Source organism: Spermophilus citellus, assembly GCF_964194105.1.
Source record: "Spermophilus citellus genome assembly, chromosome: 14".
Classification (NCBI taxonomy): Eukaryota; Metazoa; Chordata; class Mammalia; order Rodentia; family Sciuridae; genus Spermophilus; species Spermophilus citellus.
The window spans coordinates 1,401,964-1,474,052 of record NC_138194.1 but is presented as its reverse complement, the minus strand read 5'-3'; the positions used below and the strand labels follow the sequence as shown (position 1 = coordinate 1,474,052).

General features: G+C 34.6%; 1 protein-coding gene, 1 long non-coding RNA gene and 1 pseudogene across 3 annotated transcripts; 2 read left to right on the top strand and 1 right to left on the bottom strand.

Moving 5' to 3' along the window:
• The first annotated feature begins 6,407 nt into the window (after nucleotides 1–6,407).
• On the top strand, nucleotides 6,408–8,919 carry LOC308633696. Its single transcript, XR_014018846.1, has 2 exons — nucleotides 6,408–6,500; nucleotides 7,815–8,919. It is a non-coding gene; the product is annotated as an uncharacterized lncRNA (long non-coding RNA).
• A 9,237-nt stretch (nucleotides 8,920–18,156) lies between these two features.
• LOC308633612 (ER membrane protein complex subunit 2-like) lies at nucleotides 18,157–53,217 on the top strand. Its single transcript, XM_081266512.1, has 11 exons — nucleotides 18,157–18,297; nucleotides 20,285–20,398; nucleotides 20,882–20,946; nucleotides 21,538–21,623; nucleotides 23,610–23,667; nucleotides 38,131–38,216; nucleotides 38,369–38,428; nucleotides 41,384–41,465; nucleotides 42,424–42,534; nucleotides 44,440–44,544; nucleotides 52,814–53,217. The coding sequence occupies exons 1-11, from the start codon at nucleotides 18,291–18,293 to the stop codon at nucleotides 52,898–52,900; spliced, it is 861 nt and encodes a 286-aa protein (XP_081122638.1). The 5' UTR covers nucleotides 18,157–18,290; the 3' UTR covers nucleotides 52,901–53,217.
• LOC308633624 (U6 snRNA-associated Sm-like protein LSm5) lies at nucleotides 30,789–31,049 on the bottom strand (annotated as a pseudogene). Its single transcript has one exon. The product of its transcript is annotated as a U6 snRNA-associated Sm-like protein LSm5 (transcript).
• Nucleotides 53,218–72,089: the final 18,872 nt, after the last annotated feature.

The following is a 72,089-nucleotide window of genomic DNA, read 5'->3' as shown; positions in this document are numbered from 1 at the left end:
AGAGCCCACTAGCGTCGGTGCCAGCGGCAGCGGTGGCTTCCCCTCCTCCTCCTCCCGGAAGTGAGGGGGGGGAAGTGTCCTCCAGGCAGCTCTGGTTCAACCCAAACTTCTGGCGGCTCCGGTGGCCACGCTGGGCTCCAGGCTGGGCTGGCGGCGCCTCCTCCGTCTCCTCTTCCTAGTTGGCCCGCCATCGGCGGCTGCGCAGCCTCGGGGCCTGTCCCGCCTCCTGAGCCGCGGAGTGGGCGCGGTGGCGCTGCAGAAGGTCCACGGGTCTACTCTGTGCGCCCAGCTCGCCTCACTCCTGCAGGGCTCCTCCAGGTGCTTGTTTATGCCTGGAGCCTCCGCTGCTCGGGCTGCGCCATCCCCCATCCTACCTCATCCCCCAGACCTCGCCCGCCCTCCAGCGGCGCGCCGCTCATTGACTGCCCCCCCCCCCCGCCCCTCTCGGCCTGGCTGGCCCCCTCCCCTTCTTCCTCCTCCCACCAGGGCGGCCAGGCCCTTCCTCCCTCGCACGCCTCCTCCTCATCTTTTACCCCCTTCTCCTCTTCCTCCAGCAGCCGGACGCATGGAGCCTGCCCTGCGGCCGCGCTACTGCTCGGCGCTGCTTCTTGGCTTGCCTGGGTTCGGGGCGCACCCAGAGAAATGGGAGAATCGCCGCGTTCAGAGCGCCCGCCAGCACAGTGGTCACCGCGGCTAGCCTAGGAGCACCCGGGGCCAGAAGGCTACACCAGTGCCAGGCATTTTGAGTTCGGAGACCCCAGAATCTCCTGGCCAGTGCGATTGCTGTAATGTCCGAACCCCAGGAAAGGGAAGCAAATGCATGGAAGCTCCGCAAACTGGACAAGAATCCATCTTCCACTGGAGCTGGGAATAGACTTTGTAAAAGATTATGTAATGGAGTCTCAGGAAGCTCCAGACGTCTCCATCTAAGCTGCTGGTGAATTAATTAAATGCTTTAAATGGTCTAGGTAAATATTCCGCCAGGGTTGGGAGGACTGTTGGGGATGACTGTAGTTTAAGTTTAATTTTAACTGTCCACTTCATGTTTTGTTGCCCTGCTGTCTGTGCCAAGGTGCTGTATTATGGGCTGGGTGACTGGAAAATAACAGCTGAATCCTTGTCCCTGGAGTAGGACCGAATACTGGGTAATTACAAGTCTTGACCAGGGGTGAGACCCATAGTCGCATGCATCATCAATGTCATCTGACATCTGACATTGCCTTTTTTGTTTCCCAAGCTTACAGACAAAAGTGATGGGTTCTTTTTCTTTTCTGTGTGTATTAATAAAGAAGATGTGTGATAGAATGGTCTTTGTGATGAACCAGGTGAAGAAGCTACTGAAATTATGCAAAGTGCGTTGTGTGGAAATTCTCTTCTGCGGCTGGCGGAAAAGGTTCTTGCAGTGATGTGTCTATAATTGATGGGATGGGAACCAATGATTGTTCTGGAAGTTACCCACCATTCACAGGAGGATGTGTACTAGGGTAAATAAAATTAATGAACTGATAGAAAGTGACTTGGATTAGTATGGGGATGGGGAGTCTGATCTTGTGGTAAGTATGAAGTGGGCGTGGATGATGACCCTCTAACTCAAGATGGTCTGGCAGCAGAAACCTGGCGGACAAGTGGATTCTGAAAATCCTGACTAATGATCCAAAAGTTAATAGGAGCAGTGTAAAGAGAAAGAAAACAAAGATACCTTTGAAATCTTCTGTTTGTGGAACAAATTTATACTTATGATTAATATTTTGGTTTAACCACATTAATCCTCAACCAAAAAACCAAAGTTACCAGTGGAATATTCCCCCATTTCTGCCATCAGAAAACTATAAGCATGTCTTCAATCACATTCCTTTATTCTGAAGAGAGGAAAGGACTCACTAATCTCTAGTCTATAGTCTCTTATCACTGATTATTAGGGAGTCACAGGGAATTTGTTCAACATTGCTATCTTGGGAGGCGGCCTCTTGCCCGCCATTCGCTATGTTAGCACTTGTACCTATATCATGGAATTTCAGGGTATATGCGAACCTGTCCAGCATGACTCAGGTAAATCTTAAAAGAATGTACATTACTTGTCACCTTGTAAAGAAGCAAACGGGCTGAATTGTTAACCAAAACTGTCCCATTATCTTGGGTCACTGTGCAAACTCATTCAGGGTATTGATGTCAGGTTAGAAGCCTTGGGATCAAATGCCAGTCTCTTTGCTCAGGCAAAATGACCACAAACTTTCTGGGAAAGTCTAGGGTGTATGTAAAGGGTGAGGCCCTGCTGACCTCAGGACTATTAGCTTTAAGGAGATTAACCCTAGTCACAGTGATTTTCATTTAGGAGCTAACTAGGAGTTTACTTTTACGATGTGAAACTTCAAAGAGTCTAGAAAAGTTTTGTACCCCAATCAGAGGAGAAGAAGAAGAAATGGTGTCAGGAACAAAACACACAAAACAAAACAAGAAACCCTCGCAGAATGTGGTGAGCCGTTTCTGCGGACTGTGGTCACCATTACAAGATGGCGCTGGCTCCGCTGTGGTCTGTGACAAACAACTCCTTATTTGGGAGAGTTGGCACATGGTTTTTTAACACCCTATGAGAAAGCTCCACGTAGCAGCTTCGCATTGGGGCTTGGGATGCTTTATTAAGGCTGGGAGGGGCATCCGAGAGGGAGAAGAAGAAACATCAGGGGCCTGAATAAACGGCTGAAAGAAGATTCCTGTTGTTGCGTCTTCCTTGCGGGCAAGGGGTCGCGACAAGTGGTGCCGAAACCCGGGAACCAGAACTGTCAGCCGTCAGGGGTGGTGCACCGGTTAGTCCCAGGTAAGTGGGATCCACGACCAAAGCGGGGATAGTCCCAGTAAGTGGGATCCGCGACCAAAGCGGGGTCAGCTCCTCTACAAAGAAAGAGAGAGCTTTATATTTTATTGCAGCTGCACTGCGTACTTTCACTTTTGTTTTCTGTGTTTCTTTTGTTGCTGTGTCATGGGTGCCGCATCTTCAAGTCCGCTTCTTCTGGCCCTAGACGGCCTGTTACGTTCCAAGGGCCTGAAAGTGAAACATAGTATAAATTAGGCAAAGGCTCAGGGACGCCCACTGCAGCCGGAAACGGGAACAGGGGCCCGCCCCGGCCCGGAAGCCAGAGTGTACGGGGTGGTCCAGAGACAGAATAAGCTGCTACCGCAGTAAGATCTTGGCCAGGCGGGGAAAAATGCAGACAAAATCAAACAAAAGGCAATCGGCTAGGAAAACTTGGGGAACTTTTGCCTCCAAAATGAGCAGCGGACTCCATGTTGCTTGCATCACCATGGTAACCATGGGGTGCCTGGCCGGAAGAGCGGCTTTCTGGTCCCACCTCCCACACTTTTGGGGGCTACCGATTGGTTCTTCCACAGTCACTCAGACAGGACTTCTAGTCCCGCCTTCCAGCCACTAACCTGTACTGCTGTGTTTCAGATTTCTACCGGAGCTGCTCAGAGCCTGTATTTTTAAAAAATGCCTACCTGTAAATGCTAACGAAAGATATCTTTTTCAGACAAAATTTAATTCCACAGCTTTCTATGTTACAGTCCTAAATTTAAGCTAGTTCTAAGTTAAATAACCTGACTTTTTTCTATAGTTGTGTTACTAAATAATGTTCTATTGAGATATCAAATATGCTTCTTTATATTTTACTTTTAATTTTGGGGGTTATGAGGATGCATTTGCTCGCCACAGGAACAAGCTGGCAAAGTTCCTGTGATGACCAAAAAATCCTTATTCTCATTGCTAACCATAAAAATAAAAATGTATACTCAAGGATCTTATTTCAGTACATCAAGTGACGTCACATAGAAGAGTGCACTCCTAGTTAAAAATAAATTAAAATGGATCCAAAAATTTTAAGACCACATGGTTACATAAAGTTAATACAATTATAAGTTAAGTTCTTATTCTTAATATATATGTTTTTAGATATTTAGATAACCTATATTTGTTAATCTATAAATTAATTAGCACATGCCTAATTGATTAGTTAATATATATTTGCCTAATTGTTTTTCTTCAACAGGAAACCCATAATTTATGTTTTATATTTACATTTATCAGATACTCTGCCTTTTCAGTTACAGATATTTGAGATAAATGTGTTTACTATAAATTTGCTTTTAAGTGAAAATACAATCAAGTAGTTTCTAATTCTCAAAGTTACTATTTAAACTCATAAGATGATAAATTATTATAATTATTTCTACAAAATATCTAAGGGTTTTAACTATATTTTCATTGATATTTCTTATCAAAGTATAATAATTTGTTTATAGATTCTAAGGTTTTCAGAAATTGTTCCAAAGTATATTTTTTTAAAGAAAAAGATGTTCCAACAAAGAAGAAGCACACATGGATCCTAAGAAGAAGAAAGAAATCATCTTTGGGTAAAATAAGGTCTTTATATTCATTCCCCTAAGTAAAAAAGATTTTTATATTGTTATTTAAACAGATGATATAAAAGATTAGAAAAAAAAGGGAGATTTTCATATACTAAACTGACTATAATTAATTTAAGGGTATTTCAGTTTATTTTCCTAATTTAACTATACTAATATGAGCTAAAATTTTGTCCATATTTTGACATGACAAACACCTATTAAGATGTAAGTTTATTTCTTTAAAGAAAGATCCTTATTGCCTAATAATTCTTACTGTTTAAGATAAAGATTAATTTTGGTAAATAAATTCACATTGTTGATTAAACATTAAGTATATTGAACTACTAACTTAAACCCCTATATGACTTTTTGAGAGGAGACCCCTCACTCACCTCCCTGTGAAAACCTACTCCAAAAGCCTTGAAGGCACTCAGGTTAATAGAAACAGCCTTACAAGAGATGCAGGTTACCCAGATAGATTATTCTATACCCCTATCATCTATAATCCTGCCATCAAAATTAACTCCTACTGGAGTGTTTTGACAAACAGGTCCCATCTATTGGGTCCATTTACCCGCTTCTAACTCTCGGGTGATAACTCCCTTTTATGAACTAGTGTTAAATTTGATCTGGAAAGCCAAATATTTGGGTGATGCATTGTTTGGAAAGACTTTTGACATTCTCATTCAACCTTATACCCAGGATATAATTTTAAAATTGCAACAAGAACATGATCTTTGGTGTCTTTTTCTTTGTAATTTCAAAGGTAAAATTGATAATCACTTTCCCCGACATAAACTTCTAGAAGGCCTTAAGAGATGTCCTATTCTTTTTCCTAAAATTATTAAAGGGGAACCTATCCCGGGAGCTCAGACTGTTTATACAGACGGAGCAAAAGGGGGGTTTGCTGTTGTTTTTGATGGATCTCAAGTAATTCGACACCCTGTTCCTAAACTGTCTGCCCAAAGATCAGAAGTTGAGGCTCTAATTATGGCCCTTAAACTATACAATTCCATCCCACTTAATGTGTATACTGATAGTCTCTATGTTGCTAATTTAGCCTCAGTTATTGAAACAGCCCCTTATATTGGCAGGCAATCTACTATTATGGAACAATTACAAACGATTCAGCTCCTTGTTTGGGCTAGACGAGATCCTTTATTCATTGGACATATCCGAGGACATTCGGAGCTTCCTGGGCCTCTGGCGGAGGGTAATGCTAAAGCAGATGCCGCCACTCATAATATGGGCCTAGTATACACTATAACCAAGTATGATGAGGCCTCACAACTCCATGCTAAATTCCATCTAAATGCACAATCCTTACGCTTCCGCACAGGATGCTCGCGTGATCAGGCTTTACAGATTGTTTCCCTATGCCCAGTATGTGCTCCATTTCTTCATTTTCCCAGTTTGGGTGTTAACCCTAGAGGCTTACACCCCAATGATATCTGGCAAACTGATGTTACCCACTTCCCTAGTTTTGGTAAGCTGTCTTTTGTACATGTTTCTATTGATACATACTTTGGCTATATCTTTGTTACATTACACACTGGGGAAAAGGCCAAAGATGTTATTGGACATCTCTTAAAAGCTTTCTCTTGCATGGGCAGTCCACATTGTCTCAAAACAGACAATGGACCCGCATATATAAGCCAAACAATTCAACGGTTCTGCACCCAATGGGAGATTGAACACAAAACAGGTATTCCTTATAACCCCCAGGGACAAGCAATTGTGGAACGAGCCCATCAACATTTAAAAATTTATCTACAAAAAATAAAACAGGGGAAAATGTATAGATGCTGCCAGGGACCACAAACGCTATTATCCATAACTTTGTTCACTACGCTATTATCCATAACTTTGTTCACTTTGAATTTTTTGCTCACCGATGCAAGGGGACGTACGGCTGCACAACGCCACTTTTCCCCTCCCACTGCACAAAATGCTCAAGTACGGTGGAGAGATCTATCCACCTCTAGTAATGGGTATTGGCTTAAGAAATACCACAGCAATCCCGTGATGAGGATCTTCATTCTGCTAAGTGCTCTGGCTCTGGTGCTGATGCCGATGACACAGACGACACCAATGCAGTGGTGGGCAGTGGCACAGGCTTGGCCAATGCCAATGCCGGTTCATGGTAATTCTAGTGTCCTCCCCACTCTTTTCTCTACCTCATGTGAGATGTCTGCTCCCTGTGCCTCTCCTAGAGGGGACGTGGATAGCATTTTTAATCAATCTCAAGTTAATCTCACAGGAGTTTTTTGTTTCAGCCTTGGGAACACTCATTGTATTAGTCTTAAGACCAAGAATTTGACTAACTGGGAGGACCCATTGCGGTCCAGTCAGGTCTCAGGGAGCATTCTCAGTGCTGTGTTGAGCCAAGTAGTCTCAGGGGAACAATCAGGCTCAGGAACCCCCGCAAATAGCTCTGCTTTAAACACAACTACCTTGGCTATTATCTCCGAGGTACTAATCCCAGTGCCTCCTTCTTCTAGTAGTCTTTATAATGCCACCCATTTTAAGGCCTCTCCTTACTGTACCCCTAATCTTGGTTTCCCCCCAACATTTACGCCTTGTCAGGATCATTCTTGGGAGCAACGTCAAGTTGCTAAAGGTTTCTCCCTTTCCCCCTCTCTTAAGAGGTATGTTTATAACTTTAACAACAGTGTCAACTCCTCTACAGGAGTGGGTTGGTCCTGGTTTCAATGGCTGATCTCCAATGAAAAGGGGGCTTCAGCTGATATTTCTGCACTGGCTCAATTGCTGGGAGCCAAAAGTTGGCTGGCTAATGTTTCTGGCACTGTTGGGGAGAGTGAACAAGGTAAAAGACTCACATCTGTTTCGTTCAACTCTCTGTTATATAATGCCACATTGCCCCCTGCAATGGTCTGTGTCCAATCCCCGTTCTTACTCCTTTTGGCTAATGACACCTCGTCAGGGATGCTGGATTGTTCTAATGTTACCTGTCTCTTATCTGAGTGTTGGGATGGTTCTTGGACTGTAGCGGTGGTTATGAAAATTCCAACTTTTGTCCCAATCCCAGTCACTGTGGACCCTGACAAATTCCCCATTGTTGAGCTACTTAGAGTCCGCAGGGATTTTGGAATCACAGCTGCTATAGTGACAGCCGTGGCGGTATCTGCTGCTGCAGCGGTCACGGCCGGAGTGGCCATGGCCAGTCAAGTGCAGACTGCTGCCACCATTAATCAAGTTGTTCAACAAACTTCCACCATACTTGAATCCCAGAATACAATTAATCAACATATTTTGTCAGGGATTTTAGCTGCCAACCAAAGAATAGATTTACTCCAAGCTCAGGTAGAAGAATTGGCTGATTTGGTGCTTTTGGGCTGTGTTGACCAACGTGCACATTTATGTATAACCTCTGTCAGATTTAATGATTCCAGGAATGCCTCCCGTATCATTGGTGAATACTTGGCCGGAAATTGGTCCATGGCAGCGGAAGACATGATCCAGTCTCAACTAACCCAGATAGCTGTCTTGAATAGTACCCATGTCGATCCCGTAACTTTGGGTCAATTCACCGATTGGATATCCTCTGCCTTTTCCTTTTTTAAAGAGTGGGTGGGGATAAGCATTTTTGGTGCAATGTGTTGCTTCGGTATGGTTCTCTGCTTGTGGTTTCTCTGTCGCCTCAAGGCCCGCAATGCTCACGATAAAGCTATGATCATACAAGCTCTTGCAGCTTTAGAGAATGGCAACTCACCTCAAGTTTGGCTTGCGCAAATTAAACAGTAAATCTTTGACATGGTCGTCGCACCCCAAGTTTTACGGACATTGCACTGGGATCGACATGTCTTTCCTTGTTATTCTCTTAGTGTTGGAAAGCCCTTGCACTCTGCCGGCTTTACTGCCATTGCACGCAGATGGGTTTCCACACTAGTGCTTTTCTATCGCCTTAAGACCCGTGCCTTTCTTTTAGGGTGTTACCAACTTGTTTATCGTTGTATTTCTATACAGCCACAGTTCAGCCTCAGCTATCCCCCTTCGTCCACCATCGTCACGATACAGGATGCGAGGCAAGGCACTGCACTTGAGTGATCCTTGAAGTGGACCTCAAGGAGAGCATGTCCTATTGCATGCGGGTTAGACGCGTCCACGCCCCGTCCCACGGAGAAAAGCGTCGGCTGATATGGCCTCAGATCTGGGGAAGGCGCCTCCTTGGGGCTGAGCCATACTATGCAGCCACTTCTGCACAGTGGGATAGGACCTCTACTCTCGCCTGTGTTGTTCTTAGAAAACAAAAGGGGGAACTGTGGTGAGCCGTTTCTGCGGACTGTGGTCACCATTACAAGATGGCGCTGGCTCCGCTGTGGTCTGTGACAAACAACTCCTTATTTGGGAGAGTTGGCACATGGTTTTTTAACACCCTATGAGAAAGCTCCACATAGCAGCTTCGCATTGGGGCTTGGGATGCTTTATTAAGGCTGGGAGGGGCATCCGAGAGGGAGAAGAAGAAACATCAGGGGCCTGAATAAACGGCTGAAAGAAGATTCCTGTTGTTGCGTCTTCCTTGCGGGCAAGGGGTCGCGACAGCAGAATATTCCAGGTCAAAAGTTGTCTCCTCTCCAAAACTTCAGGAAGCCCCTTTCTTCTCTCCAGTGCACTGTTTTGGGACCTTTTATGCTGCTGTAAGTAGACTACATGGAATCTCTTCATGGACATACCTCTAGTATTAAAGAATTTTGGAGGTTAAAAATTAAGTCTTATTAATTTGAAGTGCACCATCAGGACAACAAACTATTTAAGCTGAAAAAGTCTATTTTATTTCTTGAATTTGCAAATTGCTTACCCCTTGAGTTAAGGATGTGTGTCTAACCCACTGTGCATCTTCCTTGCCCTAACTGTTTAACGCGCCAGGTAGAGGACATTGAATGTTTGAATTGAGAACCTAATTGATGCGCATAGTTTTCATCTATGAAATTTAACTTGCTTCTGTCACTTTATGATCTGTTCATATTTGGCATTAATTAAAGATAATTTTTAAGGATCTTATCATTAAATATCTTAACTGGTTCTTTGTCTCTTGCTTAACTGGTCTCCTGGGGGCTCTTTGCTACAGGGTCTCTTTAAATAACATAATGGATCAAAATGATATCATGAAGCACCCTGATGTCCTTTGGAGCTCACAGGCTGTTTCTGCTGTCCAAGGAAGTACACTGAATTTGCATGTTGAGAATAAATTCAGTTTGGCCTTAGATAAGATCCCCAGTAGAGGCTGATAAAATTTGGCCTATGAAAAATAGTGGGGGAATCAAGCTTGGAAAAGGAAAAGTTGAATGAAGATCATTGATTGTGTTTGCTTAAACCAGTTGCTTTTGGTCTGAAATTGTATTTTTCATCCACAATCTGTAGGAAGGAGTGTGTGTGTGTGTGTGTGTGTGTGTGAGAGAGAGAGAGAGAGAGAGAGAGAGAGAGAGAGAGAGAGCTGTGGCCTGGCATCAGATGACTTGAAATTTACACTATGGTGTTAGAAGTGATTGGATTTGGAAAACCAAAGTGGTTCCTGGGAGTTCTTTCCACATAGTTCTGTGTGTGGTTAATATTTCTTTCTTCCTCTCAGTGTTGTTTTTATTAAAAATGACTTGTGGGTGCATTTCCTTTTGACGTTTCCTGAGCTTTAGATCTATTTTCTTTATTGTGAATATCACATTTTATACCAGATCTCTATGTCAGGGCAAACAGGACTACGTCTTATGACAGGTCTGTTATGTGCCTGTGCACCGTCATGGAATTGTCGCATGTTGTGATGGGTTCAAGTTGTCAAGTTTCAGAGATAAAACTTGTGTTTGCAGCAGAAGTTATTATTGAAAATAAATTATGAGGCTAGGCAGGCTCCCTGTGATTTTTCGGTTATGGTCAGATAACGAGACAGACTAAGCTCTGACAGAGAAGGTGAGAGAGAGATTCATGACAATAGCAGTGGGCACACAAGAGTCAGGACACACTCTCTTCCTTGTGTGTTTCTCAAAGCTCAGCCTTAGGAAGCCCTTATTGAAGCAGGTAACTGCCAGGGGGAAGCCTGCAACTGGACGCTTTTAGAAAAGAAATCAAGCCAGTTTAGGGGAAGCCAACCAGAAGAGTTGTGAACAGACAGCAATGTAGTCTGATCATCGCCCCTCTGCGGCTGGGTAGGGGAGCTGCCTGCTGCAGTCTGTCACATCAGAAATGACCGGGCTTGAGGGACCAGGCTTGAGTGTGGCGGGAGGGAGGAAGGGAGGGCCAGCCTGGTTGCAAGTCCTGTGCAGGTAAGACACAGCTTGGTCAGGTGGCATGAATGGAAAGCATTCTCTTGAACCATCCTGAAAACAGGTAATTCAAAAATATCTAATTAATTTAATCTAAGCTATCTTCAATTGTAAGATACATCCTTTGACATATTTGTAAGAACAGATAACAATGACATTTATAACCCATCATCTCATTGATTCATTCCACTTTCACAGATAGAACAGTGTGTATCTTAGAATGAATGAAAATACAGTGATTCTAATGCATGTTCTTCTTTGTTTCCTCATATGGTATACAGTTGTGAATTCTAAACCCTTTAAATTTGACAGTTTTATTCAGACCTTAACCTGGATCTGGCTTAAAATTTTACAGTCCTTCCTTCCTTCCTTCCTTCCTTCCTTCCTTCCTTCCTTCCTTCCTTCCTTCCTGTGCTGAGGGTGGAACCCAGGGCTTCATGCAGGCTGGGCAAGTACTCTACCAATGGCCACACCCCTATCCCCTGGTTAGAACCTGGAGGTCTTCTTTTACTTGTGTTTTTATCCCACAGTGTTTGGTTTGACCCCAACCCTACCTCAGGCTTTGCTTTAGTCCTTGGAGATGTGCTAGCCAACAAAGTGATGTGTTTCAAAGGTCGTTTCCCAGAGAGGGCCTGAGACTTAATTATCATGAGGTTTGGTCTTTCTGTTACTCCCTCTTATCCCTTAAAAGCACTACCTCTATCTTCTGACCTTCAGAATCATCAACAGCCCTTTGCTTTTAAAAAGTTCAGGGCCATCTGGTAAGCTCAGTGCCATTGAGGTGAGGTGCTAATAGCAACTGTTTATGTTGTTCTCTTTGCAGTTTTCATATCACTTCCTCATTAATTACATTTCTTTATTTTCCTTGATGAATTACCTAGGGCCTTTATGGGTACTCTTTCTTTCTTTCTTTCTTTCTTTCTTTCTTTCTTTCTTTCTTTCTTTCTTCCTTTCTTCCTTTCTTCCTTTCTTTCTTTCTCTCTCTCTATTTCTTTCTTTCTTTCTTTCTTTCTTTCTTTCTTTCTTTCTTTCTTTCTTTCTTCTTTCTTTCTTTCTTTCTGTTGTTGTATCAGGGATTGAACCCAGGGGTACTTAACCACTGTGCCACATCTCCAGTCCTTTTTATTTTTATTTATTTTTTGTTTTGAGATGGGGGTCTCACTAAGTTACTGAGGCTGGCTTTGAATTTGCCATCCTCCTGCCTCCTGGTCACTGGGGTTACAGGCTGTACCACCATGCCCAGCCCCATTATAGGTATTCTTATTTTGTAGGCTAAGGGAGCAGGCCTGGTTTTATGGATGTGGCCTAGTGCCTGATACATGATGGGAACTCTGTCTATTGAGCTGATTGGATGTGGAAAGCATCATGTTACATGTTAAAGAAAGCTCAGAAGACTTTTCCTAGGTACTTAACCTCTTTGAGGCTCTCAATTACTCATTTCTAAAATAGAAATATAATACCTCATAAGGTTGCATGGATTAAATGAGATAATATAGATCTAGGTGTAAATTCTAAATTGTCGTGTAAATTTGAGATAGTAATAGATAAGTTATTAATTATAATGATGAAGTGGAGAGCAAGAGAAGGAGGCCATTGGGTCTTCCCAGAGAAGGAGCTGTGTTTTAAAGGCAGATGCCAGGGAGATAAGAGGCTCAAGTCAAAGGATCGACTGACTATATTGTGGTGGGATTTGAGGATTTGGGATGGAGATGTTTTCAGGTGGAAACTTTGTTACATCCTGCCCCGGAGCACTGGGCAGCCCACAGGCCTGAGCTACCACTTCTCATCTTTGTTCCTTCCTTGCTCTTTGACAGACTTCCTATTTTACATCTTCAGCACCCAAATATCAAGGGTGAACTCTGCTGTGCTCTACCTTGAGGAACCAGAAGCTATCTAATACTTACATCTCTCTGATTGTCTCATTTCCTCATGTGCAAAATATTGTCTGGTTTGATTTATTTTTCCCATTCCACCTGTGAATATTGAAAAATATTGCAAGATGTTGCTTGGGTAGGTTTTTCATATGCTTGTCTGAGAGACACTTTATAAACGTAAAAAAATACTATTCTTAACTGTCCTTGCTAAAAATAAAGCAAATAACTCTCCCAAGAACTTATGAGTCAATGTAGTCTTTTCCTGAGTAGCACATACTATAAAGATGTTTATAAAAATTTATCAATTGTAATATCTCTACAGTGGTCAAGCCCTTTGGCAAAATCAATTGAATTTAAACAACAATAAGCCTTTTGTCTGCTTTTCTTAAGGAATTTCATTGTAATTAAGAAGTTGAGTATCCGTTAAAATCTTTGGCTCACAAAATATTTTTTTCTAGACAATGACAGTTAAGGGCTACCTTGAGTTCTTTCACCTATCAGTGATTTTTAAAAATAGATTTTGTGTGGTGTGTCCATGTTTGCTGTGGTAGATATCCTGTTCTCAACGTTGTTTCAAGTTATGAGCATTCAATGCTCTCTAGGAATATTTCCAGAAAAACTAATTCTAGTTGAGAATTTTTTTTCCAGAACTAAAATCAGAGATGATCAATGAATAAGGATTTAAGTTTAAGATAAGTAGGTTTTGAGCTCAGAGCCAAATCCAACATTTATTAAAAATTCTTGCTTGTTCATTTTGTAAAATAAGAGTGCTTAGAAAAATGGATAAAATGTCTTCGGTAGGCAATCTTGTCAACACCCAGGTGTAAATATCAGCCTGTAATATGCTAAACAACATACTAATTAAACATATAGTTGAATGCTTTTTATCAAGCACTATTACAGTTATTGAGGATACAGTGCTGAACAAGACAGGCAAGTTCCCAGAGTTCATAGAATATATCCTGAAGTTTAATTTTTAAATGAAGATTTGTATTCATAGTTATCTTAGGGCATATCTTCTGGATGTTTTGTGATAATACTTAAAATTAACTTCTCCTCCCCCTCCTACCTACTGCTTCTAACATCTGCATTTTCACTACTTCTTATTTTTTGCATTTTTCCTAGAAAAATTAATAGCACCATTTATCTTTCCCTCTTCATAATGTAACTCCTGCTCGTTATTTGAGATATAGACCTGCTCTTTGAAATTATGTTTTTAAAAAGCATATCCCCTTTCCTACAACAGTGTTATTTGCACAATCTACAAGAAATAAATTTTAGAAAACAACTCTTTCAAGTATGTTCATACATATATATATGTGTATAAGTTGAAATTAGAACTTCACTTGAAAAGTATTAGCATGAACATTCCATTCTGTTCTATTCATTCTGTCTTATTCCCTCCCCCACAAATGCTACAAGAATTACCCTAAATTGATTTCATATTCCACTACTGGGTTGCAATATAGAGTTTGAAAAACTTTTTTGCTGAGTTCTCTGTACATGATAATAAAATAATTCTTCCTTTTTTCAAATCAGGTGACTTGTTCTTTCAGAATGGGTCTTTTCAACATCCTGTGACTACTCCAATTAAACAAATTCATAGGACTACAGATAATTTAAAATTTATTATCTCCCAGGTATCTTACAGAGTATGATGTTTCATGTAAATGAATCTGTATTACTTGGGAATATATAATTAAGTGAAGTATAGAAAATATAGGATTGGAGTAAGGAGTTTTGAATTAAGAGTCATCAGAGTAAGTAGCAGGCGTGTTTTTCCATCTTTCCGAGGTTAGTTGTCTTACCACAGTGACACCTAGTCCTCATGGAAGGAATAAGCAGAATAATCCTAGTCACTCTCATAACCTTTGGTCTTTAGATGACCCCACATGGTTTACACAGTTAATTGTTCAGGTAAACAGTGAGCAGCTTATTTTACACATATATAATAAAGCCACCTTAATTTTGAGGTGCTTACCTCTTGGTGGGGGTACTTAGGGTAAAATAAAAAGTTTAACCCACCCTTGAGTAAAGAGTACTAGAAAAGCCTTTATTTCTAGCCAGTGGCTGAAACAGTTATCAGTTGTTTTTCCTTAAAATCGAAGTAACTAAAATTTTGCAGCATTTTACGTTTTGTAAAATGCCCTACATAAATTATTTAATATTAAAAGTCTTAAACTTCAGGGCCAAGCAGATGAGGAAAATGTGTGAAATTTGTGAAAGATAGTATTGGTGCCTATGTGCCTATGAAGAATTGGTGAGTGCATGCCCTCCCAACTATAATAAAAAATCAGCTCATAAACAAACATAAAGCCTCAGACAATTGTATTATCCAAGCAACAATGTAAGAGATCCAGATTTTACTTTATGTAAAAGTTTCATCAGAGATTTATAGGACAGGCTTGTGATCCTTTGTATTTTATAGCTGAGGTGTTAGAAATGTCAAATGATAGGTTCAAGATCACCTTGCTGATGCAAATCAATGGCAGAGTTGAAATTTAAATAGTGGTTGTTTAACTGTAGATCTTTTCACCTTTCTGCTACTTATTACTCTCAGATGTTGGCATATTTTTTCCTGGAAAGTACTAGATAGTGAATACTAGTGGTTTTGTGTGCCACATGGTTTGTCTTTACTGTCCCTCTGTGATTGTGACACACAAACAACCATGGATATTATCTGAATGAAGAGGGCTCTATAGGTTCTGATAAAACTACAAAGAGTGTGGCTATAGATTTTGGCCCTGGAGCTATAGTTTATTGACTCCTGTTTAAATCCCCTGATCTAAATGCAATGTGAAGAGCAAAATCAGAGATGGTGGAATTATAAAAAGACTAAGCATTTGCTGCTATATAATGTGCCATTATCTTAGGGAGAATCTCTAAAACCTCTTGGTTCAAAAACTAAAAGAGAATTAGTAGCGTACATGAAAATAGGAAAGGATATAGAAGGTAAAATATTAATAGTAGCTAAAAGTTTTTGAGCACATGCTATACTAAATATGTTACTCAGTGCTCACTACAATAATCATATGATGCCATTATTATATTTTTTATCTCCATTTTTTAGATGAGAACTGTTGACTGGCAAAGTTATTAACTCAGCTCATATCACACAGCTACAAAGTGGCAGAGCTGGAATTTGAACCTAAGCATTTTGAGTATAGCATTTCTATTCTTAACCACAGTCTACTACTGCCACTACATGGGTAGAAGAGAAAACTAAAGAAAGAAAATAACACAAAAATGGAAATATTGAACCATTTGGGTGTTTTTATTGTTTACAGTTTTTCTGTTAGCTTGTGAGCTTTTCAATTGGGTTTCATTTTTATGTTTCTAGCATATGTCATAAAAATAACAATGCATTTTTGAATGAATGAGTGAAAATCATAGGGATATATCAATAGATATATCAACTTATTGCATATCAAAAGGGAATATCTTAGAAATTAGGTTGTCTGATAATTTATCTTGACTATAAACAAATTAGTGGAGCTGGATGCAAAATCCAAGACTGACAAGTGTGATCTTGACACTTTTCTGCTGCTCATTTTTATGTGAAATTAGTTTTCCTGTGATTTTAAAGTGAGGTGTGGCATTCAGTAAAGTTTTTATTCTCAGAGAGCTTCCTTTTCTTTCTTTTTTTTGGTGTAGTATTCTTGCTTTCTGAATTTTTTTTTGGGGGGGGCTTCCTATTGATCTTGGGCTGCTGAATTTTGATTTCACTTTCCTTTGTTTGGAATCCTGTCCTAAAAATGAGGCCTGACCAGTCAGGACTGACTACCTGTCAGAGGACCACCTGCTCCAGACAGTTCAGTCCTTCTTGCCATTGTCTACTTGCACTCAGCTGGGATTGGCAAGAGCAGAGCCCTTCTTGTTTCAGATGTTCTTCACATAATAGCTCTTAGTGCTTTGCAGTGAATATGTATTGGCTCTTTGGGAGTTCTCCTGTTTTGGAATTTATCAGCTTGCCACTCATTGCTTCCTGTAGCATTTTTCTGTGTAGATGTTGGTACATGTAGATCTTGTAGCTATTGATAGTGCCATTGTAGCTGCCATCATCTTTCCAGAGTCTTTCTAATTTGAAGAAAAAAAATACTTCACATCATTTGTACTTATTTTTCTCCATTTTGTATATCTGATGCCATTGCTTAATTGTTGCATATCGTTTAGATCACTTCATTGATTTGGAGGGAGCTAATGTTTAATGAGTTCACACTGTGTTCCGGATATTTCAGAGCAACCCAGTGTATAATAGCTGGCACCAATGTACTGGGAGACTAAAGAACTGAGGTAGTCAGATCCAAGATTGCACAAAGTGAAGTTTATTGGAGGACTAATTGACAGAAACACCATCCTGAATGGCAGTAAAACCATGTGCATACTCACAATTTGGGTCAGAGGTCAGGGACTTTGAAAGAAGATAAGAGAAAAATAACTTCATCAAAGCTGGAATGTACCTGTTTTATCTTAAGCTAATATCAAGAATATCAGGCACATACCTGGAACTAATGATGACAGGGTCCATGTCAGTAAAGCTCAACATACCACTCTATTGGTTTCATTTATTTATAGCATGCTGGAAAACTATGTGGGGGGAAAACAGACCAGGGTTAATCAGAGGCAATTATGACAGTTGACTCAAGGTGGCTGCAGTCATGTCAATCTGAATCTCTATAGATACTTTGCTAAGAACTTTATATACACACACATACACACAAATACACATCCCTGAGTTTTAGGTGTATTATCTCCATAAGTGTGGAAATTTAAATATATTTTCATTAAGTTGGATGAGGTCATTTAAAAGATAAGAGTTTTTATTCAAACCAATTTCACTAATATACATTTTCCATGATTAGTTTCTTTGAACTTTTTACTACTTTCCAGTAGATCTTCTGGTTGGTTTGCTTGCTTGCTTGCCTGCACCACAGTGATTTTTGTAGCATACAGCTCTAATTGTGTTGTTTTTCTTTTGCTCAGAAATTTTCAACTAAGAACCTAATTCATTACTTCCTACCTTCTTATTTCTTGATTTCACTGTATTTTCAATCCCAGGGACCCAAACCCCTTAACTTTCATGATTTTGGGGGGTGAGGGGTTTGGGTCCCTGGGATTGAATTCAGGGGCACTCAACCCCTGAGCCACATCCTCATCCCTATTTTGTATTTTATTTTGAGACAAGGTCTTACTGAGTTGCTTTAGCACCTCACTTTTGCTGAGGCTGGCTTTGAACTTGCGATCCTCCTGCTTCTCAGCTTCCTGAGCTGCTGGGATTACAGGTGTGTAGCACCATGCCCAGCTTCAGGAGGTGTTTTTTTTTTTTTTTTGTAGTTGTAGATGGACATTATGCCTTTATTTTGTTTGTTTTTATGTGTTGCTGATGATAAAACACAGTGCCCCACCACTGAGCCACTGCCCCAGCCCTTCAGGAGTTCTTTTTTCTTCTTCTTTTTTTATTTAGAGACAGTTCTTTTTTCTTCTTCTTTTTTATTTAGAGACAGCTTAGTGCCTTGCTGTTGCTGAGGGTGGCTTTGAACTCATAATCCTACTGCTTCCGGAGCTGCTGGGATCATAGGCATGCACCACCACGCCCAGCTAGGCCCTCCTCCTCCTCCTCTTCCTCTTCCTCCTCCTCCTCCTCTTCCTCCTCCCTTTTTGTTTTTAATATTTATTTTTTAGTTTTAGGTGGACACAATGTATTGATTTTATTTTTCTGTGTTGCTGAAGTACCTCATGCATGCTAGGTGAGCATTCTACCACTGAGCCACAGTCCCAGCCCCAGGAATTCTTAATAAGAAAATTTACTTTATTTGCCTTATGAACTCCTTTTTGACCTTTAAAACTTAGTTCAAGGTCATTTCTGTGCAGAATAAAATATAAACCGATTTATATGTTTCAGAAGAAGAAATTAACTGTATATTACTCTTTCATGATTTGTCATGATTTTACCAATTCTGGGGCCATTTTTTTAAATTAAATTCATTTTGTGATAAATTTTCTTTTTATGATATAGAGCTCCAGTGTACTGTTCATTTAACTCATCTGTTCAACAATATTCAATTCAACTGTTTAAATCTGTCTAGCGTGTATGTCTATAGAAGGAAGAAGGTGATAACTTCAAAGTTTAGAATATATGTAAGATTTTCAGATAGTAATAAGAAGCATGTATGTGATGAATTGGATGGTCGATTTTAAACTATGTGTTTTACTCATTTCAGACTACTGTAACAAATATACCATAGACTGGACATCCTAAACAAAAAATATTGATTCCACATAGTTCTCAAGGCTAGGAAATTTGAGAAGCAGGTGCTCGAAGAGCCAGTGTTTAGTAAGGGTAGGAAGCCTCCTCACCTAATGTAGAGGAAAGAGAAAAGACACAGTCTCTAACACCTTTTTTAAATTTATTTTTTAGTTGTAGTTGGACTCAATACCTTTACTTTATTATTTTTATGTAGTGCTGAGGATCAAACCCAGGGCCTTGCAAGTGCTAGGCCAGCACTCTGCTACAGAGCCACAACCCCAGCCCTGTCTCTTACTCTTTTTAAAGGCACTGATAAACTCCCCAAAAGCGCCACCTCCTAATATCATCACATTGGGCATTAAGAATTGAGAGAAGGCACATTCAGTCCTTAATATTGTGGGGGAAAAAAAGGGACTAGATAAGATACCTGTGTGTGTGTATTTCTATTATTATTAGTTCTTAGTCTGTTTTGAGCTGCTATGACAATAACCCAGACATTTTTTTAATGAATGGGAAGTTTATTTGACTTACAGTTCTGGAGACTAGAAGTCCAGGATCTAGGTCTGCATCTACCAGAGGCCTTGCTTGTGTTATTCCATAGCAGTAGGACAAAACAATGTGCAGAAGAGTAGGGAGCTGAAACTCATACTGTCATCAGAAATCAACTCTTGTGATAAATAACCCATTCCTGTGATAATGACATAGTGCATTCATTAGGTAGAGCCCTCATGATTTAATCACCTCTTTAATGGTTCCTCCTCTCAACATGGTTGCATTGGGGATTATATTTCCAACACATGAACTTTGGAAGATACATTCACACCATAGCAATGCTGTTCTTTGAAACTTGCAGAATTCCCTGTTGTATTATAATATGCAAAGTTGTTCTGTTGATTTTTATTTTTGTCAGTGCTTTTGGCTTTATTTTACATTATTTATATTATTCCTCATTTAAAATAACAAAAGATTTCCTTTACTTTTACTTCCTTACATGGCACTGTAACATTAAGGAAATTTATGTTGAATATTTCTTCATTGCTGGTAGTCTAATATAATAATTATAATGAAATTTTTATATTCCTGGATCAATGAGTAAACTTCAAAATACCTGGAGTATTTAAAAATTTCTATAGATAATTGTATTTTTCTGGAAGAATAATCCCTGACTTTTATCAAACTCTGAAAGGTCTGTGACCCCCCCAAAAGTTAAGACACACTCTTGCTTCAAGGAAAAAGCATCTGTGTAGCAGATTCATGCCATTCATTACTTTTAAAGATAGATCACTTCTGATGCTTTTTCATTCTTCCAAACGATCTATTCAATTTATGTACTACTTTATCAATTTGGAGATATGGTAGACTTCTACATTAATATGAGTTTATTTTCTTTACACAAATAGTAGATTTCATTTTGTCAGTTATTTTTATGTCTATCATTTGTGTGTGTATGTATATAATACGAAAAAATAACTAGCTTATGTTTTTAGAAATGCGAGATAAAATGAGGAAATGGAGAGAAGAAAACTCAAGAAATAGTGAGCAAATTGTGGAAGTTGGAGAAGAGTTAATTAATGAATATGCTTCTAAGCTTGGAGATGATAGTAAGTTCGTCTGTTAATTTATTACATTCAGACTCAGCACATTTCATTTATGGTTTTTCTCTCTTTTTTTAACCTGTCTTACGTATTTTCTACTGGTCAGATCACTCTTACCTGTGACTTTTTGTTTCATAAAATTTAATACTTTATTTTTTTTCTTAAAAAAATTGCTAGTAGAATTGAGGCTATCAAATAGGCATTTTTATTTTAAAGCTTACAAGTCACCAGATGTCTTGCCAAAATGTATTTCATGAAGAATCTTAGAATAGTAAAAGTATTTAATATTGGATTTTTTTTTTACCTCATAAGATACCAAAATATTTTATATACCTGAAAGGATGCTTTCTTTCCTTATTATTCTGGAAATAATAAATCAATTTTCAGTTATAAGTTATATTCTCTAAAGTATCACAAACTAAAGAATACATTAATTTATGTCTAGCAGATTTTTATTTTAAACTGTGTTCCCCCTCTTTATTTATCTAGTTTGGATCATATACGAACAGGTGATGATTGCAGCCCTAGACTATGGTCGAGATGACTTGGCATTGGTAGGTATTTAATTATTATTATTATTTTTTGGACTGGGGATTGAACCCAGGGGTACTTAACTGCTGAGCAACATACCTGGCCCTTTTTATTTTATCTTTTGAAGGAGGGTCTCACTAAGTTGCTTAGAGCCTGAGAATCTGAGGCTGGCCTTGAACTTGCAATCCTCCTGCCTCAGTCTCCCCAGTTGCTGGAATTATAGGTGTGAGCCCCCATGCCTGGCCTATTTTATATTTAACTTGCTATATATATATATATATATATATATATATATATATATATATATGATTAAGACTTGGTGCATGGCTTGTATTGAATATTTTCTGTAATTAGTATTGACTATTTCTCTTAACAGTTAGTTGAGAGCTGGGGTTGTAGCTCAGAGGTAGAGTACTTGCCTACCACATAAAGGCCCTGAGTTTAGTCTCTAGCATCCATTTTTAAATACAAAACAAAAGAACAGAAAAGTTAAGTGGAACTAACAAGAAATTTTCAGACATAATAAAAACTATGTAAACCATTCTTTGTAACCCATTTAATATATATAAGGTAATTACTACTGTTCAAGTCTTTTTTACCAACTATTTTTTCAGTTTTGTCTTCAGGAGTTAAGAAGACAGTTCCCTGGCAGTCATAGAGTCAAACGATTAACAGGCATGAGATTTGAAGCCATGGAAAGGTAACCAAATCTTGTGAACAATGTGATTCCATTTAAAAATGGCAAAATGGAGATTGTGTTAGGTTCTCTCATGCTCATGGCACATCATTCATTGCACAAGGTCTCTTGCTGCCGAGTTCTAGAATAGTGTCAAAGTGTTTCTCATCACAAATCCTGTCAGTTACTCCCAGGAAATGGGTAATGTAACCCATTTACCATCTCTAACCTTCTGAAATTAGATCATGCTTTGGAGTAAGAGCTGGCTTCAAAGTCTTGTTTCAGCATTTCCTAGCTTTGACTTGAAAAAATTATTTAACTTTTTAAATTCTTTTCAAATTTATGCCTCTAAAGTACAGATATTGCCAATTTGTAAAGGTTGTTTTGAGAAATATACATAGCACATGCATGCACAGACCCAAACACATAAACACATTCAAAGCAAATGAATGACACTATTATCTAGATTGGAGTTAACAATCTTTTTAGAAAACAGAATTCTGTGTACTCTTAACCTAGTAATGGAAAAGAGAAAAAAAAATGGTCCTTTTTTTTTTTTCCTGTGATACCGGGGATTGAACTCAGGGTCACTCAACCACTGAGCCACATCCCCAGCCCTATTTTGTACTTTATTTAGAGACAAGGTCTCACTGAGTTGCTCAGTGCTCGGGGTTGCTAAGGCTGGCTTTGAACTCATGATCCTCCTCCCTAGGCTTCCCAAGCCACTGGGATTACAAGCGTACACCACCATGACTGGCTGAAATAGTCTGTTTTAATTGAAGCGTAGTCTATTGCTCCCTCTTCAATGATAACTTTAGAAGCACATCTGTAGGTACTCCAGGAGAATTACGAGTTCATTATATCTAGAATGTAATGAATGATGGAGTTGCTGTTTGGGACTGAAGCTAGAGGTACAGGCAGGTACCAGATTGTGTGGGACTTCATATACCCTACTAAGAAATTTCAACTGAGAGTAATAGGAAACCATTATAGGAATTTAAGGAAAGAATAACAGTTGGATTTGTCTGTAAGAACATTGTAATATGGGTGTGTAGTGAGTAGTTTCAGAAAGGAAGCAGTTTTGAGATTGTTGCACTAGAATTATAAACTGTAGCAGAGATTGTAGAGAGAGTAAGATGAAAAGAAATTGAGAGGGTCAGAAAATAGGCTACCGATTACATTTTAGAAATGAAAGAGAAAAATAAATTAAAAATGCCTTTTGGTTTTCTATCTTGAATGTTCAAATGTTATCTACCAAATGGAAAAAAGGAAAAAAAAGTACATAGAATGAGGAAGAAATATTTCTGGTAGAAAGACTTGTTGAGTTTGAGGTATTTGATAGTTAGCTGTGAACAATGAGAAAGTTGAACAAATATTCTGAGAGAGGTGTCCATGAGGAACAAAACATAGAAAATAAAGTCTGTTTTCAAAGATTTATGTTTGTAATGGTAGGATAAAAAGATGAGTCATACCAGTGAGAATGTCATCCAGCATGATCTATTCAGTAAGAGTATTGAATATATTCTTATGGTTTGGTGTCCTCAATCTGTAAGGCTTTTCTAATAATCAGAGACATAGAAATGAATCTTCGTCTGTTTACATTATCATCTGTTTTTGCCTCTTGTCCCCTTTTTCCATTAGAACCATTAATTTGGACATAGGTGTTTATACTGTGTATTACTTATTAACATTAACATTTCTGCCATGTCCCAGATTTGGTTCTGATGCTTGCTCTATCTCTTCAAACAGTGTTGCTAGTTTTTACCTTTGTATTCAGACCAAATTCAATCAGTGTTTTTTGAAGTTTTCTGGTAAGTATTTTATATACAGTGTGTTTTTATTTAAAAACTTAGATTGTAGTAAACTTTCCATTTAAATGCAGATGAGAAGACTTGGACATCAATTATGAATGCAGTTGAAGCCCTGCCAGTTAAATCTTTTTCTGTATTTACTATTATCACTGCATTTTAAAGATAATGACTCTCGATTTTCCTTTTTCTTTTTAAATAGATATGATGATGCTGTACAGCTATATGATCGAATTTTACAAGAAGACCCAACTAACACTGTAAGTTGCCAAATTGTCCTGAGGATTATCTAAAGTTAATTTAAAAGATAAAACACTGCTCTTACAAAAGTAAGAAATAGTTTCTGTTGGTTTATCAAGATACTAATAAAAAGTAAAATTGGCCAGGCGCCTTGGCATAGGACTGTGACTTCAGTGACTTGGGAGGCTGAGGCAGGAGGATCACAAGTTCAAAGCCAGCCTTAGCAACTGCAAGGCACTAAGCAACTCAGGTCTCTAAATAAAATACAAAATAGGGCTGGATATGTGGCTCAGTTTTTGGGTGCCCCTGAGTTCAATACTTGGTACTCAAAAAAAAAAAGTAGAATAGGAAAGTTTTTGAATCATTTTCTAATCTTAACTGTCTTATTAGCTTGCCATCTTGGTTAGTATTGGTTCTTTTAAAGTCTGGTAAAATTCAGCAGCATATCCATCCAGTCTTGAGCTTTTCTTTATTTGAAGGCTTTTTTTTTAAATTTCGATACTTATTATTAATTTATTTTGGTTTATTGTATTGATAATGTCAATTTTCTATTTCTCATTTGCACACACATCTTCTTGTATAGTCTAGTGAGATTTGTTCTTTTACATCCTCTCGTGATTTTGTTTTATCTTTCTTCTTCTGAGTATAGAATTCCCTTAAACATCTACTGTAGTACTGGTCTAGAGGTCGTGAATTCCACTCCCCCCCCACCCTTAATCTGTGTTACCTTTAAAAATTTTTATTTCTTCCTCAATTCTGAGGTATAACCTTGCTAGGAGTAGTAATCTTGGTTAGCAGTTATATTCTTCCAGGATTTGAAATATATTGTCCTGTGCCCTTCTGGCCTTTAGTATTTCTACTGAGAAATATGCTGTTATGTTGATTTGTTTACCTGTGTGACTTGGTGCTTCTCTCTTGCATCTTTTTGTATTCTTCATTATTTTATACTTTTGGCATTATAACCATGTTGTGTAGAGGTTCTTTTTGGCCATGTCTATTTAGGGATATAAATGCCTCCTGTACCTGTATATTTTCCCCAATATTTAGGAAGTTTTCTGCTATTCTATAACTGTATATGTTTTCTGTTCTCTCTAATGTAGCTTTCACCTTCTGGTATGCAAATTATACAATTGATCTTCTAATGGTGTCCTAGTGTGTTAGTCAGCTTTTCATCCCTGTGACCAAAACACCAGACATAACAACTTAAAGGAGCAAAGATTTTTTTTTTTTGACTCAGTTTCAGAAGTTTCAGTTCATGATTGGCTGACTCTGTTGTTTTGGGCCTAAGTTGAGGTAGAACATCATGGAGGAAAGGTATGGTAGAGCAGAGCTTCCAGGAAACTTCAGGGACGAATAGCAAGTGCACATGCACAAAAAGGGGTTAGGGACAAGATATCAAGTATCAAGATATAGTCACTAGTGGCATCACAGCCAGGAAGCTGAGTAGCAGGGACATGAGATAATTCCAGTGGAATGTCTCCAAGGACTACTGATTCAACTAGGTCCCACCTTCTACCATTTCTACCATCTCCCAATAAATACTATCAAATTATTTGTCCTCTGATGAAGTCTGAACCTTCATAATCCAAATATTTCCCAAAAGTCTGACTTCCAAACATAACTGCACTGGGGACCAAGCTTTCAACACATCAGCCTTAAGGGAACATTCCATATCCAAGTCATAATACTCAGAGACCTTGTATGTTGTCTTTTTGTCTTGCTGACTTACTGTAATATTTTGACAGTTGTTCTTAAGCTTTAATATTTTTTCTTCTACTTGATTATTCTGTTGTTGAGGCTTTTAACTGAGTTTTTTTCCTGTGTATTGAGCTTTTGATTTTTATTTGGTTCTTTTATAAAATCTCAATCTCTTTATTGAATTTATATCCTGAATTTTTTTTAATTCATTCAGCTGTTTTCTCTTGGATTTAATTGAGCTTTTAAAAATGATTTTTATGACTACTTTGGCATTTACCCACTTCAATATCTTTGAAATCTTTTACTGTGAAGAACTTTGAGAGGTGACATATTACCTTGTTTTTTCATATTTCTGTGTTTCTGTATTGAGATTTGAGCATCTGTTCTAATGATTTTCGTCCATTTTCATGTGATAGCCTTCACAGTATGTGCCTTTCTTCTGCTAATGTGACTTGGAGTTTTCATTTGTTGTGTAATATTGAGTTTATTTCCAATTTGACTCCATAGTATAATCTTCCTATAACTTTTTTGGTTACAATTTGTGGTTTTGGGCACAGAGTGTACCATAACAGGATTAGAAAGACCCATTGTCTCTGCAAGACTTGTTAGGGTGGGGATACTCCAGTACTTTAGGCACATATGGTATAGGTGGCAGAGAATGTGAGATATGCCTCTGTGTGGTTACTCCTATTATGGAGTCATTAGCTCCCAAAGCACTATTCATAGTAACTCTATTATTTGAAAGTGATTCTGATTCTTGGTGTTCTAGGTACATTGAAAGGCTTGAAGCTCTTGTTCTCTGATCAGAGACTGGTACAGATCTAAGTGCTTCACAAGGAGGGCCAGCTGGAATCACACAGCTCCCCCTCTGTTGCACCCACTTCAGGCTTATGAGCCCTATGCACTCTGACCAGATGCAGCTGTGATTGATGTAGAGGATTCACATAGATGTGATGTAATCAACTATTGTGTTTTCTCTTTCTGCTGCTACTGTGGGGTATTTGCCCAAGAACCAGACCTCAGCCTCCCTGTATCTATGCTTCTCTGGGGATAGGTCAACAGCTGGGAGCCTGTATACCTCTTTTCTTTAAGTAGAAGTGTTTGTTAGGGTTCATGCAGAACTGGGTACATGGCATATGTCAGAGCTGCAGCAAAACCTTCTGGCTGACCAATTTTGGGCAGAGTGTGTATGACACCTGGAGTATATTCTCTCAGGAGGTTTTTAGTCTGTGTACCCTGGGGCATGGTGAATGTCAAAGCCATATTTGGATCCCTGGAATGATTCAAAGGGATGGAAAGAAGTCAGAAGAATTGAAACTTGGAGCTCTGGGATGGAGAGGTTATGCAGGGACCAAGTTATTGACTAGATTTTATCCTTGAGCGTTTAGACCTGACTTCTGCTTGAAGTTACATGCAACTGATATTGCTCTACATCACAGAGGGCAGCATTGCTGATCTGCTTGCTGTGCCTTCCACTCCCTTTCCTGTCATAGCCATTGATGCTTGGATTAAGTCAGAAACACTTATCTAAACCACAACTGTCTCCTGTAGCCACTGCCCAGCCACTAAATGCAAGAAGATATCCACAGGAACCCTGAAGTATGATTATTCTCAGTTTTATGATCCCCAGAGAGTTTAGTGTTTTGACAGTAGGATCTGAGAATTTATTGAGAGATGCAATGAATTTCTTCTCTAAAGCCTGCTTGTTTTGCAGACTCCAGATCACCTGTTTATTTAAGCTGTTTGTCTTCAGTGTTGAACTTTCTGAGTCACACTGTGACACTTTCTCTTTTACCTTTACTTCCTTGGAGGGAAGTTTCCCTTTCCCCCACCACTGGGGTATCTTGCTTCTCTTGCTTCCATCATTCTCCTTATTCTCTGGAATTCACTTAGTTTCATTGTCTGTGCAATTTCCAGTACTCACCCAAGTTACCCACCTCCACAAGCAGTTGTGTTTGAAGAACCAAACTAAGGCTGAGTCTATCTATTCTGCAATCTTGAGCCCTCCCACACCTTATTATTCTTTCAGAAACATTTGTTGAGTGTTTGCAATATGCTTGGTGCTGGAAACAGAAGAATATATTAGATAGCATCTTTCTCATGCTTTTAGGGAATCAGCATGATGTAATGAACACATTGTGGACTTATATATAAATACATTAAATTCTGATTTTTGGTGACTTACTGCATGAGGTTTGAGCCTTATAGACCTTGAAGAATGAGTATGCCTCATCAGATCCAAGTGAATGACCTGAGTAAGCTTTATCATTAAAATACAAAGCCCCCTTAGGGTTGGAAAAATTTCTTAAGAAGATTTAGAGTGAAAGTTTTCAAATTTTTATTTTGAGGTGATGAAATGGGACACCTGCCTATTAAAGTTGTAAAATATTCTTTTGTTAAGTAATGCATACTTATGTATGCATTAATAACAAAATAAAAAATGCAAAAACCTAAGTTTTTCTATCTCTGAGCTCAATACTCCTTCCTTTAGGTAAGCAGACACTGACAGGTTTTTTTGGTATTGAGATTCTTTTTTATTTTATTCTTTTTTATTTATCTTTTTTCTTTGACATTCTTGCACAGACAAGTGTTTGCATGTGCAAGCTTGTGAGTGTGTACACGTGTGTGCATGTGTTTATCTTTTGACAGGGAGATTGGTTGGAAATGCAAGTAGTGTCATACTCTGCCTAACCATGTCTTTTAAAGATCAAGCCATATCAGCACGTCCTTTACCTAATCCTCTTGAGTAACTGTATAGCATTGCATTGCATGGATATGTAGTCCCTGTGATGAAAAATAGTTTTAAGTCCCCTTTGGTGAACTCTTAGATTGATTCTAATATCATCCTCTCAGACAAGTGAATATCATTTGTAGGATGAATCCCTAGATGTAGTGTATCTAGGTCAGAAAATCCATACATTAAATTTTCAATTTATAGTGAACACATTTTGTTAGTACATAATAGTGGGATTCATTGTGACATATTCATACATGCACATAACATAATTTGCTCCATTTCATTCCCCAGTACTTCCACTTTACCTCCTCTCATCCCCTTTCTCTATTCTACTAGTCTTCTTTTTATTTTTTTTAATTGATGCCTTATGATTATGCATAAGAATGTTGAACATTTTTTCATATATTTGTGAAGAAGAATAATTCCAATTCTTTGTGCTGTCTTCATACATGCATATAGCATAATTTGGTCAGTTTCATTTTCCAGTAGGTACCTTTCCCTCTTTTTCTCTTTTTCTTGATCCTCTTCCCCTGCTGTTTTCTCTTGTATATTTATGACTCTGTCCTTTCATAAACTTACTTTTTTTTTCTCTCTAGCTCCTGCATATAAAAGAAAATCCTCAACCTTTGACTTTTTGAGTCTGGTTTATTTCACTTAGCATGATGTTCTTCATTTCTATCCACTTACCACCAGCAAATACCATAATTTCATTCTTCTTTATGACTGAGTAGAACTCCATTTGCATATATACATATCACATTTTCTTTACTCATCTGTCAATAGATACCTACACTGGTTCCATAACTTGGTTATTGTGAATTGCACTGCTAAAAACGTTGGAATATACATATTGCTATAGTATGATTTCATTTCTTTGGTTACATACTAAGGAGTGGATTAACTGGGTCATATGATGATTCCATTTCTAGTCTTTTGAGAAGTTTCCACAGTGATTCTATAGTAGCTGTGCTAATTTGCAATCCCACCAGCAATATACATGTGATCCTTTCTCCCCACATCCTTGCCAGCATTTGTTATTATTTGTACTCTTCAAGCTTTCCATTGTAACTGGGGCAAGATGAAATCTCAGTGTAGTTTTCATTTGCATTTCCCTGATTGCTAAGGATATTGAACTTTTTTTTCATATATTTGTTAGCCATTTGCATTTCTTCTTTTGAGTAGTTTCTGTTTCATTTGTCCATTTATTGAGTTATTCAGTTTTTTGGTGTTTTTTGAGTTCTTTGTGTATTCTGAATATTAATCCTCTGTCAGAAGAGTAGCTAACAAAGATTTTTTTTCCATCTGTAGGCTCTTTATTTATTTATTTATTTTATTCTTGTTTCCTTTACTATGCAGAAACTTTAATGGCATCTACTATTGATTATTGATTTCGTTTCTTGAGCTTTACAAGTCTTATTAGGGAAATGGGTGCCTGGAGGTTGACCCTATGGTTTCTTCTAGCAGTCACAAATCTATGCTTACTTTTTATGGTGGACCAGAGTGGTTATTTGCCTGTAACCTTTCTACTTATGTATTATCAGCTTGTTTTGTTTCAATCCTTGCCATTTTAATTGGTTAGAAATGTAATCTTGTTATTTCCATTATGAGTAATGTCAAACATCTTTTAATATTGCTTAAGAAACCGTTTGTATTTCTCTTTCCAAAGTGCTTCCTTGTATACATTTTTCAAATACAATTTCATATCTGTGATTTCATTCCTCATTCATTTGTCTCTAAGGAGAATTGTATTTTATACCTCTGAGTTTGTTGTACAGAGTAGTTAGAGGTGCAACAAGAGAGTCTATAGAACAAGCTGGTATGCTATACTTCAAATTTTTAGGTTTTATTCTCAGAGTATGGAAAATGAAGTCAAGTTTTGATTAAGGAAATACCTGCAGATATTTTTAGAATAACTTGTCAGCAATGTGGGATGATTTGAAGGATTTGAGAAGAGATAAATCATTTGGAGCTTGTTTTATTTCAGGCCAGAGATAATGAGGATCTAAGACTAGAACAGGTGGAATTTATTGGGATAGGGAAATGAATTAAGTGTGTTTTGTAATAAAAATATTAATTAAAAATTAGCTGTGAATATGTTTTATAAGCTCTGAAGTGTGAAGATTTCATTCACTAGACCATCACAAAGAAATATTAAACAGGACTATTTGTAAACTTTTATTCCTTAGATTACCCCCAAACCAGTCAGTTTTATTAGGTTTTGCTTGCTTTTAAAATATAGATTTTTCCATCATTTGAATGCTGCTGCTTTTTTTTTTTTAGTTCAAATCGAATTCTTCAATCAACTCATGTATTTTAAATGTACTGATTCAAAATCAGAATTCATCATTTTTGTTTGGAACAATTGTTTGAAAAACAAATGGTAATATAAATGAGGATGGAAACAGATATAAAATGACAGAAAAGCAAATGGCAAGACAATACAATCTTTGTTTCACTGACTACTATAGTGTAATAAATAACAGCCCAAAGCACCTTTATTTCTTAGTCTTCAGAAAACAAACTCATTTCTTCTTTTTCCAAGATAACCATGATTAACTTAGAAAAATGATTATACATCTTCAAAGCATTTCCCTTTAACTGGAAAATTAGCTTTAGAGAATCTTGACCTTAAATGATTTTTTAAAAACTCCATTTTGTTTCCATTATAAAACAAAATGGAATCTAGCATAAGTCAAGGAAATTTGTTCACACTTCAGGTTCTTCTCCTCCAGGAACCAGCATTGTTATTTTGATTTAGTAAATTTGATCTAATTTAGTAATTCTTCCTTCTGGCATAATTTCAAACTCAGCGACATCTTCCAATACCATATTACAAAAGTCATCAAATCCTAGAAGCATACCAGCAATTTCCTTATCACTCCCTTTATCACATTGTAAATTCTTGATTCTAACTTGTCCAGAAACTCTAGCAGCAGCAAGTGCGGTGGCTTGGTAGTTAGCTACCATGACTAAGCTGGAAGTGGCCCACCATTTGAATGCTTCTTGAAGGGAAAAACTTAGGTCACCAGCCTCCAATGTAACTAGCATATGGTAGGCCTTCAATGAATAATTGTTGAATAATGCCTTCAAAAAGAAAGTGTTATAATTATTGTCTTTTAGTTGGTTTTATATTTCAGAAGGATTTAGGTTTTTTTTTTTTCCTGAAGTGTGAAGTGCCTATTGTGATGAATCAGATATTTGAAATCTTATTTTGGTATTAGACATAACTGTCTCTGTGCCAAGGGTGAAGGTGCTTTAAAATGCCACATATTCTTGGAGGCAGGAGAATCTGGAACTGTGCTTTTCCTTTGCTGGCCAGCTAACCATTTCTTCCCAGGTCCTCAATCTGGACTACAGGGAGTACTGGATTTTATTTTGCTGGGAGACCTTAATCCTTCAATCCTTAGCCCTTCAATCAAGGGCTGTCTTTTCACAAGTAATTAGTTTCTTAAAGGTGTGCCTTTCAGGAAAAATTGCTAGCTAGACCAATTGTGTGTTATATTAGAGAAAACATGTAGTACACTTGAATATTATTTATTGTCTTTAAGGGTTTGAAATATTATATAGTTTCTTGATTATTTTACTTTAACACCATTATACATGGTTTTAACTGGGAAATTCTTATAGTAGCATAATGGTTCAAATCTAGTGTATCCTCAGAGGTAGCTCCCTGTGGCCATCTCCCCTTTTAATATTTCAGCAAAAATCACAATATCCTTTATATTCATACTGAAATTTAAAAAATACTGTATTTCTGTAGTGTTTTCTTCCCAAATATATTTATATTATAGTTATTATATATAGTTCACCTAGAAGATATGAATTCCATGGGGCCAGGCATTGAATTTTACTTATGCCTAGTGAGGAAAAAAAGTAGAATCTGTGTTGTTGGTCAGTTAATTTATTTTTGAATGGTTATAAATTGTTTGTGCCATGGTATTCTTTTGCTAGAGTGATTTCCACTATCAAACATTGGGTTTTCAGAGCAGTTATTGTATTTCTTAATGCCTTCAGCTTATTAATTTAGAATGTTGATTAAGGAAACTGATAAACTATTTGAAATGGTATAGGCTAAAAATCTGCTGATCTTTGTGAGGGCAAAAATGGAGTTGTTAGCATTGATTAAATAATTATATAGCTTATTTAATGTTTATTCATTTTTTTTAACTCGGTACAAGTAAAACATGCTCAGATAAAATAATAGTTTATATAATTAATCTGGGCTTTTTTTCTACTTTAAAGCCAACTTAGAGTAAAGCTGCAGCTTTCTGCAAAGCAGAAGGTGTGATAAATAAGTATAATTGAAAGGAAGACTGATAGAATTAAAGAAAATAATGATGGTAATGATAGTGATGATGAAATGCAACATTTCTTGAATATTTACTGTGGGCCCTCACTAAGCTAAGCACTTTACATATGTCATCTCATTAATTATCACCACAGTCCTCTCTAATATTATTAACTTTATTTTATGGGCAAACAGGATCATAACAAATTCAAGTGCCTTGTTCCAAGATTATACAGCTAGTAAGAAATAAACTCTGGGGGCTGGGGTTGTGGCTCAGCGGTAGAGTGTTCGCCTAGCATGTGCGAGTCCCTGGGTTCGATCCTCAGCACCACATAAAAATAAATTAAAAAGAATAAAAAAATTAAACTCTGGATAGTTAGTTAATTATTCTAGATTCATGATTAATGTTCTTAATCATGAAAAAAAAGCAATGGCAATGAATTGGAAATGGAACATGGCAGCTACCTGTCCCCATACACAAATTGCTGTACTTAAACTTAGTCATTTAGATTGTACCTGCCTTTTTCAGAGAGTATACGAAAAACAACAATGTTTTTATTTTTTTCAAATTTTCGTTTTTATTTTTTTCAAGTATCCTAAGCATGATTCTTCATAGAATATTATATATACTAGGGAAGTTATGATAGAAATCGGTCTTTTTTATGAGCCCTTTTTGTATGTTCTGGGTGAGTTCCAGAAGGTAAGAGAAGCCTTTTTTGAACCTTATTCTGGTTGCTTGGTCATTTAAAATCCAGGATTTTGTGTGGCTTCAGGGAAATGTGTATCGCTTGACTCTGGGTAGGACACTGGATAAGGAATTGGATGGCTGAATAATAAGTGTCCATAGAACAACTATGGCAGAGAAGAGAAGTGTACAAATTCAGGAATCCTAGGATTTGCTGTGTAAGCCTAGGTTTTTGGTTTTGATCCATGTAAAATGAAGAGATTTAACTGTTACTACCTATTCCTCAAGTTCATTCCAGCCATAAAATTGTAATGCCTTTATTTTTGCAGCTGATTACTATGCATTACTTCCTTTAGTGTCCAGGACTGTTCTGTGTGTGAATACACAAAAACTGAGATGTGTGTTTCTATTTTCATCTTAAATTTTTTTTGGTGGAGAGGTACCGGGGATTGAACTCAGGGGCACTTGACCACTGAGCCACATCCCCAGCCCTACTTTATTTAGAGACAGGGTCTTACTGAATTGCTTAATGCTTCCCTGTTCCTGAGACTGGCTTTGAACTCATGATCCTCCTGCTTCTCAGCCTCCTGTGTTGCTGAGATTACAGGTGTGGGCCACCATGCCCAGCTTCATCTTAATTTTTTGAATCAGTATTTTTGTTACAATTAGTTGTATATATATTGTATTTAAAATTTTACATATACATTACATGGCAAGACTTTTAATACCTTAAATGAGGCTTTTCTTTTCTAATTCTGTATCCTAATGAGTACTTTTTGAAGTTTCATGTTTTACAACTGAAATTTTAATCATTTATAAAATGTAGAACAGTTTTTATTATAAATATATATATTGACTTTTGCAAAGATTGAGCCAAACAAAATATTCAGAATATCATTATATGTTACAGGAAAACAAAGTACAAGAAAGAAATGCAAACTAGAAGTTTATTTAAGACTTTAACATTTAGTCTACTTATTAATATTACTGTTTGTACTAAATCTTTCTGTTCCTTCTCCTTTGGTTAGTTTCCTTATCTGTATGCAGTAGTCAGTACAAAGCTGAGTATTCAGGGGAAACCCTCTGCAGCGTGCCAGAGTTCTTACTCTGTAATTTCTTTGCTTTTCCGGTATTCTGTCTTATGTACTCTAGTGTGTTTGGTCTTTATGGACTCAGTTCCTTCCCTGAACTCTTGTAACTCAACTAGGTTCAATCTGCTTTTCTGCTCCCTGCACAGGCAGCCTTAAAAATTTCTAAAGATGGTAAGCTAGGACAATACAAGTAGGTCTCACCTGGTTTGCTTCCCACCTCTCAGGGATCACTGTCTTTCATTGCCTGATGTCCTGTAGCTTGAAAAATAGTTATTTCATATATTTAGTCCAGCTGGTGCAGTCCAGTAGGGCAAATCTTACTTAATATTGACTGGAAAATGATGTTAATTTAAAGCATTTGTTATAAAGATTGGTTTTAATGTCCAAAACACTTCATTTTTAAAACTGACCTTTACAAAGTCAATTTAATTAATTAATTTATTTTTATGTGGTACTGAGGATTGAACCCAGTGCCTCACATGTGCCAGACAAGTGCTCTACCCCATCCCTCAATTTAATTTTAATATTAAATTTGTTTTACTTAGTTCTTGTATAATTATGATATTCTTTTTTCCACAAAAACACATAATTCAAAATAATACTAACAAATTATTTAATTAGTACCACTATAGAGTCTTCTTTTTCAGCATGTGTCATAGAATAATCTAGGAGTCTGAAATTCCAGATCCTAATTCTATCTCTTTGATGAATGAAAGTTGTGTACACCTTTATTTTTATAAATAGTACTTTTTAATTTTTTTATATATTGCAGAATGAATCTAGGGGCACTCTATCACTAACCTATATAACCAACCCATTTATCTATCTATCTATCTATCTATCTATCTCTTTTGAGGCAGGGTCTCAATAAGTTGTTCAAACTGGCCTTGTACTTATGTTTCTCCTGTATCAGCCTCCACAGTAGCTAGCATTACAGGCCTGTGCTGCTATACTTGGCTTAAAAGGACTGTTTTTTTAAGTCATTTTGAAAGATTAATTTTCTTTTCAACACTCTAGAGTGGTGCTTTACAAACTCTATTCTGCAGAAGACTGGTAAAACATTAGTGTGTGTTCAGCAGGGTGCCTGGTCAAATAACTGAAAAAATAAGCTAAAGTTAGGTGTTCCTTGTACACTGTACTTCATGAAATTCATATTGTGTATAATGGTATTCATTACAATGTTTTTACTACCCTTTTAGTTGTTGCTATATATATTTATTCTTTGTGTCTTATTCATTACATTTGCATACAAAATTTTCAGCAAGTTTTAACTGCATTTTTATAGTATGTTAGCTGGTTATAAATCCTGTAAGGATTGGGATAAGATATAAATAATTAAAGTAGTCTTTGCCTTTCCTTTAAAGATCTTATGGTTAGGGCTTTTTTGTAAGACTTAACACATAAATGTTAAGCATAGACCATAGGTTGAAAAAGCTGTAGATAATACTTACTTAATTCTGTTATATGCTTGGTACTGTGTTAGCTGCTTCACAGTGATACTTGGATGCAGATGGTAATGCTGAGGTTTGAAGAAGTTAAGAAAGCTGATATGTGGGTTTAAGTTACTTGTCATGTTGTTTTGTTTTGTTTTATTTGAGATACTGGGGATTGAACTCACAGGTGCTTAACCACAGAGCTACATCTACAACTCTTCTTAATTTTCATTTTGAGACAGGGTCTAGCTAAGTTGCTGAGACTGACCCTTGAACTTGTTATCCTCCTGCCTCAGGTTCCTAAGATGCTGGGATTACACACATGCACTCACCTTCCTAGCTTTTTGTTTTTAAAAGCTGGATTTTTTTTTTTTTTTTGCTATACCATATTGCCTATGGAAGAAGTAGTGTCATGGAAAATGAAAGGAGTAAATTATGCTTCAAATGATGCTTGATTGGTGAAATCAGATATTATATTTTTCCAAAGAAGTCAGTTTCTTGATTATATGTTCCTCAGTATTTATAGGATTTGAGACAAGGGTCTTATTTTAAGTCCAATCATAATGGCCTTAAAATTTGAGTTAATTTCAGAGCTTTAAAGTTTGAGACTTTTTAAACTTACACTTTTATTGTTTTTCATAGTGGTATTATCCTAAAAATATTTGAATGTGCCTACCATGTGGCAGGCATTATTCCAGGTTTTTGGCATGAGCCAAATAATCAGGGATATGCATTCATAAAACATGTCATTTTTATTACTCAAATATTGTTAGCATGATTACAAATATTTTTCTTGGCTTTACTTGTCAGGTAATGTCTTGATTTCTCTACTCTTTTAACTTTCACTTCTTCAATCCCAAATCATTCAGTCTATACCCCACTGGGTTTAGCTCCTATTAATCTAAAGAGACTTGGGATTTTACCTCTGTCTGTATCTTTTGTAGTGCATTTTACATAAAGCAACAAGTCTTGTATCATAATTAATAAGCTTAACAATTCTAATCAGAGTATTTTATTGTTTATCCTTCAGCATTTGAATTGAATAGAGATTGAGGGAATGCAATTTAATAATTTGTATAGTCCTCTCCAGTTGCTGACTTTTTACTTTAACCTCAGAATTAGTTATACACATCAATTTTTTTCCTGTCCCTTTGCTCATGTGTTTCTCCTGATATACCATATAACTTCCTGTTTTCTTTCTTTTTTTGTTAATTTTTATTGTTGGTTGTTCAAAACATTACATAGTTCTTGACATATCATATTTCACACTTTGATTCAAGTGGGTTATGAACTCCCATTTTTACCCCCTATACAGATTGCAGAATCACATCGGTTACACATCCACTGATTTACATATTGCCATACTAGTGTCTGTTGTATTCTGCTGCCTTTCCTATCCTCTACTATCCCCCCTCCCCTCCCCTCCCATCTTCTCTCTCTACCCCATCTACTGTAATTCATTTCTCCCCTTGGTTTTTTCCCCTTTCCCCTCACTTCCTCTTGTATGTAATTTTGTATAACCATGAGGGTCTCCTTCCATTTCCATACAATTTCCCTTCTCTCTCCCTTTCCCTCCCACCATTGGTCCCTGTTTAATGTTAATCTTCTTCTCATGCTCTTCCTCCCTACTCTGTTCTTAGTTACTCTCCTTATATCAAAGAAGACATTTGGCATTTGTTTTTTAGGGATTGGCTAGCTAACGTCTGTTCACCTTTTCTTTTTCAATATGGGTCTGGGAACCTCTTTGCTTCTTATACTTACACTTCTTCCACTGTGCTACAGCCTGTGTTATCTCTTTCTTGTCGTTTTGGCACCCTGTATATCTTTATCATTGCCCTTACTGCATTAAAATTTTTACATAATGTGTCTTTCTCATGAGACTGAGAAAGAGGTTATCTCATTTTTAATCTTTATATATTCATTGCCTGGCATAGTTCCTGACCAAAAAAAGTAGATATCTAATATATATTTGATGAATGTATAGATTAATGGCATTGATTTTTGTATTTATTGTTAAGATTTTAATGTGAGTTTTAAATGCTTATTACAAAATGTTTCTGTCAAGACTTGTTTTATTCTTTTGAAAGACTCATAAGTAGATTTTTCTCTTAAAATTGTGAAAACATTGTCAGAAGCCATATTTGTATAATGACATTCAAGGGGCCATGGTGAGATTTTTCCCTTAATCTCCCCTATTCCTCTACCTCTTAAGATATGGATCTTATGAATGAGACAGAGTAAAGGACTTTAGGTTGGATAAAGATTAGGATTCCCTGCTGGCTTGTAATTATCAGAATCTAGATGACTGTTTATTTGGATGAACTGATGCATACATTGTATGCATCAAAAGTAAAGCATATGTGATTGTTACAGGAATGTTTGAATTCCCCAGTGGGATATCATGGGGTATGTTTATAAACTCACACTAAGCAGTAGTTCCACAATGGAATTTCACTGGCATTGAGATAATAATTTGCACAGTCAAATTACCTTCTTTACAAAAACCCAGGGAATCCTGAGAGCCTAATCCTTTATTAATGTCAACCCATAGGCTGCCAGAAAGCGTAAGATTGCCATTCGAAAAGCCCAGGGGAAAAATGTGGAGGCCATTCGGGAGCTGAATGAGTATCTGGAACAGTGAGTGTTTTACAAGAGGATTGTGTTTTGTTATTCTGATAAATCTTTTTTAATTAAAATGGAATTTGCATTTGATTTTCCTGATTGCCTCCATGCTGTTCATTTACAGAATAACTACACATTTACTTTTTTCCCCCCTTTTCTCCCACCAGATTTGTTGGAGACCAAGAAGCCTGGCATGAACTTGCAGAACTTTATATCAATGAACATGAGTAAGTTGTTAAACACATAAAATTTTGTTATGAGTGAAATTTTCATCATTAGAGTGGGTTTCCAAAGAATTTGTAAGAAGGTATGAACCACCTGTCATTTTAAATGAGGAACAAAATAAATTACCAATTAAGTTTAAAAATAACATATTGACAGTTTTCTGGTTATAATGTGTGAATAGCTCTAATGAGGTCATTTGTGTGTGTTTGTTTATTTGTTTGTGTGGTCAGTAAATTTTTCTTTAAAATATAGATAGCAGTCTTTGGAATTTGAAAGTTCTGCATTTTCAAAGCTAAGGTTATTTTTGGTGAATTAAAATTGTGAATTTTTAAGAGTTCAAATTGTTCTTACCTACAAAGAGTATAATACTACCTGCTGTTTAAAAATTCTGTCAATTGTATGCATTTATTAGCCTTAACACTAGAGAATTAACTCTTCCAAATATCGAAAGAAGCTTTCAGTTGCCTGGGTTAAAAACCAAGAATAATCAAGAATGTTGAATGCTATAGGGAACTTGCTTATTGGATATAAATGTTTTTGTTAGCTTTTTTATTGCTGTAGTGACAGGAGGAAATTCCAGTGTGAGGGGATTAGTGCAAAGTCTCAGTGAACATTTTCTAATATCAGAGCATTAACCTAACTTCCATCTGGAGATGTAGTTTTTTTTTCTTTTTTTCCCTTAGTTCTTCTAATTCCGAAGTATATTGCATTGTTTGTTTCCTCCTTTTTGAGAGAATAGAATCAAATTCTCATGCATGTACATGAATAGTTTACTTTGTTCTCATACTTGTAGAAGCTGAAACAGGAAATAAAATAGCATGAAGACATTTGTCTCTTGCCTTTGCTCAAATCTATGTGTGTGTCGGTGTGTGTGGGCGCGCGCGCACGTGCATGCACATACATACAATATGAAATAAAGGATCAAGTAATTATTTCCATAATTTTAATAAAGGTGGGAGCTAAAATAAAAGCAGTAGCTGTTATTTAATGAAATGTGTACTATATTCCAGGAACCATTCTTTAGTTCTCTGCTGTACTCTGGCTGTCAAAGTCTCTGTTTTCAGTTAGGAAAACAGAGATGTATCTATGCTTGTATGTACACATATATAAACATACTCAGTTATATATTATGTACACATATATAAACATGATTATGGTACAGTATGTATTTAAATAATAAACTGAATTTTTAGTGTACATTGAAAAAAATTAACATTAGTTTTATTCTGTTTCTAAAGCAAGGAACAGTCATTTAAATTTTTTTGTATTGCTTGAAGGTTTTGTGATTAAAAGTAATAAAGGAAATCTCTTTTTTTTAATTTTTCAGGTTTAAAACCTATACAGAAAATTTAGAAAACCCAGTATAGCTTAAGGACCAAGATAAAAGTTACTTGAAATTCTATCATTCTAAGTTAATTACAGTCTTCCTTTCCTATTTTATCTTGCTTTATATTCTATCAGAACCAGACACATAGTCCTCAACACATTTAAGTCCCTAAGAAATTTATTCCTAGCCTTAATTGAATTTTTGGCATCATCTTAGTTAAAGAATATATATATATATATATAAACAAAACTGTTTTTGATAAATTGGATGTTTAAGGTAGAGACAACTTTCCTTTTTTCTTTTAGAATGGTAGATACTAAATAGTCATAATATTGTTCTGACATTTATTAAATCATTCGTTCAAGTCATTTGTTTAGTCACTTACTAAATGCCTTGGTGTTTCAAGAATCAATGCTGTCAATTCATAAATCTAAAGTGCTTTAGTTCTTTGGTAGTATGCAGGGTGCAATTAGTTTGTTAGGCCCTTTGGGTTTGACTCTGGTACCCACTTTTTATGTCACCATTGACAACTTCATCAATATTATTACCACAGATTTTCATTGTGGGTCTAGGATTGCAAGCTGTCTGGAGGAACACAGCCTGGTATTCAGTTTACATCTCTGCTTCCCCAGTGTTCTCAGCTATACAGTGATGATAATCTGCTTTCAGTATTTTTGTAGGATAGAATATTCATAATACTGTTAGTGTGCAACACATAATGAGTATTTTGTAAGTTAAACATTTGTGAAGCTAGAGTATCTGTATTTCAAAAAGTAAATATATCAGGCATTAATGCAAAGGTAGGTACCTATGCATATTGGTAACGAATGCTAAAAATAGCTGTAGGTGGGTTTTTTCTTTTGGATAGTGTCATCACCTGAGAATAAATTTAAAATACCTGTATTTCTTAGTATTTCCTTTTAAATAGTAAGAATAGTTGCATGGTTTTAAACATAAAATATATTAAAGTGAATAATAATGATGACATGGTTTAAAGCTGTTTTCCAAAGCCATTTCTGGCAATTTTCAGCAAGATTTTCATTTTACTACCACATGATTTGAACTAGTAGAGGGCATATCAAAACTAACAATGTATTATTCATAGGTTTAAAACATATACTTTAAATATAATTTAATATTTGACAGTAAACTTAAGTAATGAGAATCTTTGTAATAGAATATGTTGGCAAATATATGTCTGTGAAGGATTTTTAATGATTAGGGAGTATTTGATAAAGTGTGTAGTTCCTCTTTATGCTAGCTATTTGAACATTTGTTAACGATCTATGGACTTCCAAAAATTATTTTATGTGTAGATCCAAGGTCTTAAAGTCTTTGTTATTAATAATGTTTAAATATCATGATAGTGGCCTAATTTTTAAAAAAGTAGTATCTATAAATTGTTCATAGACTGCTTTAGGATTTAGACATACATTTGTTTCAATACATTAAAATTTTTATATTGGTATTTATGAATTTAGGATAAGTACTTTATTAATAAAGCCATTAGATTGTTTTGGAAATAATGTGTTTTGACATAACTAAAATTGTTTTGAAATTATTTAAAGGCATACCTAAGATAAAATTTGTGATTTTTTCAAAAGTAATTTCTCCTCTTGATATTCTTCAGCTATGCAAAAGCAGCCTTTTGTTTAGAGGAGCTTATGATGACTAATCCACACAACCATTTATACTGTCAGCAGTATGCTGAAGTAAGTGTTTTTAGAAACAACAAATTTCTTTGATTTTATTTTTCTTGCTCTTGTGTATTGTTATGGTACTAAGAATATTTTTTTTCATTGAGGTGAATATGTAAATATTTAAACCATCTGATGAATATTGATTGAGGGAATAAGAAATTCTGAATTTTTACTATTACAGTGGAAATGCTGGACTTTCAACTAAAACGGTGAATTCTTTGTGTTTTATATAGTATATTAAACTATTTTCTTTCCTAATATAAATTTATGTCACAATTGTCACTATTTAATTGCTGTAAAATTTACAGTGATTATGGTTTTTAAATTCATATTTTTTGGAAATTCATATTAAGGCCAGTATTTTAGGATGAAGGAAGTATTTAATCTGTCTGTGGTTAAAAATGGTGTATAGGGGTTAGGGTTGTGGTTCAGTGGTAGAGCAGTTGCCTAGCATGTGAGGCACTGGGCTGGATTCTCAGCACCACATAAAAATAAATGAAGGTATTGTGTCTATCTACAACTAAAAAAGAAAAGTGGAAAAAAAGAATATCAGTATAATTTTATGCTATCAGGTTAGAGGACTTCATTATTAAGGAATGCAAAAGGATCATTATTTTCTTAATTATTAGAGTACAAATGTAAAAGGGCAACACAATATCCAGGTCTAGATTTGTAATGGTAGTAACAGAAAATATACTGATGTGTAGCACTTGTAAGGCAATACAAGCAGAAATTTTTCTGAGCTTTTTTATTGTGCTAGTAGTTTTAGAAACTACTCAGTGATCTTAATGTTCATAGAATAGAATAGTTTTTTAGGGGAAGTTATGTTAGATTAGATTAACAACCGTAAGGTAAATTCTTTTAACATCTTGCATTTGTTTACATAATATCTGTTTCGATTACTTAATGCCTATGGTATGATGAAGCATTTTAAAGTAAACAAGTTTCAGCACACTGCAATTTTTAACAGGTTAAATATACCCAGGGTGGACTTGAAAACTTCGAACTTTCAAGAAAGTATTTTGCACAGGCATTGAAACTGAACAACAGAAATATGAGGGCTTTATTTGGGCTTTACATGGTGAGTTGAGGTGCATGTTTAATGTTATTTTGCAAAATCTGTCTTTTAAACTCCATTTAACAATCCTCTTTATCCATTCCTTGTTTTTTCTTTTTTTTTTGTATTAATAACAGTAGGTTGTAAGGCAGTTGTATATTTGAATGTTAAGATATCCTAGCTATTTGACATTTCTGTATAAAATATCTTTTATATCAGAATTGATATCTACTCTTACACAATTAAATAGTAATATATAACAAAGTATATTATATATATTTTAATTGTTTTGATATTCTTGGATTTGTGCCCAACATTATTTTATTTGTTACCTAAGTTTACTTGTGTGAGATGTTTTTAAACTATGCTAATAAAAAACATTAGAAAATAGAATCTCTAATATGTCAAATTAATTATTTTATGGCATAGAAAAAAGTTTAGAAATTGTTGGGAGTATGTAGTTATCTACGCTTTATGCCAAATGAAGAGCTTAGAAAAGCCATTTAATAAGAGCTATGGGAAATAAAAGAATTTGCTGAGCTTCATATATAAAATGAACACCTCTGCAATCAAAGAGACTAAGAAAATAAACTTTAATAGGTCAGTTCTTTGAAATTTTGTTTTATTTTACTCTTTCTATGAGTTTTCTAATAAGTATCTTCTTGTTATAGCTCAGTAAAAAAAAAAGACTTGATTTAAAAAGTGATGGGAAGAAATATAAATAATTTTTAGAAAGGAATGACAAAATATGGCTAGAATATTGTTCAAAGGAATTTTAAGAAAATTCCAAATTTCAAGTGCTTAGAGATATAGTTAACAGTAATATATGTTACTAAATAAATTAAATACTTACTTTGAAAATTGTGTGTGACAATACATCATTATTAATAATACATTTACATTGAAATTTATGCACCAGGCATCGTGTTTGCATTTTTTTGTTTTGTTTTAAATCCTTAAATCTTCATTTGAAGTATTTGAATAAATATTTCTGTCATTTCACAGATGGTAAAACTGATATACAGGCTTAATTAATTTACCCAAATATGTACACAGAGCCCCCAAGTGTTTAAGCTGGGATTTCAGTTCAGGCATATTAATCCAGTCTTTTAACCACTGCATTTACAAAAATTCATATCCAACAAGTGATGAGACACAGAAGTTTTGTTATTAACATACAGATACATCATTGACAGTGGAGGTTAACCTATAACATCCACTTAGGTATAAAAGAAAGGCTTAACCTTTTTATGAATCACTGGGTGACAGATCCTTTTAAGAATAAGATATATTTAAGAATAAAACAGAATTTATACCTTACTCTTCCCCAGAAATACAACATACATTTAAAAATTAGGATATGATTTGAGGGATTTATAGATTCTTCATGGGTCCAGATTAAGAATTTCTTAAATACGTTTTTAAAAAGGAGAGGGTATAACAAATTGTAGTTATTAATGAATTCTGTAGAACAAAACTTAAAAGCTCTTTAGCGAAAAGAGAAATAGGTTAGTTAAAAGAATGTTCTTTCAAAGGTCTTCTGTTGAAGTTGTTTTTGTCAAGTCAGATCACTCCTATTGGACTGAAATTTTTTCACTTGTTAGTATAGTATAAATTATTTTTGAGATTTCTATTAATACTCAGTGCTTCTGACATTGGAAAGCTGATTCTATTCAGTAACAAGAATATAGATATACAATTAAATAACTTCAGGTATTATTTAAAATACCCTTTTGTCTCATTACTTTGGATTATGCTGTATTTTTAAATGTTTTCATTTTTAAACACCAATTTCATTCAACTTTATTTTTTAAAGCTTTTGATAGTTTTAAAATTTTTTGTTATCAATTCACTGCAACTGTTACCCTTACACGTTTTTGATTGGCTAGAATAAAATAAATTTTGCTTTTGATGTTTCTTTGTTTTTAGTCTGCAAGTCATATCGCTTCTAATCCAAAAGCAAGTGCAAAAATGAAAAAGGACAACATGAAATATGCTAGTTGGGCAGCTAGCCAAATAAACAGAGCTTATCAGGTTAGTATTAATAATTTTGCTCTTATGTAGATGAGTTAATGTATTTCTTAGTGATTTTTGTCTCTTCAAACTTTGGTAAATATGAAGTAATTTTAAAACTTCATGGAAGATAAATAGCATGATCCATTTCAAAAGCATATTTGGTATGTGAACGTATCAGAGGTATCCCAAGAAATAAAGAAGGAAGGGAAAACCTAAAAATAAATGAACCAAACTATTAAAGTTTCTGTAGTCTGCTTACACTTTAAATCTTATATTAAAACTTCTACATTCATTTCTTAGTTCTCTGAAGCTCATCTCTAAGAGATTTTTCAGGAAATAGTTTTCAAGGAAAATTTGCTCATGGGAAAAAAATATTTTTTCACATCTTCCATTGTTTATAACTAGCAGCCTTTATATTTAAAGAATAGTTTGACTGTTTATGTATTCTTGGCTTACATTTACTTTAATTATGTATCTTAATCATGTAGTTTCATTGTTATTTAGGATAAAATTTTGCTGTCAAGAAGCCTAATGCCATCCTGAGTTTCTCTCAGATGTGATTTTGACTTTTTTCTGGTACTCAAAAGAATTTGCTCTTTTTCTTTAAAATCTAACAATCTCACTATGATATGTATTGTTGGTTATTCTTGTATAAGTTTTCCTAAGTACACAACACAGTTACTTAATATGTAGATTCAGTAATTTTCTTTGAGAAAAGATACTTTTAGAATTATAGTTATAGATTTTTTTTTCCACTTGCTTTAGTTGTTTTTTTTTTTTTTCAGGGCTCCAATTATAAGTATATTGGATTTCCTTTCCTTACCTCCTATTCATTTTCTCTCAGATTTTTTTCTGTCATTTTTTGTATTTTATTCTTTTTCTCTTCATAATAATTTTTATACAATTTTTTTCTTGTTTTTCACTTATAATAAGACAGTTTTACTGGGCTGTTAGGAGGAAACATGGAATGTGGGGAGTGGAAGATAGGATAGGGTAGCTTTCCCAACTTGACTATTCTATGGCTTCCTCCTTTTTGTTACAGACAACTTGATTAAGACCTTTCTGTATATCCAGTGCTTGTCAGAACTAACATAGATATTTACTTCATGGTAGTTATCTGTTCTACCCTAAAAAAATTCTAATGATCTTGGATTCTGAAATATTACTCTCAACTTTAAATGTTATATAGTGCTGTGCCAGTTTTTTTTTTAATATTTTATTTTTTATTTTTCGGCGGACACAACATCTTTGTTTTTATGTGGTGCTGAGGATCGAACCCGGGCCGCACGCATGCCAGGCGAGTGTGCTACTGCTTGAGTCTCATCCTCAGCCCTGTTTTGTTTTTTTAATAGGTGCCTCTGGGCATTACTCCCTTCTTATGTTCCTTATCTGAACAGTCTTCCTCTTAGCATCTGAACAGTCTTCCTCTTAGTATATGTTTTTTGCTTCAGTTTTTTCTCCTAGTATGAGGTTTTTAAATTTGGCTTCAGTTATTCCTCCTTGTATGAGGTTTTGTGCTTCTGTAAGAGAGTGTTGGCTGACTATTTGAGAGATTTTGAGGCCTTAGATGTAAACTTATTTAATTTCTCATTTGCACAGTTTATTACACTTGCTTTTGATTTGGAGCTTGTGAAGACTTTCCAAGTTTTGTAGACCATTTATAATTCATCAACTTAGGTTTCCTTGTTGAAGGGATTAATGCTTGTTCATGATTTTATTTTTGGTTTCTTAAAAAGAGTAAGTGGGTTATTCTGTTACTTTGTGTTGCTCCTGTTGCAGACTTGTTGATCTTTTATAGGTCTTTCTGCTACTGGTGACAAAATCACATTCTAGGGTTTTAGAAAGAAGATGTAATGTGGGCTTTGTTTTCTTCTGTGTTGGTTTTGGTTTTGGTGCTGTTTGATTCTTTATTTTCATATTCCTGGTTGGAGAAGATAGGAGAGATTTAATTTAAAAGTTTAGTATCATCTTAATCATGGCATTTAAAATCACCTTTGTGTAGTTATATGTTGCAGAGAATGTTAGTGTTTTTTAGTGTATTGTAAGTCAAAATATTTATAGATACCAGCTAGATTGTTCTGCTTAAAAACACAGTTTGAGATATCTCAGATCTGTAATAGATAGGGTTACACAATAAGTAGGCCTGCTGTGTGTGTTTGTGTGAGTGATTGATTTAAAAATAAAACTTATATAATACAAAACTAATAGTATGCGCACTTCATCATTGTTTTAACTTATCTTTGAGAAACAACTAACTACTAGGTTCTTTTTTTGACATAACTATGTTTTTTAAATCCATTTCTATTAAATTGTAACATAGAAAAAAGAACACAAGTCATAAATATGCATCTAGGCACATAAATATAAACATCACCTCCTGATAGGTCCTTGCAATATCTACTTTTCAAGAGTACTGACTTATAACTTTATAATTTATGGCATCATACAGTTGTATTCATTTTCTCCTGATCTCACTCACTATTAGGTTTATGAGATTTACCCTTGTATATGACTATAGTTTATTCATTTTTATTATACTGTAGTATATTGAATGACTATATTACAATATATCTACTCAATTGTTGACGGGCAGTTGGATTATTTTCTGTTTGGGACTATTCTGAATAGCGCTGCACTGAATTTTTGCTTGGTCAACATTAACATACATTTCTGATGCATATACACTTTTCAATGGAAATTTTGGGTCATAGAGTATGTGTATATTGAACTGTAGTAGATGTAGACAGTTTTACAAGTTAGTTGATTTACTCCTACAAGTAACTTAAAGAATTCTCATCACTTATATCTTCACTAACACTTAGTTCTGTCAGTCTTTGTAATTATATCTGTTCTGGTATGTGTATGGTGGTATTTCGTTTATTTTATTTTGCATCTTCCAGTGAGAATTCTGTCGTGTTTATTGGCCATTTGGATATCCTCTTTTATAAAGTCTTACTTTTTCTTATTGGTTTGTATGACTTTTTCTTTTTTTCTTTCTTTTGGTTTTCTGATTATGAGCCCTTTTCTGGTTATGTATGTAGCAAATACCTCTCTTTTCTTACTCTCCTTCTCAAATGAGTTTGACAAATAGAAGTTCTAATGTTAAATGTGATCAAATTTATCAGTGATATCCTTCATGGATATATCATGGTTTGTACTTTTTATTTTTTGTTAATAAATTTTTTGCTACTCAATGGTCAAAAGAGTCTTGTGTGTCTTCAGGAATTCTAGTTTTTTACTTTCATATGTAAATCCATAGTTTACTTGGAAAAGATTTTTATTTACAATGTGACATAGCAGCCATTTCATCCCATGTGGATATCCATTGTTTTCTGTCCTTCTCTGTATTCTACTATGAATCCTATTCCATAGAACTAGTTCCGTGTATTAAAGAAGACACAGATGGTAGATCTGTATTGTCTGGGTTCAAAATTTAGCTCTGATATTTATTAACTATGCAACATTGGATAAATTGCATAATATCTCTGGACCTGGATTTTCTTTTAAAAGTATTCTGAGAAGTAGAATAAAGGAAAGGGAGCAGGCGGAAGGAAATGGGAAGTAATGGGGGTTGAATTGGATCAGTGATATACTATGCTTGTATAATTATGTCAAAATGAACCCATATATTATATATAACTACAATGCACTAATTTAAAAAATGAAAGTATTCTGAGGAGTTAAGCTTTATTATATTATGAATTACATTGTAATTACATCACCAAATTACATTATGAATCATTTCAAATTCACGTTCTTATGCCTATTCCGATCATTGCAATTAAAATAATAATTAAAAATAACAAACATTTATAGAGGCTGTATTATGAATTACATATTTTTCCTACTTTACAGGGCTTTTTATTTTTGTTTTACATTGCTGAGGATTGAACTCAGGTCCTCCTGCTTGCTAAGCAAGCATTCTAACACTGAGCTATATCCCCAGCCCACCTGTTTTACAAATGAGGAAATTAAAGCACAGAAAGATTAAATAATGCTCCCAAAGTGACATACCTGGTTAATGACAGTTGTTTTCAAACGCAGAAAGGCTAACTCCAGAGTTGATATTCTTAAGGGTAATAATATACTGCCTCTATAAGATGTATCAGGTATAAATGTATCTGAAGATGTTAATGTAGTTTCTAATTCTTTCCTCAGTTCTATTTTCTTGTGAACAATTGACATTCTACCTGTGCTTATTTCTCTCTTCATTTAGGATATACAGCTCTCAATAGTATAAAATTACTATAATTACTATAACTCAAAAACTCTTTTCAGTGATTTGGAAAGCCCAGTTGATCAAGTCTCTAGCCAAATACACCCTTCCTGCTTTATGAAATGCATTTGTTTATAGAACCAAATCCTGTTTTTAGTTCCATGTACCTGCCCTCTTTCTCTCCTTGCACACTCTCTCAATATGTTGTGAGATCCATTTTCTTTTCATAAAGTCTTATAAATTCTGAGTGTTCTTTGGAAAAGCTATGAAAGCACTACTGGTGCTCCTCAGGCATTGAGTATTACACCATAAACTCCATAGTTACTCAGAGATATCTTAGACTTCTTACTGAAGGTGTGATTTGTCTTTTCTTCATTCTATAGGAAAGACAAGGCATGGAAATTTTCTTGTCAATTTCTCAATTCATTTTGAATATCACCGTAGGAAGATAACACTCCTCTCAGTTGGTCCTGTCAGGTTTCTGTATAGCAATGTGTAATACTCCTGAATTAGGAATAACTTCTCATAACAAAATTTATTTTTATTTCTACACCAGAAAAGGAACAGGTTTTAAAATCTTTTGGTGTTTTTGAAGCTTTCATATTCTATACTTTCTCTAGGAAGTTTCTCTGTATTCTTTCTGTAAACCAAATTCTTAAATATTTGTATCCATTAACTTTTGCATACTTAGTGATTTAAAATAACTTATTTGCTTATGATTCTGTAGGTAGGCAGTTTGGTGTGAGATCTGCTGAGTAATTGTGGTAGTTTTGGCTGAATTCATTCATATTTCTGCTGGTATGCCATAGTTGGTTAACTCACTTAAATAGCTGACAGTTGACTCCGTCAGCTGGAGATACTGGATCTTTTCTCTCATTTGGCAGGCTAACTTGGGCTTATTCACATGATAGTTTCAGGATTCCAAGAGGAGCTAATAGGCAAACTACAATATGCACAGGCTTAAAAAGCCTCTAATTGTATCATATTTTGCTAGTATTTCATTGGACAAAACAACTCACTTGGTTAACCCAGATTCAAGGGACACAAGTTCTATAAATCTTTAAGCCACATCCTTTTGTTTTAGTTTATTTTGCCTTTTTATCCACTTTGTTACAATAGAATTATGTACACTGCACACATTTAAAGTGTATTGTGAAGATACACAGCATTTTCATCACCCCCAAAAGTTTCCATCTGTCACTTTGTAGTCAATCCTCCCTACCCACACATAGCAGGCAAGCAGTCATTTGATATTTATCACCCCAAATTAATTTTGCCTGCACCAAAACTTTATGTAAATGAGATCATAGATTATGGGCTCTCTAGTGTCTGGCTTCTTTCACTCAGCATGTTTCTGAGATTCATCCATCTGCCATTCTATTCTATTTATCCTATTACTTTGTTGGCCCATACTATTTTCCACAAATTGTGTGAGCTAATTTTTGTTCAGTGTGTCCCAGTTGTTAAAATGGACAAATCATTGATTTCTGCTTTTGATATGCAAGATTATTTGGTTGTTTTATTGTTCTTTTGATGAGTTTTCTTATAGATCCAAAAAAGAAGTATGAAAGAAGAGTTTACTTAATTACATATAACTGTATGAAAAGAAAAACACAAAATTTGTGAATAACATGGAAAAGTACATCCTCCAGAGATTGACATTTTTGTGATTAGGTAAATTCTGGGATCTGTGACTCTCATCTAGGCATGTAAATTAGAATTAAGTATAAAATAAATATTCCTTATAGTAATGTTTTTCTAGATATTTATGAATGAAAGAAAAATGAATTTTTAAAGATGGTTTTTCTTCATCTCCACTGAATATGAAATAATATAGCTACTGCTTGCTTTTCAGTTAAATAATTGGTTTAGCATGTTCAATAGAAGCAAGCACATTTGATTAATGCTCATGAAAAACTTTAACATGAACCTGCTAACAATTCTCCAGATAAATGCTCTTTGGTATACTGTTAAATTCACCTATGCTATTGAGCCGTATGTTATCTGTGATTACAGGAGTGATTCTGTTATTATCCTTGGGAAACAGAAAATTAAATCATGATTTGAAGAAAAAAATGTAATTCCAGCATAATCAGTTAAATTGATATGTAATTCTGGGATAGACAGAATAATTACATGTCAGGCAAAATTTGAAGTGATAGATTTATATTCCCAATTTTGTTTTTGTTTGTTCTGACACAGTTTAGGTTGGTTTATTGTAAATTGCAGTTTTGTCAGTAGTGTTTGACACCATCTTAGATGATGTTTGAAAATTAGCTAATTTAAAAAAATCACACTTCCTATTATATTTGTTAGGTACAAATCAAGAAAAATACTACAGCTTAACATTCATATTAGAACATTAGCTTTCTACAATTTTTAAATTTTTACTTTGCTGCTTTAAAACATTAAGAGTCAATGTTACCACATGGTATCCTATTTTTGTACCCCTCCCCCAACCCATCAAAGCTTCTCTTCTCAGAATTAGACCTTTAAGTATCTGATTAGGACCATTCCTGTTTACATTGGGTAGGCAGTGGTAAAAGAAAAGGCTTTCTGTTCTTTGTAGATCCTTGTGAAGGTGAATTTATCAACTGGGATAATATAAGTAATAACCATGCCTCACATCCTTTATTTGCCAAGGGAAATGAAGAAAAAAAATGTTTTAAATGTGGTGTTACTGTTGCCATATTTTATAATTACAACTTGTATTTTTAACATTTCAGTTCTTAGTGATACTTTAATTCAGGGAAAAATAAAATTGATCTTGATTTTTATGAGCTTTTCTCTTTCCATGGCATTTCCCTTAAAAAAAAAACAACAACTTTTTATTTACTCTATTAAATAAAGATTCAACTACAGAAGCTAATGTTTTAGGAACTAGGGGAGTTGTAATGTTATGGTGTAGCCAGAAGGGTCAGAGACAGGTTACCAATTTGTGAAGCCTATGCCTCTATAATCTTACCTGTACTTGATTATTTAATCTTTCTGAACAGGTCATGAGAAGTTTGCTTAGTTAATTATGAAAGAGAAGAAACACATCATAAATCAAGTACTAAGTACTTAAGATAGCATTGCTATTTGAAGGCAGGGTCAGTTGCTTTAAAATATGTTATCTAGATGTTAGATGTTACTAATACCACATTTTAATTAATACTTTGACCAAGGGAAAACAGATAATATAATTAAGCTTTCCTCCATCCTCATAACACTTATTTATCAGTTAAATCTGTTGTGTTAAATAAGACTGATAAATGATGGAGATTGTCAGTCCAGTTAGAAAAATCATTTTGAAATCAGCATGGGGTATTCAACAGTGTTCAACCCCACAGATTATGTGTACTATATTGAATTTAAGATGCCATGAGTTTACTTTTATATATAGAGAGATAGTACTTGATGTATTATTTTTGGTTTTCATTATAAAATCCAACCCCAGTTTAGTTTTATAAAGTAAATTACAATTTCATAAACTAGAAAATGGATATTTAAAAATATGTTGCATCATTTTAATATGTTGTGTGGAGTGTTGACAGGCTTTGTGCTACAAAAACATATCATTAGTCAACTGATAAATCTGTAAACTTAAAATATGACCAACTTTGACTTTTTTGATTACTTGCAACTTGAAAATATTTAATAAAAAGTACTTTAATTTACATTATATCTTTGTTTGAAACTAAGAATCTGTTTAGAGGTGAGATAAGTGGAAATTATTATTGTGTGCCTTAATAAATATGTTAAATTTCTAAAATTTATGCTTGTTATTTTATGCATGTTTGGGGTCTGAATATGAGATAGTTTTAAAATCAAATCTATGATGTTATCATACTACTTAAAACCAACCGAGTATGGAGTGAAACCTTTGTACACTTCAACTGAGGATGAAACCTTAATAAAAAGGTTCTTAAACCTTAACTTTTGTTCTTATGAAGATGTTTGATTCCATGCTAGTGAGAAAATAGTTAATGTTAAGTTTCATTAGCAATATGAAGATGATGTTGTGTTTTTTTTTTAACCTGCGATTGAAATTGAGCCTAATAGAGCTTTCTTTTGTTGTTGTTTAATTAGTTTGCAGGCCGAAGTAAGAAGGAAACCAAATACTCTCTAAAGGCAGTGGAAGACATGCTGGAAACATTGCAGATCACCCAGTCTTAAGGTTTCAAAAACTCTTTGACACTAGATTTCACAACTGCACAGTTGAAATAATTGACCTGTGACTTATTTAACTAAATGCCCAGTGCTATTTATATTCTAATTTTCTGTGAAGAGGCAGTTGTAAAGAATGTGTTTATATAAGCCTAAAAATGCCTTTTACTACTAAGCAGGGAGATGGGGGAAATCCATGGAAGAAAAATATAAGACCTATTGATTGTACATCGGTCTTTTCATATCACATATATAACTGCTTTTAATCCACAATCTGATGTAGAAATAAACCTTGTTAAATAAACCATGATGATTTGTTAAACTTGCATATGAAGATCCTAGCTTCTTTTTTGTTGTAATCATATTATTGTCTAGCTCAATTTCTAGTTAACTCCTCACTGATGATTGGAAATACACAGCATACCTAGCTTACTTGTTTATAGTATTAGGCTGGATTTTGCTTTGCATTCCTTTGGGCTGTTTAAATTACTTTGCTATGTTCTGAAATCTTGCTTTTAAAGTATGTCATTCTCCAAAGTTCTGCAATATCTGTGAAATTTTTGTTTTGATGTAGATATTTCTACTTATAAAATGCCTTAAGGTTAGGCTGTGCTGTAACACTTCAATTTAGCCTTTTCACAAATTATATTTATTGAAATATAACTGTAAATTACATAAAGGTATATTTAAGTACATAGAGAATAGGGATTAAAGAGGTTGCAATGGTTGAGTTCCCTTCAGTTTTGGCAAGTGATAAAATTTAAACTATCTTTAGAAATAGAATTATTACAATTCTCATATTCTATTAACTTCCTAGTTATAATTACATTTTCTTATTTTCATGAAATACAATCTTTATCCTGTCTTCAACAGTATTTTACATGTTTCAATGGAAAAGAAAGGACTTTGAAAGTTAAACATTTTATTTAGTCACAAATCAGTTTTTAAAACAGACAGTTGCTCATAAGGACAAATATTTATTGTTAGTATTAGTTTGTAATTTATATATGTATATTTAAATTAAACTTATTTTTGCTAACAGTATACAAGGCTTCCAAACTTGTCATTGCTGGATTTGGGCAAGTAGGGACTGTGGAGAATTTTAATAACCTGTAAGTCTTTAGGAAGAAAACTATTGCCAATATCCACTTCTTTTAACTTTTGAATGATTCTTACTATTAGTAAATCACTCTTTATATTTAGTCTAATATTCCATGTTACAGTCTTTTTCATCTTATTCTGTAGTGAGTAATAAGCAGCTGATTAAATATCTTTTGTGAAATAATTTCTCCCGTATGCAGATAATTCTTCCCTACTGATCTTTGTTTTCACAGAGATGTACTCTTTGTGTACATGAAACTGGTAAATGTATTTTCACCATGATCAACAATTTCAAATTTACATTTGCTATAAAGAAACTAGTGCCTGCTCATTGTCCTGCTACCTTTTCTCCTTCTGACCACCCATCATCACTAGATTACTATTTACTTTACCAATTGTTATTTGTGTAATAGTTAATTTCTTGCCTTCTATAGCTGTCAGTCTTAGCTTCACTTCATTTTTACTCATAAAAAATAAAGTTATTTTTAGATAACTTCTTGCCAAGAGCTTTTGCTTATTAAGTACTTTGTCAATGGTAATATTTATAAACTTCAACCTAAATGTACTGATAATCCCATCGTGGCAGACAATTCTCAACATATTCCTATTACTTCTATTTCTTTTCATTGACAATACCATTTTGCCTGGATAGTGCTGAAGATCCTTCTCCTCAAAGAGATTAGAATATCCCAGAGGATATATCTTAATTGATTTAAAAGAGAAGAGGGAGTTTTCTTGTGGTCAGTGATTAGAGCAAGGTAGAACTTTTTGCAGTAAAGGAAATTGTATTCATGCCATGTGCTGTGGTAGCTACTAGCCATTAGTGGCTTTTGAGCACTAGAAATGCTCCTGGACTTTTAGTGCAACTGTGATATTCAGTTTCTAATTTTTAAAATTTAAATAGTCACATTACTTTTGACTATCTTACTGGACAAATCTCAGGTGTGGGATGCAACAGTTCAGCTAATGAAATGCATAGAAGCCTTCTGGGAGGGCTCTCCTTTCAAATGAAGAAGTCAGAGCTTTGTGCCTCTTTCTCCTTCTGACTGAGTGCCAATAAGAAAATTGTAACAACCGTTTTACAACCATGAAATGGCAAATGTGAGAATTGAAAGTTACATTTGAAAGGTATAGCTCATAGATTAGGGAGAACCTGGTTCCCTGATGACATTGTTGAACACCTGAACCAACATGAGCAATTGCCAACCTGTGCACTTTTTTATTTGAGAGAAAATAACTCCTGGTTGTTTAAGACACTGTGTTTGGGGTTCCACTTTTTTTTAACTGTATATGTTCCTAATATATCCACCATTCAATTTTTTTTAACACACAAAGCTCTTATTTTAGACATATCAGGAATGCTGTTTCAGAATATAATCATTTAAAGCAAGCAGATAGTTATTTAAACTAAATTACCTATTTAAAATATTTTATTATAAATAGTCATTATAGTTAGAACTGTTTTCAACCTCTTTGACTTTGAATCTCTGTTGTGCCCTTATCTTCGTCCACACTCTTTTGGCAGGTAAAACCTCTGTTATGAGCTGAATTGTGTTCCTACAAAATTTATAGTCTTTCCTTATATAATAAAGTCTTTCTTGACTCTTCATCCAGAATATTAAGGTCAGGCCTCTCTGTCACGTGCACTTTTTTTGTGTGTGTGCCTACTAGTAATTTGTTTATAATGTTACATTTTGGAATACTTTAGGACTTAACAAGAAGTTGCAAAAATGTTAGAGATTCTTCTATATGATTAGTACAGCTTTTCCCTTTTATAATATCTTATATAACGATAGTACATTGTCAAACTGGGAAATTGACATTGCAGCAATACTACTAACTCAGGTACAGAGCTTATTGAGATTTTACAATTTTTACATGCTTTTTTTTCTGTTTATGAACTATTCTCATGTGTAGATTCATATTATAATCAGGTCATAGAACTCTTCATCTCTACAAACTAATTCTAAATGGTTATGCCCTCATCTAACCCTAATGCTTCATAACTATAATTTTGTCACTTAAATAATATTATATAAATGAAATCTTATAAGTATGTAACCTTTTAAGACTTTTTTCATCCATCATATTACCCTTTTAAATCCTCAGTGTTGTTTGTCAGCAGTTTGTTCCTTTTTATCACTAATTAATATTCCATTTTACCAATGTACCACAATCTCTTAATCCAGTTACCATGGAAGGACATTTGAGTTATTTCCAATTTTTGCTTATTGCAAATAAAGTTTCTGTGAATATTTGTTTACTGAGTCTTGGATGAACATGAAATTTTCATTTCTGTAGGATAAATAAATACTTGAAATATGATTGGGTTGTATGGTAAATGCATAATTACCCTTATTAGAAACTGCCAAATATTTAAGAATAAATAACAGCAATTTTACATTATCTCTTTCAGAAAATACAGGAAAAGGGAATACCTCCCACCTGATTAGTTGAAACCAACATTATTCTGATATCAAAATAAGAAAATAAGAAAAAGTGATCATAAGAAAAGAGAAGTGGAGACCAGTGCTTTCATGAAATAGACACAAAATATCAGCAGTTCGAATTTGTGAAAGACAGGAATTCAGGTCTGATTGAATACTTTAAATTCGATGTATTTCATCACATTAGGAAGAAAATCAGAAAAATACAGAATAAACATTTTGCAAAACAATACCCATTTATGATTCAAAACCAAACCAAACCTCAGAAACAAAAGAAAACATCTTCAGCTTAGTAAATAGCATCTACAACAACTTAATGATAAAAGACTGAATGCATTCTCCCTAAGACTGGGAATAAGGGAAGGACATGTGTTGTCATTGCTTCTGTTCTACTTCTATTCAACGTGGCACTTTACATTTAAATACCCTAAGGAAATGAAAAACATACAGATTGAAAAATAAAATGTCCTTATTTGCAGATAATATTATCTACATGGAAAGTCTCAAGAAATCTCCAAGAATGTACTATAATAAGTAGATTTAATAAAATCATAAATTCAAGATTAATACCCCAAACTTAATTTCTGTGTGCTAGCAATGTATACAAAATTTTATAATCACTCAAAAAATTATACTTTGTATAAATTTAACAAAACACAGGATCTAATTGCCAAAAACTATAAATGATTACACCCATATTTGAGTGAATTAGAAATACTATGCACACTTAGTTGTAATTTATTTAACAAACTATACTTTCAGAAATAATTTAACTCCATTTCCTCACTTAGTTTCCTGATAAAAGAAATTGGAAAGTCATTTCAAAAATCTAGTCTGCATATCATGAACAGTACTGTAATGCTGCCATGAAAATCATCTATATGCCACAAAAATGATAGGGAAAAACCCCTACCTAACAATTTGACTACTTTCAGAATATAAGCTAGAGGAATTCATAGTAGCCTCAGAATATTCCCCCCAACTATCAGGACCTAGAAAGATCTAATAAGTGATTCCCACAGTATGGCCACTTGGAAACTTAGAATTACATATTTTGGGGGGCCCCACCCTAGGACCATGGAATGAGGATGGGGTCCAGCAATTTGTTTTAAATGGGTATTCCTAAGGCTCACCAAAATTGGAGAACTATTGGTGTACACTAGACTCAGTTTTGGAAAACAGATTGAAAGAAGCAAATGATTCCATAGAGATCAGAAAGTACCTTTGTTCCTTGTATTGTGTTTGTAACATTCTTTATGTTTTGCCCTCTTCTGCTTTGTATGTTTCCCCCACTTTGTCCCATTCAATTTATTTCTACAATCCCATTCTTCCTGAATGCCATAATAAAGAACTGAGGTATACTTCTTTTGTGTTTTTAATAGGATATTTTTGTCGATGTAATTTTAAAATTAGCATATGAGTTGAATTATTACTATTTCACTTCTCATAAGTTAAGCTTAATTCTTTTGATTTATATGAGTAGCCATCAATAGCTTTTTTAAAAACTATATTTTTAAAAGAAGAGAATAAAGATAAGTAAGTGATCTTTAAAAGGAGAAAAAGTACCTATATATTTGTATACATATATGTTCATATGTGCACTATACATATCTGTGTGTACCTATGATTGTATATATACATAGTATAAGTGCAAATTTGTGTTTATTTTGTACCCAATTGTAATAACCATAATGGGTGATAGAAGATATATAAGCTTTATATTATATCATAGCAAAGCAAGAATTAATATTTATTTCTATACTCGTTGTTTCTTAATATTAAAAAAACTGATTAATAATTAAATTTAGGTGCCTCCCCAAATTAAATTAACACATTGAAACAACCACTTTTGTTTACAAGTGAGTGAATTCCAATAGGGTGAAGTACATATCTACTATTCAATGTAATAAAATTAAAAAAATAAGATTATACAACTCAATTTCAAGACTTTAGATCCCCCAAAACTATTCTACCTCAACAAACTGCTGCCAACAGCAATAAGCTTAGGACATTAATCTTGCAAATAAGTCACTACTGGAACAACGTCTCTCTGCAGAAATCTAAGTAATGATCAACCTTTCAAAGACAGAATGGATTAGAAATGAAAATAAATCTGAACTCATGCTCAACTGACTTGAGAGATACATTACTAAGAATTTCCTTTTCGTATGAATTCAGTTCTTTTTCTAGTCAACAAATATTACATGAAAACATGGGTAAGAATTATGTGAAATGATGAGTTTATCACATCTTTTGAAAACCTTAGGAAATAATGTATGCTGTCAACATGACATCCATTTAAAATCATTGAAAGTTTCCAGAGTGGTAACTATAGCCAATGGTTTCCAGAGTGGGGCTCAAATGACAACTGATTTTAGGTCTAGTTTCATGATACTGGTCTACCTGTCATACTCAGTAGGTCAGAGAGGATCAGAGACAATACAGCCCTATAGGTTGATAATTCCCAAATGACTGGGGGAAAAAAAAAGACCTGCTTGCATATAAATATGGTCATCATTCTTGTGAGGGGAACCTAAGTTGAGTGATTCCAAATAAAACATTTGAAGAAACACTATATAAAATCGTCTTACTAAAAAGAACTTCACATGGCACCATATAAATGAATTGTAATATCATTGGGAAATAGACATGGTGTCAAACAAATAGTTGCATCCCCAGTGACAATCAAGAGCCAGAGCTGCCCTTGCAAACAGCCCCCATGGTGTCAGAAACTGGTTAGTGTGCGAGGGTCATCTGACAGATATACTGTTGTCTTTATATGTAAACAGGATAATTTTCAAATAGTAATGAGATGTATATTTGGAAATGACACCAATGCTTACACAAATGTAGTCTTACAAATGTTAGAGGGAATTTTTTAATATATGAAAGTTAAAGATGTCAAAGTAGTTGAATACAATGCTGTTTCTTTTCATTTTGAGGTAGGCACTGTTAAAATGTTTCTTCTGCATGCAACTCATTTCCCACACGTAAATATTCACTAATGTAAACAAACTCACAATCTTTTGTGGCTTTTATTTAGATTAATAGATTTAAACTTACATATAATTTTCTATTAACAAATCTCAGATTTCAGTGGACTGGTTGCTCGATTTATAGTTTCAACAGTTGATTAGAAATAATAAAAAGCTTGATCAATTTTGTGTTTCCTTCTACAAACTTGTAGAAGTACGCCACCTAGAGTTTTAAAAATTTTTAATGATTAAAAACTTCAGGCTGTGTAGATGTTATGTAAAAATTTTTTAAAAGCCACATTTTAATCAAAATCATGCCAAATATTAGAATAATTATTGAATTTGTTATATATGTAATCTTTGTTTTTAGAGGTAGCTTTCTTTATATCACTATAAAAGAAATATTCTATTTTTGTTAGTTGTTTCAATTTAAGTACTTCAGCCAGTATGCCCATTTGAGATAACAAATCAAGTTCACAAGTTATAATTTTTTAAAGCCTGATTCTGTAGCATTAGAATAAATTTTAATGTTATTACCAGCTTCAAAAATTAGGAAAAGATATTATATACACACACACACACAAACACACAATGCCCATTAACCTTGGCATGCTCAATGGATTTTTACATTTTAATAGTAGATGACATTAGTAATGGATAATTTGTATACATAGCATGTAATATTTTTCAAATGCTTATAAAATGTAAATAAAAAATCTTTTATTTGGCCTCATGGCTTTTCAAGTAGGCATTTTCAGGTACGTATATTTATTTTGGAGGAAAAAATAGGGAGAACTGTTTTTCAAATTCATCCACTGACCTAAATATCTTTACTGAGAATAAGTAAAATGTTGGGCTGGGGATGTGGCTCAAACGGTAGCACGCTCACCTGGCATGCGTGCGGCCCAGGTTCGATCCTCAGCACCACATACAAACAAAGATGTTGTGTCCGCCGAAAACTAAAAAATAAAATATTTGAAAAAAAATAAAATGTTGAGGCCTTCCCAGGCTTCTTCAACTGGGCGATGCTAAAAAGCATTACCATGTCATAATGCTTGTGATAGGGAAAATTTCATAAAAATTAATACAAATCTTTCTGAATTTAAAAGCAGAGTTGCTTTTAGAGATCAAGATCTTCAATATTAACTTTGCTTTAAAAGATTATTTTCTTTCCTGATTTTTGTATCCATTGAAATATAATACTTGGAATTTTTATTTTAGGATGTTCAGATTTGGGAGCAATTGGAGACAAATGATATTTCTTACAACTTGGTCCATAAGAGCAGTTCTTTAATGAAATACTGCTTTGACTTGTTAGTGTCCTGTATTAATGATTTCTACAGAGTAGAGGGAAAAATATCCTGGAGATTTTCTTTTCCTCTACAGTATCTAACATATATTAGCCCCACAGTGGATGTTTATGAATATTTGTTGATTTCATATTTTGTCTCCATGCCAAGTGATGTCAGTGAGAAGTGTCATGGAGCTGCTAAACTTTAACACTCAAATTAAATTATCAGAATATGAATTTGATTAGCAAAGTTTGAAAGTTGTTTGTAGATTTTTTTAAATTGAATATGGCAAATTTTATTTAAGGCTCAGCAGGAACTCCTTGATAGCAGTTACATATTGCAGAAGTTCAAAATGAAAGATTTATGAAATTTCCCAATCCACTATGAATATGAACCAGACAGAAAACTTACCCACTGAGTTACAGTAAATGTCAGTGCTAAAAAACCAAAAACTTATTTTCAATTATAAGGAATGTATACTCTTTAGTTATAAGATTGTCTCAAGCTTTAAAATATGTGACCCAGAATATCTTCTAGTTGCTATGGGGAGTTCTGTTATTCGTCAATGTAGGGTTTCCTACTTGGCAACACCATGTATTTATGATGGCATCTGTGTTTGCTGGTTGTTGCATTTGCAGTGGAATTTGTATTTCGGCCAGTTGAAGAGAGAGGGGAAAAGAAAGCAAATTAAACTTGACTTCTTGGCAATGAAGCAGTAGCTTCTTGTTACTTGCATCCATATATTCCAAGAACACCAAATGCAACTGCAGTGTGTTCCCTAGTTATTCCATGTGTAACTGGTTTGTAGTGTAATAAGCTTTTATAACAATATTAAGAATGCAAAATTAAAAACTAAATAGCATGCCTCATCAGTTGACATGCCACCTTTTTTTTTCAGTTCTTTGTTTTTGTGGTGCCAGGAATTGAACCTGGGTCCTTGTGCATTCCTGGCAGACACTCTACCACTGAACCACACCATAGAAGAATAAAAACTTTCAGTTTGTAATCAGCCAACAATTTTCCAGTAGGTCAATAGGAGTGAATCTTCATTGTTTAGTAAATTAATATGTTTATGATATGTATCTCAAATGAAGATGCAATTGAAAGCTGGAGGGTTTTGTAAAGACTTGTGGAGAAGAGAAGATAATGCTAAGTGAAGTTGCCAATCCCCAAAATCCAAATGCTGATATAAGGAGGCTGATTCATAGTGGGGTAAGGAGGGGGAGCATGGGAGGAATAGAGGAACTCTAGATAGGGAAGAGGAGTGGGAAAGGAAGGGAGGGGCCATGGGGTTAGAAATGATGGTGGAATGTGATGGACATTATTATTCAAAGTACATGTATGAAGACACGATTCAGTATGAATATACTTTATATAAAACCAGAGATATGAAAAATTGTGCTCTAAAAGTGTAATAAGAATTGTAATGCATTCTGCTGTCATATATAAATTATTAAGTTATAAAGGATGTCTATGTAATTTTAATTTAATTTAAATACCTGGTACACAGTATCATTATTCCTATTTTAAAAATATGGAACTAGGAATTATTTTTATGAACTATAAATGGACAAAGCATACATTTAAGCATTGATGATCAGGAGAAAAACAAAAGTTAAGGCAGGGTGGATAATGGCTACAAGAAGAGTGATAATTTATTTAATCTTCCATTTAATAGTTTCAAAGTTACATTAAAGATTCTTAAAATTTTCTTCTTACCTTTAAAAAGATGTTTTATTTAGCAACCCATATTTTCTGTGGAGGTGAATATTTGTCTAAATTTGAGTGTTGCTTTCTAAGTTTTAAGAAATCTGTTAAAAATCATCATGTTAATCCAGTTTTTCTTAAATTCTGTCTGTTCATATGAAATGTGCTTTCTAAACTACATATGCATAGAGCTGCTCAATCTAAGTTGGAAGTGGATACTTTTTGATGGTGAAATGATAGAATTTTAGGTTTCTTCCTTGTACTTTGATATACTTTCTAAACTGAACAGGCATTTTTTTCTAAAAAAATAAAGACATGATTTTTTTTAAGTTGGACACAATACCTTTAATTTTATTTATTTATTTTTATGTGGTGCTGAGGATCAAACCCAGGGCCCCACATGTGCTAGGCAAGCGTTAGACTGCTGAGCCACAACTCCAGTCCCAGACATGATTCTTAAAATTGAAAAATTTCATGCAGCTACTGTTCTAAGGAATAATATATTTTGGGAACCACTGATGTAGGTCATTATTTCCCAACCTTTTGGATGAATGATCTCTTTCACAACAATGCATGGTCTTGCCAACTCAAGAATTTAGAAGATTATTTTCCAATGTTTCTATGGCATATTAATAAGGAAATTTTGGCAAAAATGTTTTCAGAATTATTATATTTTATTCTCAGATGACAGCATAAGAGACAATGCTGTTAATTGTTAGTTTAGCTCCACAAATGTGTTGTAAATGTGGCTTTTACTCCCAGTTCAAGTCAAGTTGGGTATAATTGTCATTGTAGTTTATTTTATTATTTCTTGAGGTCTAAGAAATATTGGTGCATTTTTAAAGAATTATGAAGAGACAAACGAATGGGTCTAAGGAATATCATTTAAAATAAATTTACATACTTACATTTGTACTCCTCACTAACATATATTTCAACTTTTTTGTTATCTTTCATCAACCATTGACTGATTATCCGTATAAATTAGGTATTAAGAAATCTAAAATGGATGATCTAAAACTAAGTAATGATTAATACCTTGCTTGCAGTGAAGACCAGCTGTTCTCTGTTGAGCCTTAAACAGACAGTAACTGCACCTGGAGCACTTTAGGCTGATTTCTAATAATCATCGTCATTCTTACTTTGCTTACACTCTCAGACTCTCCAAATGTTCCATTTGAAATGAATATATTTTTTAAAAACTTATTTACATTTTTAATAGGTACTGAAATAGATACAATTAGCAAATTTAACATCATCTTTAAGAAGAACTTTGTAAACCTTGAGGATTCCTATTTGTGAAATGATAAAATAGGGGAGCTAAGGAAGGCATAAACTTCCATATAATTCTTAAGGAAAAGAGAATATGGAAAGGAGAGAAGAAAGGTAAGGGCTTGTTAGAATGGAAGAAAACAGCTGTGAAGTAAGAAGAACTAAAGATACCTAATAATTACTGAGTCTACATTAAATCTGTCAGGGAGAACGACTAAAATAAGACCTCAGAAAAGATGGCCAGAATTGCCAGAGTTTTTGGAGGACAGGTTTCATCATACAGAAGAGGCAAAGCCACATTCTGTGACATTCAGAAGACATGTTTGTCTTTCACATTGGAATTGTGCCTTATGCTTCAAGTGTGTGCTAAGGCTTAGCACAGGGTTTTGCCTAGAACAGGCACCAGACTGTGATCTTGATAGTGCATGACTGATATTGATTACAGATTAAAATGGTCTTGAAATAATCAATTTAGGCCTTAATGAATAAAGACCCAGAGGATAAAGGCACTCTGAGGGGGTGATCCACAGGACTTATGATTTGAAAATGGTATTAAATTAAGGCAATATAGGTGTTTTCAACAGATGAATGGATTTTAAAGAGTAATGTGTATACACAATGGAATATTAGCCATAAAGAAGAATAAAATTATGGCATTTGCTGGTAAATGAATGGAACTGGAGAATATCATGCTAAGTGAAATAAGCCAGTCCCCAAAAATCAAAGGCCAAATGTTCTCTCTGATATGTAGATGTAACTCACAACAAGGGTTGGTTGGGAAGGGAAGAATAGAAGTCCATTGGATTAGACAAAGGAGACTGAATGGAAGGGAGGGAGAGAGGAATAGGAAGGACACTAAAATGAATCTGACATAATTTCCTATGTTCATATATTATATACACAGCCAAGGTAACTGCATCATGTACAATCACAATAATAGGATCCTAATTAAAATAAGTTATACTTCATGTATGCATAATATGCCAAAATACATTCTCCTGTCATGTATATTTAAAAAGAATAAATAAAAATAAATAAATAAAAATAAATAAAAAAGAATGAACTTCCAGACTAAAAAAAAAAGGTGAAAAAAGATGAAAAACAAAGATGCATGGCAAATAGGTCATCTGGATCTGCCTCTAGAGTCTAAGATTGTACTTCCCACCTCTCCCATATTCTAGCCTTTCCTATTATAGCCACTGTGAGTCAAGACCAGTGGAAAATACTAATTTAAATATTATTTTTTCTATCTTAAATTTATGACAACTTAAAACTCTAAAGAATTTCTTATATAAAAATGTACTAATGCTAGTATTTTAATATGATGAAGAAAAAGCAGTATAATTCAATGCATATTTATGAATTTTTTAAAAGTCAATAAAAATGAGCAAAGTATATGGATACATAACTCACAGAAGAAGGTACTTAGGCAAACTCAATTTAATAAATATTCATTGAATAAAAAGCAGGTTGTGGTAGGAATTTGAAAGAAGAAATGGAAAGTAGCCAGATTATCAATAGCCTTGTATGTCATACTATAGAGCTGATGTAAGTGATGGAAATCTACTAAAGCATTGTCCACATTGAAGTAACATTATCTTATTAGCCCTATAGTTGGTGTACTGAAAACAGACTTGAGCTGGCAGAGAAAGTTTATAGGCAGAGCAGTCCACATGGGAAAACACTGGAATTGTGGTAGGGATCAAAAGAGAGAAATGGGCAGATTTGAGAATCATTAAAACTTAAAATATGTAAGATTTGTTGATGAACTAGATGTAGTAGGTGAGAAAGAGCATGAAATCTAGTAAAAAATCTGTTTATCAGACTGTCTCAATGATGTAATGTTTGATAGGAAATAGATAAATAATATGTGCACTTATTATAAGATTTCAAAATCATGCTTGAAGTCTACTTTAACAAATTCTAAATGCACTTGTCTTTTTAAATTGAAGCTACAAGGAGTTCTAAAGTTTTATATTAGTCAATTAGTTATATAGGAGATACCATTCATCCTCCATACTAAAATCAGAACTAAGATAAAATTCACATAATTTTTAAAAAATAGCTTGGAAGAGAAAATGTTTATTAATATATCTATAACAAAGAATAGACATTGAAAAAGTATTTCCCTTCAATGTGATTGAAAATAATGTTAGATTCAGTTCTGGCCTTTAGATTCAGTTCTGGATAGAATTTAAAATAAGATATGTATATTAATTTTACTTTAAGAACTTAGAAACCCCCTGGTGCAAGTCTCATCTAACATTTTCTTTTTTTTTTAAATCAGTAAACACAATTTTTTAATTTAGAGATTCAGATAAAAAAATATAGTTTCAGTTATAAAGATATATTTTTAATTCTAGCACTCAGGTTTTGGACATAGTCCTGTAAGTAATGGAAATGCTCTTTCAGGAAGGTATGCAAAATAGTTTGAAAAATCTGTTCAGTATCATGAAAATATATGCAGAAAGATAACTAATGTCTTCTACTTAGGGACTGTCACTCGCCTAGATAGTCAATTCACAGAAATTCTACTTATGAACATTCAAATTTGACTCAATTTAGAATACTATCAAATAGATTCACACCAAATAAAAGAAAACAGAAGATACCAATTTGTTGCACATCTGTTAATGATGACACTATATTACAAGATTAATATACCATTTCATTTAATTTTAGTTTTTTATGCAACACTTAAAACACTGGCTCACAGTAAATTATTGAATCTTGGTAACAAGGAAATGAATAAGATTATTAGCATTTCAACAAAACCCTGAAATAAAATATCACTTGGTAAATAGCAAGCCAGTTACATACCAAATGAAGGAAGAAATCAGAAACACAAATGTTCCATCACGGCCTTACTTTTGAAAATGAGTAAAAGGAGTCAGTATATTACCATATAAAATGTTACCTTATACTTAATAGACCTTTATTTGTTTAAGAGCAAATGATAAAATAAGATCCAGATTTTTATAGGGTGGGAGTAGGAGCTGGTGTTCTCTTTCTGTTGTACGTAAGGATATGTCTGTCTTAATACTTTAATGTAGGATTGTTTCTTTTGCATTAAAAGTTAGGAAGACCCATATAAAGGAAAAAAAATTACATCAAAGGGAATCTGGAACAGATAAATGTCTTTTAGGACCTGAGTTAACGTAGTATGTGCTTGAAAATACCAATCTTAAGTAGATGTGGGGTCTTTTACATAGACCCAAAGGCTCATATTTTTCTTACAAAAGCAGCTAGGCAGAAAGCTTTTGAGATTAGGACTAAGAGTCAAAAACTCAAATCATGGACAACTTTACTCACCCAAGTGATAAAAATAAAATAAACTGTTCTGTAACATAAATTATAAGTTTTATACAAAACATTCTATACCATAAAACACTATATTTTTAATAATTTTAATTTCCAACAAAGATACTAGTAGGAAGATAATTCAACAGTATCAAATCCTTTGAACCTAAGATGAGAAATGGAATCTGATTTCTACCCATGGTGAAAGATGACCTCCTTAGCTTACCAAGTATATTAAGGGTCACCAATTATTTTTCTCTTACTAAATCACTAAGTACAACTCTGATATGCTATGGTATTTGCTGAATTCTTAGGATTATTCAGCTACTTTTTCATCAAATGAAGGGATTGAACGAAAATCAAGTTTTTCTATGATTTGAATAAATCACTAGTTCTTGCATCTTGAAAGCTAACAGACCTGTTCTGCCATTTGCCTGCCTGGAAGCTTTTCACTGAGTATGATTTAAGGAGAAGATGTTTAACATTGTGGCTGATTTGGATTGCAGGAAATAAGATAGTCAGCTGGTGAATGCCAACTCAGGCCACACATTTTTAAGACTTAACTGCTGAACCTTCATGGTGCATATAGCTGTTTTGGAAGCTGCCAAAGAAGAGTTACAGACCATGTGCAGTAGCCTGGATTTGGTCTAAAATGACCTGAGCTTTCCAAGTTTCCTGCTTCCTCCACCCCCTTCTTTTTGGATCACACCAAAACAAATTTCTTCACTGTTGAAGTATCTGGTTAGTTCTACATATTCTTCTGATTAACTAATGGAGAAAAATTGATTCAAGGGGACTAAAGCTATGATCCAATCTAAAGTTTGTACCAAAGACAAAGTTTACTGACACTAATGCTCAGGTCTGTGTATTGTGTGGATTTATGATGAGCAAAATAACAGTGTCTAATTATGCTCAGAAAGGAGATATATTGTAATATACTCAAATCCATCAATCTAATCTTTTGAGTAGAAGTTGAAGTCTTCCCTCAGTTGTATTTCTGCTTCATTTTTAAAACTTACATGATTCTACTAGCTTGTACATTCTAACTTCACTTTAAATGCTAATCAATAATTTTTATAGAGTGTGATCTAATGTATTCTTTCACTTCTTAGATAATTAGAGCTGTTTGTGCACAGTTCTATCAATTGAGCTTTAAAATTATTTTATAATTCCATCTGACTGTTTTATTCATGCCAAAATATAAAAGAGAGTTGGATTAAGAACAAAACATTTTTCTAACATGAAATTTCAGGGTAGACATGCAAATTATTGTCCTGCTTTGATTTTTTTGAATCTAGAGACATTTTTATTTAGTGTAATACTTTATTTATTATAATATTCCATATCTGGGAAAATCATCCAACTTTCTCTACAGAAAAATAAAACTTCTCTAAACCCAAGTTGATAGAGTTTTCATATACATATTGAATGTTTGCTGCTTTTAGGGATGAAGATATAACTCAGTGGTAGAGCACTTGCCTAACATGTGTGAGATCTTGGGTTAAATCTCTCCAGTATGGCAATAAGTAAATAAATAAATAATGCTTTTGGTTACATAGATAGACCATACCATATTTCTCAGGTGGCAAATGTATCCTCACTTTCCTGTTTCTGATGTTAATCTCCTCCCACCTACTTATCTCTCCTAATCTCTAACCTTGCCTTGATTACAAAAATCAGCTGTCTATTGATGAACTTGGTTCCTTCAGTGAAATAAGTGTCATCAGAAATTCACATATACTTTTGGACACAGATGAGTATTTACGGAGAAGCATTTGTTATCATGATTAAACCAATAACTGATTTCAAATAAATAAGCCTTTTATGATAACTGTATGCAGTATACTAGTTTATGAAATTGTATGATAATGTTTTTAATCCAAAAATCAGCCTTTCAACAACATTGAGCATCAGAATAAAGTACAGATGTTAAAAAAAAAAAGAAAAACACTATATCCTCAGAGATCCATGAAAGTCCTTTTTCCACTCTAGATATAACAACCTTGGTTTATTTGAATTGACCTACCATGTGTTGCTTTAGATATTAAGTGTCCCACAAAAACACATTGTGAAACAATGCAAGAACAACATTCAGAGGTGAAATGATTGGGTTATTAGAGTCTTAACCCAATTAGTGAATTAATCCCCTGATGAGGATAAACTAAGTGATGACTGTAGAAAGGTAGGGTGTGGCTGAAGGAGATAGGCCTTGGGAGCATAACTTTTGGGTATATATTGGGTGAACCGAGCTTAGTCTCTGTTTTCTTTCTGATCATCATATGAGCCACTTCCTTCCACCACACTCTTCTGCCATGATGTCCTGCCTCACCTTGAGCCTGAGGAATGGAGTCAGCTGTGTATAGACTGAGACCGATGAAACTGTGAGCCCCCAAATAAACTTTTCCTCTTCTAAAATTTTTCTTGTCAGGTCTTTTAGTCACAGCAGTGAAAAAGTTTACTAAAACACTGGGTCTTTTTCCAGAAACTCAAAACTCTATCTCTGGACCCACCTAAAGCCAGACTAGCCTGATAGGCCTGATTTAGCCACATGTGTTAATCAAATCAGTTTAGCCTTTTGCCATAGGGAAGAAGCCCATATGCTATAGTAGAGAACTATAGATCTTACATCCAAGATGCATAGCACTAGAACAAAGATGAGACAGGAGGCATATTACAACATGGGAAGCAAGAAAGTTGAGTTGATCACTAAAAGAAGATGTATATCTGTATATGACTCTGAAGATTGGATATCCACAACTGCCTTTTGAACTGATTTTAAAAAAACTGTATAAAATAAAACATCTCTATTATTTTTAAACGTATTGGTGAGTTTGGGGGGGGATCCTCATGTCTAAAAATAAAGTAAACCAGAAGCCATAAAAGATAAGTATCACATCTAAGTTTTGTTCTGAGGATTTCAGCTAAATCCTGAATGCTAGTTTTCTATATTGGTAGCTTCTTGGGACATGGAGGATACTAATTAAAATTTAGGGTCCACCTTTGGTAGAGGACCTAATAGGATACCCCTATACAAAGATAAGATGTGTAAATCTGAGAAGAAGAAAAATATGCTAAGGAAACTTGGCTGTATTAACACTAGTATGAGGTAAGTGGGTGGAGGGGGTAAGAACTTACTTGAAAATAAGTATAGGTTAGTCCTCAAAGAGTCTGAGAAGAACCTGAAGTGAATTTAACCTTGAATGTTCTTGGCTAGTAAGACCACTCAGGTGCCTGGTAAAAACAAATAAAAATCATTTGAAGGAATTCACTTCAAATGAGGCCTCAACCACATTCTACATATAGAGAGTTGTAAGGAAGATTAAACACTATAATCAAAAAATCATAAACCACCCAAGGAGACATCATAAGAATCAACCAAAACACTAGGTCCCAAAAGTAGACCCCTAAAACCATATAAACATCAGAGTTATCAAACAGAATATACAATGACATTTAATATGTTTGAAGAAATAAAACCTTGAATATATAGGTAACAAGTGCATTTTTAAAGTAAACAGAAATCAGTAAAGTAATAAAATGTAAAACTCAATGGTAAGATCAACCAGTAGACTTAGACATAGCAGAAGATAAAACTTGTGAAGTCATTTATTAAGAAATTATTCAAAAGTACAGTCCAGAGAGATGAAAGAAGACTGATAGAAAAGCTAATAGTTGTGGAGAATGCAGGGTTGGGGAGAGTCTAAAGTATTTTTAATTAGAGTTCTGGAAGTAAATTCTAGAATCAATGGGAAAGATAGTATTAAAAAAAAGTTCTCCAGGATTTTTTTAATACAATCCTCAGATCAAGAAAGCTGAATAAATTCAAAGTTATATTAAGAACTTACCTTCATCAAAATCATCATAAAAAAGTAGAGAGGTAAACCATTGGAAGATCCTTGCAATACATACACACACATACACACACATATATGGGATTAATAGTTCTAGTAACTATCCAGAATATATTAATATAGATATTATTCTATATGCTTACAAATAAATATATAACTATATATAATAATAGAAGATTGATTATAGTATATATAATTGTGTGTGTGTGTGTGTATATATATATATACACACACACACACACATACATACATACATACACATTTTTTTCTTTTTCTTATGAATGAATAGGAAAAACTACCCAGTGAAGAAATGGGCAAACTTAACTACTATTGCTTTTGCTGCTGTTGCAACCATTTGTGCTCTTATCAGGAATTTCCTTAAAGATTTCTAGTAACTTCTCATAATAGAGAGAGAGGTCCAGGAGTGTGTGTGTGGGGGTGAATATTCTGTTTCAAAATCTTTCATGCGAATTCCCATCAATATTTTTCTTGCCCTATTTGAAGGGTCTGGGATGCCTTTCTCTTCTTTAAATATTCTGCCTCAGGGAAAGTGTAAGTTATCCGTGTATTCAAGTTTTTATTTCTTCAATCATATTAAATATCATTGTATATTTCAGCTTTCTTGATCTCATTGGTGTTAGAAATACTTTATATCAAAGCATTTAACTATAGGACTTTATAACTGTACATTTTATTCTCACTTCAATGTATTCACAGCCATTTAAAATGTCATCTGAAGTAATTGCTTTACATCTTTTGTTCTTTTTTTCTGAATAGTTTTTTAATCATGTTTATCACCATGGCTTAAGTCAACACCGTGAATTATAGATGCTTAAATGACAATATGATATTAATTTGCCTAGGTGTTAAGTGACTACATAAGGATAAAAAGAAAATCTCTTAGTTGTCCATAAACTTTCAAAGAATATGTAGATTTGATTCTTAAATGTTCAATGGCTGGCTGATCCTGATATTTTCCTATTCATTCCTTCATCCCTCCTCAGGATATTTTCTCCAAGAAGTCTTTTAGAACTTCTGTCTGATGTTGGTTTTTGAAATAATGTATTAAATTACATTATTGATTCACGGGTACCAGGAAAAGGAAAAAAAAACAGTTAGTAAAAATAAATAAATAAATAAATAAATAAATAAATAAATAAATAAACAAAAACCTTTAACAGCATAGTTGGAGTCCCAAATTAACAACTTCCAGTGAAACAGCTCTTAACACTAGTTGTGCCTATATACAGAGA

What these genes read in the sequence shown, in the direction of transcription:
- LOC308633612 (XM_081266512.1), top strand. An exon ending in AAGAAGACCCAACTAACACT is followed by an intron (nt 23,668 to 38,130) that starts GTAAGTTGCCAA and finishes GTCAACCCATAG; the next exon opens with GCTGCCAGAAAGCGTAAGAT. An exon ending in CTGAATGAGTATCTGGAACA is followed by an intron (nt 38,217 to 38,368) that starts GTGAGTGTTTTA and finishes TTCTCCCACCAG; the next exon opens with ATTTGTTGGAGACCAAGAAG.